Consider the following 72,089-nt stretch of genomic DNA (forward strand, 5'->3'; position numbering starts at 1 on the left):
TGCCACAGCACTTCACTGAACCAGCACCCCTGACCAACAGCCTTGTCTACCTATTCTGCCAGTCCACCCCCTTGGACTGGATCGCCTGCCTACTGACCCGTTACAAAAGCTCTGACCATTGCTCAGGACTGCCCCTAGCCTGCATCAGCCTCTGGGTGTTACAATGTAACAGAGAGGACACCGGACTGGAAGACAGGAAACCTGGGTTCTGTTCCTCGCTCTCAATTGACTTCCCTGTGCCTCTGTTTCGTCTGCCACACTTCATCTGTCTTGTCTTTCAAAATGTAAGCTCTACAGAGAAGGGACTTTTTATATGGCTGTGTTACTGTACTACAAACAATAAATAGCAATAACACTGACCACATGGCTACTGAGGTTAGAAATGTGCACATATTTCTTTATTGGCACTGTGGTAGTCCTAAAGTCCTCGCTCAGGGATTGGGACCCCATTGCACTAGACATTGTGTATAGACATAATAAAAAGACAGATTGTCAACTCTTCAGAGGAGAACCAATGCATAAGATGAGATCTACATCACAGTAAGGAAGATAAAGAGGATGAATATTGACTCCCTTATTGTGAACATCATGGAGGAAGTGAGTTTTATATGGGAAGAGAAATTCATAAATTGAATTTATGGTTTTGATCATAGGTCCTTATTTTTTTTCCAACCATACGTTCTCCCCTGAAACAGGCAGTTCATATGCATCTGAATCAATACTGTATCCAAAACACTGTCAGTAGAACCAACAGATGCATAATCCATTTCCTCTCTAAACAAATTGATTTTCAGCACTTTTCTGCTCGCTCCCGTAGCTTTCATCTAAAATAATTACTTCTTGCCTGCTTGCTCCAACAGCTTTGCATTTAAATGCTGACATCTTCCCTTGTTTTTAGTGACTGGACATATCTAACGACCCAAACAGCTCTCCATTTACATTAATGCATTTAAACATTTAATTCAAATGCCTTTTTTATTTACCTTTGAGCTGTATAACTGGACTCAGCAGATCTCCAAATCTTATGTTACTACAGTGATCAGTGGCCTTTTATTACCACTAGATTGTTATTCATACCAGTGTACTTACTTTTAGTTGTATAGATACAAAAAGAGAAAAAAAGCCACTGGCCTGATTTTCAGGGAGGTTGAGCATCTAGAATGGCTATGCCGTTCCTTAGCACTGTGCATGTATAGCCTCATTTAGGGCTGGTCATTCAGGGTTGTGAAAAATACACACCTCTGCCCAGCCTCACCCCCAGTGTAGACATGTCCTAGGCTAATGGAAGAATTCTTCCGTCAATCCAGCCATTGCCTCTCGGGGAGGGGGGTTTACCTATGCTGATGGAAGAACCCCTCCCGCTGGCGTAGGTAGTGTCTACACTGAAGCGCTACCCCAGCACATCAGCTTGCCACTGTCGTAGTTCATGTGTAGACAAGTCCTTAGCTATCTATTATCTACAAGGAGCTGATTTTTTCAGGTGGTGCTATATGTATCCTCGGCACAATCCTTCAGCGGATGGAAATCAACAAGATCCATTGTCTTCAGTGAGTATAGAACTGAGTTCATAAGATTCCCGTTCAATTTCCTTTCCCCCTAATTTATGGATTTAAAACACTCCCTTCCCTCCCACCCCCCACCGAAAACTCAATACCACCTCTTCTGCAGTCTTGCTGTAAAACTCCACATTTTTTCCATGCTCCTTGCCTGAGTGATAATTCCTACCCTCAAACCAATTGTCTTTCAATTAACAAGTAAAATTAATTTTCACACTTCATATACTCAGATGAGAATGACAGAAATGCTTAACATTTGTTAAATCTGTCAGTGCAAAAAAAAAAAAACCTCACAAAAAACAGGGCCCTGTTTTCAGAACTCGCTGCCCAAGAACTCTTGTTGAGGTGTTTCCACGGAGCGGCCAGTGGTCATCATCCTTTTGTCCTCAGTAATAGCTGCTGGGTGCTGACCACTTTTGAAATGACATGCCGCTTTATTGAGACATCTAAAGGGTAGCTGGGTAATCTGGAAAGCCTGATGGTGTGCACCTACTTTGTCATAAGAAAAAAAAAATCAAAGTGACAGCTCACAGTCACTGTTTAATGAAGGATCATGAAAATGAAATAGCTCCAAATCAACCGCCCCCCGCCCCACAGACGTACGCACACAGTCTCACACTTCACCTCCGCAGTAGTCCCTTCAAGTCAGTGGTAGAGCACAGACAGGAGGGTGTGGGGAAGTTTATGCTGACACCATTTGAGCCACTCATCTTCTGTGGATGATTTTAGGAGTTAGGCCTCAGAGGCTGTCATTGAAAACGAAAAATAAACTTTGCCTGGCCTGTTGTGGCCTATAATGATATTGTAACTCAGGATGAATCATTCACACAGGGCCCGCTCCTCGCCCAATTGACTTATTAGGAACATAAGAATTGCCAGACTGAATCAGATCCATGGTCCATCTAGTCCAATATCCTGTCGCTGACGATGGCCATCACTAGTTGTGTCAGAGACAGATGCAAGACACCCAGTGGTAGGCAGATAGGGGATAACCTGCCACCCATGAAGGGCTCATCCTAATCCCTAATAGAGACTGGTTTAAGGCCTCAAAGGTGAGGTTTTATCTTCCTTCTTTATGTTAGCATGAACTACTGCAGCTCTGGATACACTTGGTATCCACATAAATATCAGCTCTCTCTCTCTGTGAATCTTACTAAACTCTTGGCCCCATTGACATCATATGGCAGTGAGTTCCACAGTCAAAGTATGCACTGTTGGGAAAAGTATTTCCTCTTATGAGCTTTGAATTTGCCACCTTTCTGTTTCATCATCTGTCATGCGGTGTGTGGGAGAGAACAGAAGCTCCAGATTTACTTTCTTGGACTTCAATAGGGCTACGTTGGTTCACAAGAGCTGTGAATCAGGATGCTGTTACCATGTAGATCAAGGCCTCTCAAACTTTTCCAAGGTGTGGACCACACTTTAATAGAGAAGGGAATTCTTCTGTTAATGCTATGCAGCAGATGGAAATGAGGAACACCAGTATGCACTATGTGAGCACCCAGTTCCCTATGCACCACATTTTGGGAACTGCTGCTGGCTATAGATACAGGCTGCAATTTTGAAAAGCACTCAGTGCTGGCCTAACTCTGTTCCTGCTGAAGACAGTCATAAAAATGCTATTGACCTCAATGGGAGCAGGTCAAGTCAATCCTGAGCACTTTGGGGTGAGTCTAGTGGGCAGTGTTAGCTTCTCATACTGCACAGTAACTTATTTCTTTTTATATCTCAAAGTGCGTAAGATCTCATATCAGACCAATCTTATCAAAGCTCTTCCTTGATTTCTCCTAACGGACATGTACCTTTTTTCTATCCCGCTGTTATTGATGAGTTCATCTAAGTAGGAACATGCATTATATTGTGAGACACTGACGGACCAGGTGCCAGCTCTGGCCAAGTCTGTAGGCATCAGCTGAGAACTGACAAATTCATAGATGGAAACCAGACTAACTCACCTGTATGTTAGTATTGTGCAAGATAGGGGTCAGACTTGTAAGAAGGTGTTTAGGCTCTACAAAATGCTTGCAAGTTGCTGCATGCATTAATCTTACTTATAATGTCCCATGTTACAAGGTATTATGAAAATTTTGCTTCATAACTGTAAAAATGCCTGCTCTGAACTTGAGAACCTGGGCAGGAAGAGTGGTTCTCCCCCCACGAAGAAGGACTAGCAAGACTGAATAGGCCAGCGTAGGACTAAAACTTTGTCGATTGCCCCATCCACCCATGATGAAATTATGTGCAGGAGCGATCATCCCATCGTATTAAACTCTGGGGGAAGGGTATATAAAGATGCTCACCAAAAGAAATGGTTCTCTCTCGGCTGTTTGGATTCACACAAAGCCTGGAGATAAGATACAAAAGCAGAGATCCCCAGGATCAACCTGGGTTAGTCCTAAAAGACATTCAGTGCTGACAGATTATTACATCTCTGTCACCTTTCAGAGCCATAGATTGTAACTCATTTGTGCTCATATGTTGCCTGCTTTAACCTGTAAAAACCTCTCTCATTTCTTTTTTCTAGTTAATAAATCATGGGTTACTTTACTATAGGATTGGCCACCAGCATTATCTTTGGTGTGAGATCTAAGGTACAAATTGATCTGGGGTAAGTGTCTGGTCTCCTGGGACTCCGGGCAACCTGAATATTTTGTGATTTTTGGTGTAAGTGACCATTTATCACTTATTCTAGCTTGCCTGGATGACAAGATAACCCGGAGTGCCAAGGGGACTGTCTGACTCCATGGTGAGACTGTTATAGTGCTTTAGGAGTTCACAGTTGTTGCTGGGTTGGTGAAATCCAGTTACAGAACATACTGCCAGCTTGACGGCTTTCTGACTGTCTGCCCTGTCATTGGCACTCACGGTCGTGTACTGCTCCACAAAGCGTGACACACTGGGGCTGTATAGCAGAGAAGGCATATGCACTATTGTGGCATGGGGTGCTAGCTGCTCCCCTCTTCCTAAATAGCTGCTGAGTGACCTTTAAATATCACAGGGGCTAAAGGGTAAGGAGAATAATAATGGGGATATTTTAATGTATTTGTGAAGTGTTTAACAGGGCTACAGACACTTGCTAGCTTGACCCCTTTGTTACTAGAAAGAATCATGACAGTCTAGGCTTGCTTTGTATTATTTTGTACTTTTCACTGTAATCTGAGCCTGCTTTAATGTGTCCATTGTCACAGAAAGGATAGATTGAAACAGAGATGTTCCAATTCCCATTAAGGTTCATTCACACAGGGTGAAGGTCACCCCAACGCAGAAGCCACTACAAGGTCCACTGAGCAACATCACCTTCACAGGGGATCCCAGGACAGAGCAGCCAATCAGAGACAACTGTACCCCAGAACGAACGGCAGAAAAGTTTGTGCTCCAGCCCCTCATAGGACAATACAGAAACCCATGAATGGCACAAGTTAGGGGAGAGGACCAGTGATTGGGGAGCACGGAATATGCATATGCAGAGATCCAATAGTCTCAACACCAAAGCTGCACCTGCTTTTCCAATAGCTACTGGATAATTCTGCGTCCTAGCCCTGTGTTATAGGATTGGATTTTACTACCACAATCCATCTCTACTCTAGCCAATTAGACCAGATTTTTTAGTAGTCCAGCTACGTAATGTCTGGTCCTAGCTTCTAGCTAACACAGCAAGTGCACTTAGCACAAGCAGAAGAGACTAATTGTGTTTAAATCTAGACACCCCAAATTCAATCTCTCCCCCACTCCCCACCAAGGACTCAGCCAAGGGCATTCTGTTATAAACGGATGGAGTGGATTTCACACACAATGATTGGAGCTGGAAATTCACCTTTTTCCTCATCCTACAGTTTTTTACAAGACTCCTGACCCGTATGGACCCAGTAACTAAGAACAACGTTGCCTAAATGCATTCCCTTGCTCTGCATTTCACAGGACGTTCTCTGCTGTGTGTTCAATAGAGACAGAGCAGCACAGTGGCAAGGCCAGAAAACTACCAGCCAGAATTCAAGCCTGTCTACGACTCACTGTGTGATCCTGGGTCAAGATGTTTAACCTCTCCATGTTATAGTTCGCCTATCTGCAAAACAGGCCCCTGCTGTTACGTTCCTTCACAAGATGCAAGCACGGACAGTGCTGTGTATGAGGCGAACCATGGCAAACGAATGACAGAGTCCCCGCTCCGATGAACTTCCAGCGTAAAAGCACATAACACAAAATAGTTGGAAGGGGTTAAAGGTGCAGTAGTTGAAGCACTGAGACTCCTCAGCTGACCCATTCAGAGACAGATGCTGAATTCCTTAAGCTACATCTACACTTGGAGCTGGGGGTGGGACTCCCAGCTCACAGAGACGTACCTGTGCTAGTTCTGCTTGGTCTAGCATGCTAAAAATAGCAGGGTAGCACAAGCAGCAGCTCAGGCCAGGGGGTCTAGGCAGGTACATACTTGGGGCTGCTAACCCAAACTGACACCTGTGCTATCTCCGGTACACTGCTATTTTGAGCAGATGAGTTAGGGTAAGCTGGAATCACACACACACACACACACCCTCCCTGTATTGTGTATTAGACTGTCAACTCTTCAGGGTAAGGACTGGCTTTTACTATGTGTTTGTACAGGGCCCAACACAATAAGGCCCTGATCTCAAATGGGACATCTAGAACCTACTCTAAGGTAGATAATTTGTACACCCAAATTTCCCATTGAAACTGGAAGTTCTGGGTGGACAAAGAATGCAGGATCAAGCTCTTACTCATCTCATTTGCCCCTTAATATTCCTAGTCCAGCTGCAGTTTGTCTTGGAAGCTTGGGTAATTTATTATTTTAAATAACCATGTTCTTTCTTAATGGCTGTCATTTCTTTAGTTGTCTCTAACCCAATTTAAGTGCTCAATAGAAATGGTGCATCTGTTTCTTCAAGACAATTATTCAATTAATTTGTATCTAATAACATAAGCCTGACAGACAATCTGAGAATCTTGAAGCATAATCAATAAACCTGGAATGCGAGGAATGGAAATTGGATTTGGAAGATTAACAAAATCTTGCCGTTGAAAGATTCTTGAATAAGTGTTTGGCTTAATAGGAAGACCCAAGGGGCCAATACAATTGCTAAATTAGCAGTATTCGTTAGAAAGAAATATTAAGCAGCTAGATAAGTACTAGTCTGTGTTATTGAGCTCGGAGGGGAGAGGTGTTCTCTGCTTTCCTTTTCAATGGGCGGTAGGTCTTCCCACAAACCTCATGTATCAAAGACAAATGAGGGGCCTTTTGGCTGCATCCTGGCTCCAGGGCCCTGTTTCTTCTTCAGCCCCACTGGAAGGGCGAGTGGGACATAGGCTTGGCAAGAAGACAACTGTGACTCTTGATCGAGCCTTATTTAGCATTACCTCGAAAATACCATTCATCTTGTTTAATGTGGACTTGTTAACAAGTATATTAGTATGTGTTGATATATTTTTTGGCTTGTGAAAATAAAGTAATCGGTAATTTTTAGGGACTGAGTGAGGAGCAAAGGGGCACCAAAATATCCCTGCTAAGGGCTGCCGATGAGTGAACCCTGCCTCTGTTGACAAGGTCTCTCTCCACTCAGCAGAATTTCTAAACATTTCTTCACGTTTCTCACAGAGTTTCCAAATACTTCTTCCCCTCAGGCGGGGTTTTCCATGGGAAGGGAACATTTATTCCTAAGAACTTATGTGGTGATCCTGTCTGATCTTGAGCAAGATCTGTGCCGAGCCACCTACATTACAACTTGGCTCAAGGTGGTTGTCTCCTATACCATGTATACAGCCCAGTGCCAGTTTACAGAATAGACAGGCCATTAATCATCTGATCTGTTCTTAAACTCTTGGCTCATCAAAACTTGGTTGAGGAGCACATTTAAGGGTTTGGTTTATGCTACAAAATGGAACCGTGCTATGCAATCAGATCAGGCAACTACGAAGTTGCGACTAGGTCCTCTGGCATAGGTTGGGTAATTGTCTAAATGGGGCCTTCGTGCAAGCCATTGTTTCTTATCTAAAGAGCCTAATGAAGCTATATTAACTGACAACATGCTTTTGTTACCAGGCCTCACTCTATGGCCACAGAGAATCAGATGGGTGAAAATCAGTGTGGTTCCATCAACGGATGAGCTAAGGATCTGCCTCCCAATGACTAATTGGATCTTTTGTGTTCCCCTCCGATTTTAGAGGGAACATTCTCCCTCTCCCCACACACATAAATGGAAACTAAAATGTGGCAGGTAAAGAAAAGAGAAGCCCACCTTTAATAAAAATAGCAATTTAACCATATGTTCACGCATCTGACGAAGTGGGTTGCAGCCCACGAAAGCTTATGCCCGCAGAAATGTGTTAGTCTTTCAAGGTGCTACAGGACTCGCATTGTTTTTGCCATATTTTCTTTGATGTTCTCAGTCTGTGAATAAGAAGAATTTCTCTTCTACCTGTATAAAATAATTTGACTGCATAGTTGGCTAGCACTGGCAACAGCTAGGACTTTGGCAAAGGATGAAAGAGAGAGTCTGGGTGGTTTAAGTTCAATAGTCAAGCAAATAAGGCAGCGTGGAAGTTGGAATCTTCTTTGTTTCTCCAAAGTAAACAGGGGTCCACTTTATTCACCTTCACTATAAATGAACTCCCTGGGAGTTCTATTGGGAGCAATAGAATTTCCTTCATCTAGCTGACTTCAGTGTCAACAGAAGCTGAATTATGCATGGAGGTAATGATATTGTGTTATTCACTTTTAGTGACTTTATTAAAAAAATGGAGAAAAATCAATATGAGCTGAAGTACTGAAAAAAGCGCTGGGCAGCTTGGCAGTTTGAGAAAGCAGCCAAAGTCATTTTAATAAGACCTCAGCGTCAGATTTGATTTTGAAGATTAAGTGAGCTGATGCTTCAGAAAGTTGGCTCTTCAAAAACTGTGGATCTGTGAGAAAAAGTTCGGTAAGAGACTTTGAAAAGTCTTACTTTTTTTTCTCCCTGTTTTCCCTGCGGCCCAGTTACCTCAAGCTGTGACCTTGTCAGCGACTACAAGCTCTGCCTTGATCGGTCCCATGAATAGGGTATCTGAAAGACGACTCAAGGTGCTGCAGGAAGAGCTGTTGGTGTTTCAGTATAAGCCATGGTGTCAATACCAAGCCAATGCTTCACCAGTTAAGTCAAAGGAAGCTGCAAATGGTGAGAATCTCTGCAAAAAAATCAGGCCCAAGATGTCTGAAGCTGAACACCCCAAAACTGAAGCCCCCATAAAATGAATCTTGTTGCTATACAGAGATTGTGAGATTAGTGTAGATTAGGGCTAACATTTCACTGCTACTTCGAGGATTTACAAACCTGATTTCTTCAATAAATTATTGGGAATTTTTTACCCAGGCCCATCAGGCAGTTTTGAAAAATACCCCCTTAGAAGCAAAGGACAGAACATAATATGTCACTGGATTCAGGTTGAGGAGAGACGCTAGTGAGGTGGTTGCCAAGGGAGGCTGTGTGTGTGTTGGGATGGGGAAGCGGTTAGGGCATCAATATTGAATAAGAAGGGAGAAAATGGGCTTGGGTTAGGAGAGACGGGACACAAGAAAGGGTGATGTGAGGGGTCATTCATCTTACACCAGCCCTGAAGGGATTAAGGTGGCTAAGTGGGCCAATTAATTGCTTAGGATGCACCTGGAGGAAAAGGCAGGGAGCAATGAGTAATAATTAAAGTATGATGCTCACCTGGACAGGAACAGGTGAGGCATGTGTAAAGCCAAGTAGCTGAGAGCAGAAAGAGGCGGCAGGGAGGATTACAGTCACTTTGAAGCTAGGGAGTGCAGGGATCTAGGTCTGGCGGGAAGAGCATACCTGGACAAGGGTGGAGAAGGAGCCTGATAGTGGCAATGTAGGAAGCAGTCCAGGAGAACAGCCACAAGACATGGGACAGTGCAGACCTTAGCTACTGGTTGTAGGGTCTCTGGGCTGGAATCTAGAGAAGAGGGAGGACCCGGGTTCCCCTACCAGCCACTGAGGAAAGTGGCACCATTGGGAGGGGGCAATGAATGTGAAGACTGCCTGAGATGGTTGATCCAGATAGACCTTGGTCCACAACAACCCCAGAAGAGGAAATCTACAGTGACCTGACCGGAACGCCAAGCCACAGAGAGGGAGAAGTCAGTTGGAAGGACTGACACCGACCAGAGCCCTTGTTGGAGATTGAGGGAGGAAGGAGATTTCTGGGAAGCTTATTAGCATGCGTATAGGTTCTTTTGTTTCAATGTTTTCTCTGTAATGCTTTTACCTTAATAAGTGTGCTTGCTTCGAAAGGGCTGTGTGGTAACTTAAAACCATGGGCAACTGTCTATAAACTCTGAGGAGAAAGCAAAGCGGGCTGGCTTAGGCTGTCTGCCTTGCTAAAGGAATTCACAGGGTAATGAAGAAAGTGTGGCCTGGAAATACTTTGTTCAAGTGGGAGAGAGATGCATAGCTCCGCCCAAGAGAAGTGATGGTTGGGGAAGCCTGGGGGTGGGGGGCCTTGCTGAACCAGATAGGGGGCTGAGAGGTGCAGTTGCCCCGAACTGAGACACCTGTAAGTCCAACTGACATCAGGGGGAGTTATAGGTGCTCAGCACTTCTGAAGGTCGGGCCACTTAAGTACGTGACTATGTAATGCAGAGCCGTAACTAGGCATTTTAGCTCCCGGGGTGAGCAAGCATATTTGTGTCCCCTCAGGGTGAAGCATGGGGGGGCAAGTGGTATCACGTGCCACTAGATTTCTGCCTTCCATTTATCAGAGATTTTTAAATGAGGCACCGTGGAAGATGAGGCACGGCAGCCGGGCTCCGTGGGCAGAGGGTGGCGCCAGTGGGTGTCGTCAGCTACCGCCAGGTTCCTTTGGGAGAGAGGCAAGAGCGTGGCAGGCAGACCAGAGGCAGAGGCAGACCAGCTTTGGAAGCAGGGCAGGGAGGGCTGCCAGGCACCAACCAGCAGCTCGATTCCCACAGCACAGAGAGACAGGGCCCAGGGCGGTCTGGGTGGCTCCCATCAGCTTCTGATCCACTGGGAGGAGGCAAATGTTTTCAAACTGTGCTAAATGGCGGGCAGAAATCTCAGGAGACACATGACCTGGCGTGCCCTCTCCCAGGCTGCCACATTTTTCTACCTCTGTGGCTTTACTCTCTGAGCAGCTGCCCCGCTCACCCCTCCCTGGTTCTGACCCTGATGTAATGTGCCGAGCTAACTTTGGGCACGAAAGTTTGAACATTTTTTGCCTATGCTGTACAAACTTTTACACGGTTGCATCAAAGTCAGAAATGGTCATTGATTTTGGAAACTTTTCCTCAAATAAATCAATCTGTCAGGTTTTTCCCCTTCTCCAATCTGTGATTTTTATTGATGGGTGCCAAACTGAACTGAAGAATGAGCTTGTAACACAGAGGAAAACCGGATGTTAATAATAATAATAATAATAATTGTGATGCTGGTTATTAACCTACCAACTCCTGTCAAGGACCAGGAGTAGGCGCCATATAGACAAGTATAGTAACAAAGAAGACGCCTGCTCTCGATAGCTTACAGTCTAGACATTAGATAGTCTGCAGCAGGTGGACATGACCGACAAATGGATTTTGAATGGGTGGCAGGATTTGAGTTTCTCATTGCAATTTCCATATCGCTCTGTAGGGCACTTACAACTCAACCACAACATCCTGGAGCCCAGGTATTCTAATTAACATTTTGCTGTATGTGGGTAAAAAAGTCATTCTCTTATCTCCAAGCCTCTTGGAAGATGCACTCAAGTAAATATGTCAGTCAGAAATAGAAAATAATGGAGAAGCTTGTTTTCTCCATGCATATTGTGAAAGCATTGATCCATATAACGTTTTAATGAACAAAAATAACACTTACCTTGAAATTCCTGAGTTGATTAGAGATTGCATGAATAAACAAAAGAAATAAACATAACTTAAAGCACTACAGCTGAACTGAGGCATGACATTTTAATTTCCCTGCACCTTGGATCGTCTAGTAATTTGCATCAACACCACATCCCAGCCTTTAGGATTCTGTTCTTTGCTTTGAATTTTGTTGCTGTTTTGTTTCTGTGAAGTAAGTGCTGCTGTAGTTTTAAGAATGTATATCACTTGCAAAATTGATTCCATTTCAGATTTCCCCCCACCCCGTTGCTCCACAATACACCACCACGTTGCAAATACTGTCTCTTGCAGCAGTCAGTCTAAGAAAACATAAGGATGATATATGAAGGCTTCAGCATCAGGTGTGCTAAAGATTCATATCTGTGGCTGATTTCACAGTCCTGTTCCCGCACTGGAGTGAATTAGTGCAGTTTAGTTAGCTGGGTCATGCTGGGTTAATAACTGCGGTGGGCTCATGTGTTGGCAATGTTCAAATACCTTGACTCGGCTAATTTAATACAGATTATTTTAGTAAAATAACAAAGAAGCAATTATAAGAGGAAGCTGTGTGTTGAAGTGTGCTGAAAAATAGATAGATTTTTTGCTGATGTAAATTGGCACAGCTTCCCTGAAGTCAAGGGATCTATGTTAATGCAAGGAATCGGCCCTATGATATTTTATCCATCATTCAGATGATGTTCTGATCTGGTCTCCTATAGGGTCTCTTCACCACACTCCTCTGGTCTGGATGAAATCTTGACTCCATTGAAGTGAATGGCAAATCTACCACTGGTTCACTGGGGTTGGAATTATTATTGTTATTATTTTGCTTTAATCTAATTGGCCAGATTCTCAGATTCTCTTCAAGTTGCTCTGCACTTTGTAGGAAGCCATTTTCACCAGCGCAAAGTGGGACTAAAACATCACTGAACCAGCCTGGCTGCATTTTACCCTCATTTTTCACGGGTGCATGCAACTGCAGAAGATGAAAGGCAATGGAGAATCAGGCCCTATGTGTGTTTTATATCGAACAGAACACATGGCCATTGGGCTTTGGCACCCAGGTCATTCCTGAGCACCAGAAAAATCACTACTGGGGTCCTCAGTCAGATATAAATACAAGGATTCTTAATCAGCTGTTGCCCTCTTCAGGCAGGCACCCACTGCAGCTGCTTGTCCCCCGTAGTCAACAGAAAAATAGTCTTGCATCCGGCCTCCGGTCCCTCAGACAGTCTCAGCCTCTCAAGCAGCTCCTGGTCCCGAGCCGGGTCTCTCTCACGAGCTGCAGATCCGTTCTCCTTCTCAGTCAGCCACCAACTGACCTGGGGTCTCCGCCCCCTTTAATCCCACCTGCCATGCCTGACGCCTCACGTGGGTGGAGAAGTGTGGTGCTGATGGAGCTTACAGCAGCTTGCTCAGCCTTTCTTAGCTGGCCTGGGGATGGTAGCTTGAAGGATAATATATCAGTAATCTGGACACTCATATTAAGTAGACCTGCACTGCATGAAAAGGGATGACATGTCATGGCAGGTAACTGAGGAAGACTAAGAATGTCTACCTCCACGTCACCAATCAAATGTGAGACCTGTATTGCAAATCTAAGGGAAATCACATTTTCGCTAACATATGCCATCCCCTCTTAATGCTAATAGAGCACGTCAGCAGGATCTGATTATTGTAGCTACTAACAGAGCTGATCAGATTAATTGTTGTGCCTGATGTTTACTGAGAATTTTACCCCCTTTCTTTTTGGATCCTGATTTTTAGGAATGAATTTGTTATTTGCAGTTTACTTGTAAAAAAGGGCTGTCCGTTAACCATCTCCCTTTGAGGCCTGGTGCATTCAAGTCAGCGGAAAGATTCAATGGGCACTGGGCCAGGCCCTGTTTATTATATGGGACTGGATACACCCGGTACCTGGTGTAATCTTCCACGCTCTGACTAGGGACTTGTTGTATGTCCTTGTGCTGTTTCTAAGCAGACCAGGAACCAGGGTGACTGTTGCCCCCACCCGCCTTGAATAGGTGTATAAGGGTATCTAATTGAGCCAAAAATAATAATTAATAAATTGTTATTTATCTTGCAGTAGCCCCTGGGAGCTCCAGTCATGGAACAAGGCTCCATTGTGCTAGGTGCTTTACAAACTCAGAACAAAAAGAAGGCCCCTTAAGTCTTGTCCTTCCTGTAATAACAAAGTTTTCTAGGAAATTTTCATGCATGTAAGGACCTGATCCCTCACCCTTGGCCAATCTTCCTTTATCCCGAAGGCTGTGCATCATTTATCTACTTCCAAAAGATGGCTGCGTTTTCGGGTTGCTGTATGTCTGACATTTGCAAAGTGCTCTGTAACCCTTCCGGGTAAATGATGTTGTACAGTGGAAATGATGATGATGATAATTATTAATATTAGCATATAGAAGCCTTCAAGACGGAGGGTTATTGAACACATTCATGTCATATATTTCCCACTTGTGCCCTTTCTACAGCAAGGAGAGAAATGCACAAATAATGTGATTCTCTTCCAACATTATGTTCAAGATCACCCTGGCTATCGTCTTTCGACTGTGATTTTATTAATATTCCTCAGTCAACCACAGAAAAAGTAAAGAGGCTCCTCGTCTCTTTTATTTCCCATTCAATGCTGATTGCCAGCAGACTGAAGTCTATTTGCAAACAAACACAGGTGCCCAGTTTTCCTTATTCTTCAGATAGCTGCAGCGTTCTTCCATTATGGAAGGTCAGATATTTAATCATTTCCATTTCATATTTCACTCTGAATGTCAAGCGTGTCAAATGAACGTCTCCAATAAACTTTACCATGCCTACAGCAAAGGGTGTTTATTTTTTGAGTTGTTTGTGTTAACAGCTTCTCAGAAGCACAGGGTGTTTGGATTACTGATTGCATTACGGGCTGTGTTTAAGGACCAGAGACAGTATAGAGTCCCAGACCAATCCTTCGCCGCAAACTTGTGGGGAAGGAGGTCTTGGGGGAAGGATTCCCACATCAGGAAACCACCTTCCAACCTACATCAGCCCATCAGTTTTTCCCCCACTACCTGCAGTTGTAGTAATCTAACATTAAATTCCAGAGTTAATGTTAAAACAAGCTGATCTGTGCAGCAGTCCCTTTCAAGAGGTGCTTGAAGTCCACCCCCACTATTCCAGTGTTTCCAGTGGGTTATATTAGTCTTGGAACAGCAAGAACTTGGTGCAATTCATCTCAGCATCCCAGAACAGCACAAGGTGGAGAATGTGAATAGGGAAGTGTTAATTTACCCCTTTATATAACACAAGAAGCAGGGGTATTTTCACCCAATTTCACCCAATGAAATTAATAGACAGCAGACTTAACCCCCCAAAAAGGAAGTACTTCTTCATGCAATGCACAGTCAACCCATGGAACTTGTTGCCAAGGGATATTGTGAAGGCCAAAAGAATAACTGGATTAAAAAAAGAATTAGCTAAGTTTATAGAGAATAGGCCCATCAATAGCTATTAGCCAAGATGGTCAAGGACACAAACTCAGGCTCTGGGTGTCCCTACCTCCTGATTGTCTGAACCTGGGATTGGACGACAGGGGATGGATCACTCGATAATTGCCCTGTTCTGTTCCTTCCCTCTGAAGCATCCGGCACTGGCCACTGTTGAAAGAAAGGCTACTGGGCTAGATGGACCATCAGTCTGACCCACTCTGGTCATTATTGTGTTCTCAGGTGTTTTCAGAACTGATGGTCAGCCTTGGTTTAAGTGAGGGTAACTCCATTGACCTCTGCTGGCATCAGAGACAAAGAAGTCCCATGGTTTTTTGAACTTTGGCTTGTTGGAAGGAAAAGTTTTTCTTTAATCCAAAAATGAAAAAAATGAATGGTGGTGGGGGGGGGGGGGGGGGGGTAATGATCTTATTGGCTATTGTTCCTGTATCTTCTCTTCTAGGACATTCGTGATATTGTTCAGAAAATAATGATATCTGGCAGGAGATTAGTAAATAGTCCTTCACCATTCCTCCGTGTTCACTGCAAAGATGACTGCATACCACAGCAGTAGATGTATGACCTGATCTAATACCCTATACCTGGCTACATTATATGTCAGAGCGAGAGATTTCCACATCTTCTGAAAGTTCTCATGTGCGCTCTGCAGAGCTACTCAGTAAGGGATTAAAGATTAGAGCTGTGCACAGAGTCTCTGTAAGGAGCGTAAGAATATTGTAACGCGAGGTCAGCTTAGGATGGCAAGAGCCAGACTGGTAAGGGATAAGAGGAACTGTCTCCAGATCTGGAAATACCCTTGAGATGAATATAGAAGCCAGCTGACCATGGGGTCAGCAGAAAATTAGCAGCTTTAGCAGCAAAATCAGCAACTTTAGTGATAAACAACTGACATCACCTTATCGCAAAAGGCCCTTAGCTAATGGCCAATAAACTAATGAAAAGCAAGTGTTAAGGCCCAATCCCCATGTGGGTTGAGATACACGTCACCTGTTGCTGGGTAAAGCTTATTGTAAGGCTTAAGGAAAGAGGAGTATATTAGGAGTTCCCAGGACCCGCCCTGTTGAGGCTCTCCGTGGATCCGTCAAGGTACTAGCGGATGCCCTGGGTGCGTCGGCTCCCTGGTTGCAACGCGCTTATAGGGTGGAAAATGACCTCCCCATCCCTTGTGCTGGTAAGCGCCTGGGTCCCTGAATTGTACTCCTAACAGCTTAGCAGCAGCCTAAAATCTGTAACTTAAGTGCTGCGTGAATAAACTGCTGTATGGGCACTTCCTCCTCCGTCTGTCTCTTTTCTCATCACTGAGATCTAAAAATAAGAACCCCTCCGCCCCAGAGGAGCACAGTCTCACCTCCAGTTCAGGAGGAACTCTCTCGTCTTGAATTTGTGATGAAATAAAGCACAACTTCTGCAACATGCTGAGCAACCTCTAGAGGTGCTCCGTGTCCACTGACATCTGCAGGAGTTGAGGGAGCTCAGCACGTTACTGATTAATGCCTCCTAGAACTCATGCCTGGGACACCTTCCCTGAGCTAATCCTAACATCTATTCCCCCACTGTCCTCTTCCACTTCCTTGTTACATCCACTTACTGCATCGTGTCTTCACACAGACTGCAAGCCCATGGGACAAAGTCTGTCTTTTGCTGTGTCTGTACAGCACCTAGCACAGTGGGACCCTGATCTTGGTTGGGATATCTGATTGCTACAGGAATGCATATACAAAAATAAACAACAATGGAGCTGCTAGGAGCTGCTTATAAGGACCCTGTTGGGAAAGGAATGACCACGCAACTGGGAAAGAAAGGCCTGAAGTAGCCAGCCAACATTTAATAAGGAGATGATGGGCATACGGCCCAGAAACGTGTGTAGCAGAAGAGGAATGGGTGGCAGAGTAGCATGTACTGGGACAGCTAGGGGAGTGGGCTCCTTTACTCCACTCAGTCTGTGCAGAGAGACCTTAAAGTGAGAGTGCCACCCATTTACAAGCTCTTTTACACTGCCAGAATGTAAAATAGCCGGGGTGTAAATGGGAATCAGGCCCAATGTGATTCACTTTTTTTCCAAAAGGGCCAAAAGATTCGTCCCACTAAACACTCTGAAGATACACAGAGACGTTCCTCATGTTACTGTTTTGCAGGAACCAGCAGGGATGTTGTGTGATCACAAGAATGTGTGTGTGTGATGATGAACAAGAGGGGAAGAATGCAGAAGATTATCTAGCTTAGGTGCTTATCTGGCCCCCATCCCTGTAGAATCTGAGCGCCTCGAAATCTTGAATGGATTTATCCTCACAACAACCTATCTGTGGAAGTGCTCTCTCTGTTTGTACAGCGCCTAGCACAGTGATTTCGCGGGCCACGACGGTGACCCCCAGGCAATGTGATCATACAAATGAATAATATGGAGTGGCATGGCTGGCACCCTGGTTCCAGGCACCCTGCTACTTCCACAGGTCTCCCCAGGGGGATAAGGTCTCTGTATCCCGTGTCTATTGAGGCAGGCTCTGGCCCACTGGCTAATTATTTCTTCCGTCTGAGGGGCTTAGCCTCAAAATGTTCTGAAACAAAAAGCAAACCCAGCTCAGTACCGGGCTATCCAACGGTCTTCCCATGGGGCATCCCTGCACTTGGTTCCCAAACAGTCTCTTACCCATGAGGCACTTGCTCCTTGGGATTTAACTAGCAGGCCTGTCTCTCTGCAACTCTGTAGGCACAGCTCCCTCAAGGCAGAACAGAATAAGTCCATCCTTTTTCCTGGCCAGTCAGCCCTGAACGGAGCCAGGCGCTTCCCTTTTATTTCCCCTCTACTCTTGACATTGGTTGCAGCTATAGGAAATCTGTAGCAGGAGGGAATCGAACCCAGCTCTTCCAAACCCCTAGGCTGGCATCCTAACTGCTGACACATCCTCCTTCTTGTGCTACGCCACGCTGCGGATAAAGACTCCCTGTCTCAGAACGTATTTTAAAGAATGACCAAGATGTGTCTCTTCCTGAAGTCTATTGATGACTAACAGTATAACTTCCGCATTTTGTCACACAGTTAAAACCTGTACATCTAAGGGAAATTGCATGCCCCACGCCTGTCTGTCCAGCACCAGAAAATAAGTCGCTACCGTCACATATTCCAGTTTGGTTCTTTGTGGATGTTCTTGGAGCTTGTGAAGATCTGATATTTAAGCATCAATGCCTTCTTGCTTTTGAAGGACAGCTGCAGGTCCAAGAGATGATTCTCTATAAAGGAGCCTTGGGGGTCACCTATAGACAGATGAGTGTCTGAGATGAAGATGAGTGTGCTTTGTTTTGGTTTAGTTAATAGGCTGGCACACAGCCAGTAGCACGGATGTGTTGCCATAACTTCACTCAGCATGCAGAACTTTTTCATTGCAGCAATTACAGGCTCCTTTCCCTTTAGCCTTGGGTAAGGGGCACCATCCCTGGGACAAACCATCTAACAGAATCCTAATTCTGTCTCTGGATCCTGCCTTGTTCCAAGGGGGAAGTAATCTGATACAGTCACTGACCATTAGGTAGATTACTTTTCCCCACTGGCTCAGCTGTGCCGGCTGTCTCATAGACGGGCAAAGTCAAGGCTCCATCCAGTCCTGGTACATCTGGGCATGGGTGGAATTTAGTGACCCCATGTTGGTTGCTCTCCACCCATGCTCAGAATTGCAGCGTAGATAGCCTGTGGGAGGTAATTTATGCCTCCTTTGTTTTCTCTTGCAAGTGTGTTGGGCAAGTGACAATCTTGCCTTTGGGTGTGTGTATGTGTGTGTGTGCATGCATTTATATAGAGGGTTATTGATTTGACATTGTTATTTATTGGTTTTTAAGCCGTCCCTGAATTGTGGGACCTGGGCTGACTTCAATGGACGTTGGATCAGGCCCTGTCTTGTCTATTTGATAGATTGGTCATAACTAATTGATTGGATAATTTGCATTTAAAGAAATACAAAAGAGCTTGGATTTACAAGAAGTATTTACATTTATAGAGTGTTTTTGTTTACAGGATTAAACCCTGTATGATTACAGGATTATTTTTTATTATTTTATTTTAAAAGTGGGCATTGGCTATGCTGCAGTTTATACAGAATAAATGAAAGTGAATATTCGTACAGCACCTAGCACAATGAAGCTTTGAATTTGACTGGAGCCTCTTCATACTCCTGTCATACAAATAATTAATAATAATGTGTCCTTCTGGGATAGGATAACTTCTCAGCTGAAAAGCAATCCGTGTGCTTTGGGGTCTTGTTAATGCAGTGGTTTGGTCCTATTAATACCACCTCTCTGTTGCTGCTATTATATCCCAAATCCATAATGGATTGTTTTTACTCTCTTTTAAAGATCAAAAAATGTCCGAGAGATGTCAGCTTTCCTCTCTTAAGAGTCCCCTCTATTTGTTTTGCAGTTTATATCCCGAAAGCTCGAAGTGGATCTGCCGTATAAATAGTGAAATATGCATTATCTGTTGATGAAGTAGTAAATGCCAAGGCACCTCAATCATCAACCCAGTCTTCATATTTGGAATGGAAATGTGACACCTGCTTGAATGAGTGCTGATAATGGTCAATTTCATTTGGTAATCCTCACATTAGGCTGTATACATCTGTAACCTGTGTCAGCTATTTAGATGCTTCAGGTCTGCAGGGACAAAAAGATATGCTTGAAAAACTCAAGGCAAAAACAAATCGAAAACACGTCTTGATGATTTCACTGTACACCAGCCTAGGGAGTGTGACTATGTCTCCCTCCAGTGGATGGTTTAAGCAACCATTCCAGCTACCACTTTCTTAGTGATAGGAGAGCTTTCCTTTAGCCCAAACGATAGAGGCTTTGGTTTCTGGCGCTGAGTTCCATCCCCACTGATTAGCATGGTGTCTTTGTGAGCAGTCAGGAAAGGCCTGTGACACTGTGATATTCATAATATACCAGAGGAAGGGAGTAAAAGAGAAGCATCCCTGTTCAAAGCAACTTGAGAATGGTGACCGCTCTTTGGCAGTATGCCAAACCATGTCGCTAATTTATGGGTATCTTTCAAAATCTCTGTGTTTGCTGATTTGGCTTCTAAATGTTTCTGAATTTACCAAAATTTTTAGTCCAAAGAGGAGTAAGAAAAATAATTTAGGAACCTCCGCCTCTTATGATCCTTATGATTCACAGATTCCAAGGCCAGAAGAAACCATCGTGATCATCTAGTCTGATCATCCCTATAACACAGGCCGTAGAACTTCCCCCACATAATTCCTAGACCATAACCTTTTAGAAAAATATCCCATCTTAATTTAAAAATGGTCAGTGATGGAGAATCCACCACTACCCTTGGTGAATTATGGCTTATTTCTGATCTGAATTTGTCTAGCTTCAAACATTTCAATGTCTCTGAATCTGCATTTTTCACCTAAAAAGCGTGTTGGGCAAAAAAATTGCATCCCGATCCTGTTATTAACTCTGAAACCATCCAAGCAGAGCATACCTCTCAGAGTGTGGGAGCAGCAACTTTGGTAAAACAGTGCTTCAAGTGATACCGTTAGAGACCGGCTTGATTTTTAATTTAATTTATTTTTTCTGGATTTGCAACCTCTTGTGACCTCCAGCCCATCCCCCTTTTAAATACTGTGTATTGTAACTTTTAGAGGTCCCTGGCACTGGCAGAAATGGTGCGATCTCCCCACGCAGAGGAGGCAGAATGCCAGATAGTGATCGGTGCTGTACAAAGACAGAACAAAAAATCAGTCCCTGCCATGCAGGGTCACTTTTTGTGCTGATGCTGGGGGTGGAATACAAACAAAATAAAAAGGCACTGCAGGCTTCGCCAGAGCAGAGCAATTCCAGTACCGCCGTGTGGTTCTGGGGGGGAAGCCTAACATGCTCTGCATTCCCTGAGGCGCTCTTCTGAGTCAAACACACTCAGGCTTGGTGAATGGGATGCGATTGCCTCCTCGGATTCAGACTAAGATATAGACACACTTCAGTCTGAGTCCTCTATAAGATAGGAATCTCCAGGTAAAGGTTACAACAAAGTGCTGCCTTGAGGAGGACCTGAATTAGAACTGGGGACTCTCACTTGGCTCTCACTCACAGAGCGGGGAGCCTCCGACAGCACTTGGGGTGTCTGTCAGCGTTCCTCCGTGGAGGGTAACAGATCTCGCACTGTCTGGGCCTCCCATGTGGCTATGCCCCCTTAGCTCTGTATGGAAGCCGCTGTATGTACCCACCCCAGAAGCCCCGACTCAAGGGATCGGTTTGCAGAGCACTTTTGAATGTGCAGTGTTGTGTAAGTGCCACGGATTGTTAGCAATAAAAGCAGCAACTTGTAGGACCACAGAAGAAGTTTTCAGCAGCTGGGACAGGTGGGGTCAGCAGATAAGCTGAAGCCAAATTGCTCTTGTATGTCCCAGGGCCACCAGGGGCGTGCTGCAATTTCACTCTCAGCAGCCTGCAGTTAAAGGCAGTCCGTTTCTGTCCACGAAGTCAGAACTGGCAGTTTCTGACTCCTGCTCTCTGTGGCTGACTTACGTCCAAATGTCTGTGCACAAACACACACAGGGCCGGATTAACACAGGGGCTTTAGGGGCTGCAGCCCAGGGCCTTGGGTTAAAGGGGGCCCCAGCAGGACTCACGGGTGTGGAGGGGAGCCTGGTGCCGGCCGGCGCTGGTCCCATTCACGGTGATTGGGGCAGCCGGTTGCGGAAGCTTTCCTGGCAGCGCGGGGTGTGCGTGGATGGAACAGCTCTGCAGGGCAGTGGCAACGCGACTCCGCCGGGCAGCAGGACAGCGCAGGGGAAAGCTCAGTGGATCCCGTGACCCAAAACAGGGGCAGGCAGGGGGACACTGAACTGCTCTGTGAATGGGGCAGTTCCTGGGAGGGGGGAGTGCAGAGCACAGGATAGCCTCTTGGGAATGGGGTCAGGAGGCATGCAGCACCTCAGGCCAGGATGATGGCCTTTTAAATCCCCATTTCTCAAGTGTGGTGGAGGGGCCCCACAAAACCTAATAGCCCCGGGCCCACAGGAGAGTTAATCCGGCCCTGGACCCACATACATTCTCTCTCTCTCTCTCTACTAGGTTTAACTAGCGCTGGTGAATATTGCCAATGAAATACTGTACTTCTCACCCTTCTAATGATATTTTTGTCTATTGCTTGAGGGTTTGTGGCTTTGAAAAGGTGTAACTGACACTGGAAGAGGGGTGAGCTCATGTTCTCGTTTGAAATGTTTTACAAATTTGCATTTATTTTCCCAAGCTGCCTGGATTTTAAAATGTGCATTTATCATATATATTTTAGGATGCACTATAACCTACGTCTAAAACGCTGCATCAATAAACGTGACTTGGTCAAATAACGTGTTTTCTTTTCCAAAGAAAATTTAACCAAAAACATTTCCAAGGATAATTTTTGAACAGTTTTAGATTTAACCTTACTTGGGAGTTGCAAAAAAAGATGCCCCCCAAGAGTTTACAAGTCTACGTATAAAACCAAGAGCAGGATACACAGACAGCCAGAGGAGGGCAAGGAAACCATTAGACAGCAGTGATCAGCATGAGAGACTTACGAGAAATCGAACGTGGCATCACCTCGTCTGAAAAAGTAACACCTTTGCTTGATCACTTTAATAGCACTACTCAGTATTGTGGCGCCTGGTGCTTTCCAGCAGAAATGTGGGCTTGATAAGAAACACTGTCTGTATCTTCAGAACTTTGATGGTCTTTCCCACACACTCGCATTAATGGACTGTAATGGCATCCCTAATTGCGAAGGAAGGATCACTGCTGACATCCTTGTCTTTGCTTAGTAAGTAATGGGCTAAATCTGTGAGGGACGGTTGTTCACTCCCCATCAGTGCTAAAATACAATAAAGGAAACAGTAGACTCTGATGTAAAGTGACCATTAAGATACACAGTAAAGATAAGCAGTTTTCGGGAGCTGACCCTTTTCTAATATATTTACAGTATAAATTGCAAACTAAGGCTGCTGAAGCTACATCTGTGTAGGTGGCCCCGGCTCTCTGTCCAGACCCCACTGATTTCAGGAGGGGGTTCCATGGATTCAGGGCTCTGCCCATGCGGGAGAAGTTGCTGGATTGGGGCATCACATTTCCCAGTAGTTTTATATATTATTAGTTTACATACAGGGTGGATCTGATTTTGATATCACTGAGAGACTGAACAACAATAAAGATGATTATTCCCTAATATTTACTGGATTTGGGAAGCATAGAAGAATCATAGAATGTTAGAGTTGGAAGAGACCTCGGGAGGTATCTAGTCCAACCCCCTGCTCAAAGCAGGACCAGCCCAAACTAAATCATCCTAACCAGGGCTTTGTGAAGCCGCACTTTAGAAACCTCTAAGGATGGAGATTCCACCACCGCCCTAGGTAACCCATTTCAGTGTTTCACCACTTTCCTACTGAAAACGTTTTTCCTACTATCCAACCTAGACCTCCCCCACTGCAACTTGAGACTGTTGCTCCTTGTTCTGTTAGTTTCTACCAGTGAGAACAGCCTAGCCCCATCCTCCCTGGAACCCCCTTCAGGTAGTTGAAGGCTGCTATCAAATCCCCCCTCACTCTCTTCTTCTGCAGACTAAACAAGCCCAATTCTCTCAGCCTCTCCTCATAAGTCTTGTGCTCCAGCCTCCTGATCATTTTTGTTGCCCTCCACTGGACTCTCTCCAATTTGTCCACATCTTTCCCGTAGTGGGGGGCCCAAAACTGCACACAATCCTCCAAATTAGGCCTCACCAGTGCCGAATAGAGGGGAATGATCACTTCCTTCGATCTGCTGGCAATGCTCCTATTAATGTAGCCCAGTATGCTATTAGCTTTCTTGGCAATAAGGGCACACTGCTGACTCATATCCAGCTTCTCATCCATTGTAACCTCCAGATCCTTTTCTGCAGAACTGCTGCCTAGCCAGTTGGGAGGTTTGGAGTAAATAACGATTCAGAGATAGTTCTGTTGCCCAATACCAGGTATCCATTCTGTATTCACCCTTTTTAATTACAACCATTCAAAGCAAAGGTGTTTGCTGATGCAGTTATTCCAAGATATCCCACTAAGTTATTATGACTGTGACCAGATTCCCAGTTCAGGATTGGGTCTTCAGTGTGCTAGAGGTTACAAATCAGTACCTGCAAACACGTGTGTACATCATCCCACTGAAGAGACAACTCACACATATAAATTACTCTATGGTGCAAGTTTTTGCACGGCTGAGGCTCAAGTGATCACCAAATCACCAAGGAGTCTGGAAGAGAAGTGCTATGTAAATAAAATTATTTTTATAGCAGGAGGCACCAGATGGCGCTATCACTCGTACGCATACAAATTCTTTTCCTTAGCACGCCAAGCTAACGAAGAAACGCTAACTAGAGTCAGCTCTGCACACAGTGTGACTTTCTGGGATCCACACATTGCTTTTCGGTCTCTGATTTCTGGGAGAGAGAATTGGCTACCTGCTGTTTTGGCTGTTTCTCTTTAAGACCTGATGCTTATAGTGTAAATAAACAAGAGGCATTAAGAAATTACCTGGACCCCACACCGCTGCTTCCTTCTGCAACAGAAAGCGACTCAGCAAAGGGGTGACAGTGTTATCGGGCTAGAGGATCCTGAGTCTGAAGCTTGACATGGCACCGTAAAGGGGGATTCAGTTTATTGTGCTGACTAGCTGGAAGGAGTGAGAAATGGGCTAGAAACAGAAAGAACAGAGCCCCAAACCTTGGTGTGTTTAACCAGATCTGTATTCATCCTCAGATTAAGAGGCCAGCACAAGACACGTGTGAAGGAGCAGGCCTGTAACAGGGTGGCTTGCCCAGAGCCAGGGGAGCCTGGGGCCAACCAGCCCAGAGTACAAAATTACCTCGACTTGAGAGCCAACAGGTGATTCCCATGTAAACGGCAGGAGGAAGCTACAGGGAGGGATGCCTGAGCCAGGAAGCCTGGAAATAAGCAAGGGACGCCCAAGAAACCGGAGACCTTGCGGAGCTGGGGCTGGTGGAAGGAGCGGCAAAGAGCAGCGTGTCTGGCTCCTGCAGAGTTTCTCCCGAGAGGGGAAGATGAGCTGAGAAACTGGGTTTGTTTTGGCCTTGTGAATCCCGTTTCGTGACAAACTCTGTCTCCCAAACAGGCGACGTGCAAGTGAAAGGGTCGAGTTAGGAGGCCACCCTCACTGGATACTCAGTGAGTTCTTAGAGGCAGGACGGCCGCCGAGGGAAGCAGCAAGCAACCAGCACCTGCAGTCTTTGTCTTTGTGACAAACATTCCAGCTGCAGGATCATGGAGGTGCGTCCTTGGCAGAGTTGGGAAGTGTGTATTGAATACAGCATTCCTTCCTGAAGGATGCCAACAGCGCAGAAGACTGCTGCAGCTCCCATCCAAGCAGATGTTCCCTTCTGCTTATATGTATTACTGTAGCACCCAGGAGCCTCAGTTATGGACAAGACAGCCATTGTGTTAGGTGCTGTACGAACACAGAGCAACAAGACAGTCTCTGCCCCAAGATACTGCGTTAGAATGGAGATGGACTGTGCGTGTGAGGACTCTTTTTCCCACGCCGCGTTGTCTACAGGGAAAGCAGCTCTAAGTCGAGAGTTCTTGTCCACGAAAATTGCCAGTGAAAAAGGTACAACCACGCTACACAACAGCTTACAATAGGAAGAGAAGAACATGTTTCATATCCACTTGACATAGGAAGCTAGAGCTCAACAGCTTTTTTTTTTTTTAAACAGAAGAGGATTTTTTTCGAAACATGAACATTTTCATTCACTTTTTTTTTTTTTTTTTTTTAATTTTCCATTTTTTCTTCCACAAAACCAGAACACAAAACTGGTTTGGGGTTTTGGTTTTCAGCTTTTCTTTTCTCCCTGTCACTTTTCTTCTCTTTCTCGCCTTCAGTGGCAAAGTGAAAAAAAATAGGGGGAATGGGCACAGAAGAAAGTGAAAGAGGAGAAAAGAAGAACAATTGGTCTTTTTCCTGAAAAATGTCACAAAGGGAAGTTGTCCTTTTTCAGCTGTGGAACACGAATGATTGTGACATTTTCAAAAAAACCCATGACAAATCTGTCCCATTTTGACAGGTCTGCTGCAGGAGGAGTATAGTTCAACAGCATGCAGTGACCTCCGACAGCATCAAAAGCCAAACGTGGGCTAGTTTCCTTTAGCAAGTGGCCTTTTTGCACAGCTGTAGTTTTTTATTTGCTCTCCTGCTTTCCTTGACACTCACTTTACAGCAAATATCAGCAAAGACTTCACTCTCATTGGACAACAAAACGGAGTCAGGTTGACAGGAGAGCTGGGCGTGCATTTAGATTTCAGAGACCAAAAGATAAGGTGGCGTTTGCATCTAGGATTATGTCTACACTGCCATGTATGTTGGTATAATTTATGTTGCTCAGGGGTGTGAATATTCCACATGGCATGGACAGCACTATGTCGGCAGGAGAGCTTCTCCTGCAGACACAGCTTCTGCCGTTTGTGGAGGTGGGGTTTTTATGCAGACGGGAGAGCTCCCTCTCATTGGCATAGAGCGTCTTCACCACATGCCGCTGCATTGCTGTGCATATAGATATGCCCTGGGGTTTTGGCCAACTCTAGACAGGAATAAGTGGCAAAATGTGGATTTAAGTCTGGGCTTAGATTCCCAGTGTCCGCAAAAGTCTAGGGGATTCATTAAATGATCAGTTCTTTGAGAGACAATGTTTTAAAGCCATGAAGCTTTGCTGATTTACACTGGCCTACCGAGCTAAATGCTACGCAAGAGGAGGGATGCCCATGTGCTGATAAACTGTGATACCGAAGAAGTCCCTTTGCAACCCTGTATTGGGGATCATATGGGGGAAAGTTAAGCCTTCCAATAGACTTGTGTTACCTCTCTATTCTGAAAACCTTTCACCATGAATTTGATGAGTAGGCCAATGACTCAGAGCCATGTCCCACTGCAACAAGGAAAGCTTTATTGGTCTGCACGTCTAGCAGCTCCAGCCTAGGCAGCTAATCAGCAGGTAGAAAATATACAGCCCCCAAGGGCAGGAGTGGGTGAGAGTACGGGAAGGGGAGACAGGCCATTTATAATCCAGTGCATCCAATTACAAATAGAGTACTGCAACCGCAGGAACAGTGCTTTATAGCATGCAGGCAAAAAAACTCAAGCAGGAATCACCTGATCTGTGACTTGAATGTTCCCTTGGACATTTACAGTAGAGTATTTACTGCTTGAATTTATCTGCCAATAGTTCCTAGACCCCCATGGAGCTGACCAAATGACTGGCTCGCACAGGACGCCTGCGAGTGCCCTTTATGCCTGGGCAGCTTCCCAGCCATCTTATTGCCCATGAAAGAGTTGGTCATGGTGACAATGCCAGTGTTTGGATAAATTCAGGGAGTGGTCTCTCTGGGCACCTTATGGAGACAGCAGTCTTATGGAGGCAAAAGGAAGGTGGGGACCCTGGCCACGTCACCTCCTGCTCTGGTCCAGGGAGTGATCTGGGAACCGGCTGCCCCATCGTCAAAGACAATTCAGCTTGCATGGGCATTGGAGAAGCAGGGCAGAGCGCAGCATATGCAAGGGAGGAGGGAGTGAGTCAGTGAATGCTTTTATTTAATAGTGGATGGAAGAAACCCAATGGGGCCAGAGCACCTCTGTGCTCCATTCGCTCTCTAAGTTTCTTTTGCCTCCTTCCTACTAGGAAATCTTAGGGGTCAGATGATGGCACCATGCACTCAAGATGCTCCTCCATCTCCTCTCTGCTTCACAGTCCTCGCACGCACTTTTCCACTACATGTGGTGCCTTTGAGCCTTCAGGAACTTGGCAGGGACCCAGGGGAGGTCTCTGCTCTGCAGTCCATATATTTATATTTCACTTTATTGTATTTCTACTCCAAAAACTACTCTCTCTCTTTGGGTAGGTTTACACTGTACACTAAGCTCAGGGTCTGACTCAGGCCCAACCCGCCTTCCATCCACACACAAATCAGTCGGAGTTGTCTCAGTAAACACTCAGAACCCAGGTCCTAGGACCTGCTAGTGGGGCGGGTCAGAGCCTGAGTCCCACTGTAACTCAGGTCCAACCCTGTCATTTAGCAGTTTGGACACAGCTCATGCTGCAGTATGGACTCATTAGCATGGCTGTGAAACCTGGATCCCTGTGAAACCCAGATCCAGTAATGCTAATTACAATTTTACAATGCAATGTGGACATTCAAGCGCAGGCTGGGAAAGAGTCCAAAATCCCAGGTCTCACAGACCTGGGTTTACAATCCAGTGCAGATACACCCTATGTTAGATATGTAGAAATAGCAGACAGATCACTCACTCACATATCCTGGTATTTTCCAAATCATCCATAGTTATTCGTGGGTGTTAATGTTCGATTATAACTACAAAAAAATTAAATAAGAAATTTTAAAATAAAATACCAATCTCCACCCTTGATCCCCTGCTTTGGGATTTATACTCGTTACTACAAGGTTTTCCATTCAGGCTTAGTGCCCACTGCACCACCCCAGCCAGTCCCTGAAGAGCTGGTGGAGTTCCCAGCAAGAAATTCCCTTCCACAGATTTGAAAATTCAAGGGAAAAATTCTCAGTTGCCAGATGAGACCCATTTTACAGCCTTAGTATCAGGCCTGTTCTATTGATTCTATAAACCAGAGAAAGGTGGGGCTGGAAGGGACCTCAAGAGGTCATCAAGTCCAGCCCCCGTGTGCTGAGAAAGGCCCAACTAAACCTAGACCAGTGGTTCTTAATCTTTCCAAAATACTGTACCCCTGAAGCCTGAGTCCCACCCCCACGGGGCTGAGGCATGTAACTTAGTTTCATGGCACCCCTGTGGCTCCAGGCAATTGCCTTTCTTGCCACCCCCAATACCAGCTCTGCACTTGCGACCCCTCTAAAACCCCAGGTTAAGGAACACTGACCTAGACCATCCCTGACAGGTGTTTGTCCAACTTGTTCTTAAAAACTTAATATGATGGGGATTCCACAAACTTCCTTGAAAGCCTGTTCCAGAGCTTAATTACTTAGAGTTAGACACTTTTTTTCCCCTAACAAACCCAGATTATGCCCATTATTGCTTACCTTCAGTAGATAAGGAAAACAATTGATCACTGTTCTCTTTATAGGAGCATTTTTGAAGACTGTTTTCTTCTTTTCTGAAGACTAAACCCATGCCCAGTTTGTTTTTAAACCTTTCCTGATATGGTAAAAGGTTAAGAAAACTTGACCTTTTTGTTGCTTTCCTCTGGACTCTCTTGAATTTTTCCACCTATTTCCTAAAGTGTGGTGCCCAGAGATGGATACTATATTCCAGCTGAAGCCTCCCCAGTTCAGAGTAGAGTGGGACAATTATCATTCTGGGGTGTATTAAACAGGAGTGTCGTATGTAAGACATGGGAGGTATTAGCTTTTTTTGCAACTGTATCACATTGTTGACTCACTTTCAATCTGAAATCCACTAAAACGCCCAGGTCCCTTTCAGCAGTACTACTGCCTAGCGAGGATACATATCCCTGGATAGGACTTTGATCTGAATTTAGATTTGAGGAAAACAGCTGTGTTGAGTAACGAGCTTACACTGGATTTTGCGGGCCAGAGTCTTGCCCGCTGAAAGCTGCTATCTGGCCTGCCATGGAAAAGGAGTAGGCCCTCCCCTCCAGCCCCTGGTGACCGGGTGCAGGAGCAACTCCCCCACCTCTGAGCTGACCCCAGCAGCCCCTCCCCTCAAGACACAACCCCCCCAAAGCCTCAAGTGAGCAGGGCGCAACAGCAGCTTCCCCTCAGCCAGACAGGTGGAGGACTAGCCTCCAGTTCCTTCGAGTTCACTGTCCCCAATTGGAAAAAAACTTTCAACGTGGCCCGTCACACGAAAAGGTTGGACACCCCTGAGCTCGCACGTTTCAGAATTGATGGTGCAGCTCTTTCAGAAACTCCAAACTCTCAGACACAGGCTTTAATGAGAGAGAAGGACTACACCATTTACTGGCATGGCAAACCTAAAGAAGTAAGGAGAGGGTATGGTGTAGGTTTTGCAATCAGAAATGAACTTATATCATTGTGTGAAGCTCCATTTGCAGTGTCCATACGTATCACGACACTTCGAGTAAGTTTACAGAAGGGATTCATCAACCACGTCAGCATCTAGGCTCCAACTCTGCAGGCTAGCGATGAGGAGGACAGATTTTATCAATAACTGGAAGAACTGATCGATGGGATTCCACCAAAGGAACCCATCATCCTCGTACTTCAGTGCAAGAGCTGGGTCCAATACTCAGATCTGGACTGGGATTCCAGGTAAGCATGGCATTGGACATATGAATGACAATGGTCAGAGAGTTCAAACTCTGTGCCAATCAAGGCTTATCAGTGACCAACACCTTTTTGCTGGTAACATCAGAAGAACATCCTGGAGACAATTTGAGGTCCAAGCAATGGCATCAGCTCGACTTGGTACTGACGAGATGTACGTATTTGAAAGATATCTTGCATACACAATCCTTCCAAAGCACAGTCTAGAGTGACCAGATGTCCTGATGTTATAGGGACAGTCCTGATATTTGGGACTGTCTTAGATAGGCCCCTATTAGCCCCCAGCCCCTGTCCTGATTTTTTACACTTGCTATCTGGTCAGACTGACACAGACCATTCTCTTGTCTGCTGCAAAGTGACATTACAAGCTAAGATCCACCATAATAAAACTGCCATACAACCGCGTATTGACTTGTGCCAAATCAATGATCCTGTCAAGAAATGGCTTTTTAAGAAAGAAGCAAAGACAGGTGGAATGAATGAATCCACTTCAGATGCAAGGGAAGTCCTGAGGACAAGTATGTACTGTGAGATAGCGAGAGCAGAGGACAGCAGGAGAGTGCTGGAAGGGAGGTATGTGAGCCCGAGAATGCTCAGGGCTCTGTTCCCTGCGGACTGACTAAGTACCATCAGGGGGCAATTAGAGGCAGCTGGGGCCAATGAAGGACCACCAAGGGGGTTCATAAAAGCTCCCCGCCCCAAACAGTCAGGGCACAAGCTGGAGGAGTGGGAGTGGGAGTGCTGTGCTGTGCTGTGCTGTGCTGTGCTGTGCTGTGCTGTGCTGTGCTGTGCTGTGCTGTGAATTGGATAAGGAGTGCTGACTTACGTGGAGGAACAGATCAGAGTGGAGAGTCCTGTGGACAGAGAAAGGTACCCGGCTCAAGGAGCCAGAAGGAGGGGGAAGACTGGCCCAGGGGAAGACAGCGCAGCTGGGGAAATAGTGCCAGTAGCAGATAGCTGCTGCTCATAGGGCCCCTGGGCTGGGACCCGGAGGAGTGGGTGGGCCCGGGTCCCTACCCCCCTTCTCAGGGAAGGCGGGTACTGGACATGCCCTGAACCACTACGAACAGTACAAGCGTGGGACCCACTAGAGGGGAGCGGACTATTTGACACAGTACAATGTGGCAATCAAGAGTTTTGGAAGGAGTGCTAAGAAAAATGTTGACTGGCTCATAGACCATTCAGAGATACTGCCACCACCCAGAGGGAAAGATCCGCCCTGATCACCTACAAGTCTACTCTTACTACTGATTCACTTAACTTAAGAGAAGCTCGTAAGATTGTTCAAATAACTTCCGGGAGGTGTGCTCAAGAATTCTTGTTGAGCCTCTGTGACAGCATCCAACAGGCGGCTGATGCAGGTGACCGTAGATGGTTGTATGAGGGCATTAGAAAGGCCATTGGGCTGATAAGAACAAGACAGCTCTACTGAAAGATCTGGATAATATCATAACTAATAAAAGGAAGCAAATGGAGAGGTGGATTGAACACTATGGAATGATGTACTCAAGGGAGGCTGTAGTAGATTAATGTGTACTAGACAAATTACCTGGGTTTGAAGTTATGACTTCGCTGGATGCCAAACCTTCACTAGAGGAACTTGAATAAAGCATCAAAAAGATTCCCAACAACAAATCTTCAGGATCTGACTGTTTACTTGCTGAAGTGTACAAATGTGCAAACAAAGACTTGCTGCAAAGATTGCACGGGTATTGTTAGTCTGTTGGAAGGAAGAAACTGTTCTGCAAGATTTTAAAGATGCTCATTTCATCCAATTCTACAAAAATAAAGGAGACAGAAGTGACTGTAATAACCACAGGGGCACATCTCTTATTAGTGTCGCAGAAAAAAATCTTAAGCTGTATTTTTTTTAACTAGACTTCAAGTATTAGATGTGGCAATCTTTCCTGTGAGCCAGTGTGGCTTCTGCTCAGGAAAGTCCACAATAGACATGTTTTTTTCTGTAAGACAGCAGCAGGAAAAATGCAGAGAGAAGTGTATTCCATTACACATGGCTTTTATAGTTTAACAAAAGCCTTTAACGTGATCAGATGGTCAGGGCTTTACATTGTTCTGAAAAGCTTGATTGTCCACCTGTCTTGCTACACTTTGTGAAATCCTCACACAATGGCTTGAAGGCAACTGTAAAATATGGAAACCCAGAGTCTGATTAGGTTAACATCACCAATGGAGAGAAGCAGGGTTGTATACTGGCTCCCACGTTGTTTAATATTTACTTCTCATTCCTGCTTCCATGTTCATTACGGGATGTTCAAGGAGGTGTCTATCTTAGCACTAGACACGATGGAGGTTTGTTTAACGTTGTAAGGTTCAGAGCTAAGACGAAGTTGAAGGAGATCATCATAAGGGACCTGTCTACAGATAATGCAGCCCTTGTGGCTCACAGCATCGATGCCCTACATCATCTTATTATCAAGTTCTGAGTCATGCAAAATCTTTGGGCTAGCAATTAGCTTGAGGAAGACTTATCATGCACCAAAGCTCTTCAGAACCAGTTCCAGATATCACCTTAGATGTTACTCGTCTGAATGTTCTTGACCAGTTTTGCTACCTTAGCTCTATTACCAGCAATGTAGAGCTTGATGCTAAGCTCATTAATAAAATTGACAAAGTGTCCAGGAACTTTAGTCATTTGCAAGACAGAGCCTAGAGCAATGAATTGTCAACTAAAGTGAAAGTCCGTATTTATGAGACATGTGTTTTATCCACTCTTATATATAACTCAGAAACATGGACCACTTACGCCCCAAACACACCAAAAGACTAAATAGCTTTCATATCAGATGCTTGAGTAAAATTCTTTGAATAAGGTGGTAAGACGGGGTGACAAATGTAGAAGTGTTAAATTGTGCTGGTACGTCATTCATGGGAACATTGATTAGTAAGAAAAGACTCAGGTGGCTTGGACATGTCAAGCGAATGCTAGATTACAGGATCCCATAGAGTAAGCTGTACTCTGGAGCTCATGAAGAGTCTAGAAAGAGCAGACCACTGCACACATTTCAGGATACTTGCAAAGATGACTTAGTATCCTTTGGAATCTCTGTGAATGATTGGGAAAGGAGTGTGGAATGGTTGGCGAAGTCAGCTTGTAGATGGAGCGAGGCGTTGCGAGGCAGACTAGATCAAGCTTTGTGATGACCAGAAAAGGAAAAAATCCGCTGCTCAGATTCAGATCCCTGCTAGTGCGTGGGCGTGCCCTACCTGTGGGCTGGACTGTCATTTGCACATCGGACTAAGCCACCGTCAAAACTCATCGGCGCGTACACCCTGCACTGTGAAGGGCAATGGTGCCACTTACGTCTATCCCGTTATTCCCCATTTTGTAGATGTGCATTTGATTTTTCCCTCCTAAGTGAAGTACTTTGCACTTGAAATTCAAGGCAATGAAAGGCATCTCGGTGATTTCAGAACAGTTCCCCAATTTGCCACGATAGTCCTGAATTCTAATCCTCTCCTCCAGAGTGCTTTGGGGTGGGGGGAGGTTGGAGGTGCAAATTCCATTCCCTGTAGGTTGTAGACCCTGAGTGTACTGACCTACAGAGAGATGCTTTTAAATCTAGAGAGGTGCGGTAGCAATTAGGGATTGCTAGGGGGCAGGGCGAACAAGGATTTTTGCCCTTGTTCAAAGCTCCATATATTACACAGTTGGTGGGGGGGGGACGACCACTTTTCAGCAGTGGTCCCATACTGAATCATTACAGCTGCTGCCAGAGCAGTCCAGAGCATTGCTATGGCTACATGGTCACAACACCACTGAAATTTTACCCAGCTGCCCCATCCATCCTGAGAGAGGCCAAATTTCAGTAACTAGCATGGAGACCTGGTGCATGGGGTCACACCACCACTCATATTTGGCCCAGCCGCCCCTCCCTCCAGAAAAAGGGCTGACTGGGCCAAATGCTGCTGCAATCTGGCTCACGGTGAGTTTATTCTGATACAGGGGAGTGCAAGGGAGTCGGCAGAGAATTCTACTCCCGGCAGGACCAGCTCATACGCTGTGTGGATAAGAGAAAGGAAAGACTCTCTTGTTGAGGAGACCTTGGGTCCCTGCAGGAGGAAGGAGGGAACAAGCAGGGACTGGAACACAGTCCCTGCCATGGAGAGGGCAGAGACCAGAATTTTTCTCTCCCCCAATAAATGTGAATTGATGCCACTGCTATGACGAGTGCCCACAAATCCGGAGAGACAAGAGCATAGCAGTTCAGGAAATGAAGGGACTCCACTGTATTTAAATATTCTCCATGCATCCCTTGTCCAAGGTTGCAGCACAATTTTTCAGCTGTAAGGAGAAGATGAAAGGAAATCTCTGCAAACTACTGATAAGAGATAGAAATCACATACTCCTCCTCAGCAAAGTGCATCCATCAGAAACATTGCATGGAGCTTGACTGCAGAGGTGTGTTTCAGTGTTTTATGGGTCTGGGTCTCAGTGTTTGCATAGGGATGCAAACTAAGGGCCCACTGCAGTAGATGGCAAAATTCCTTTGGGTTAAGGATTGGCGTCTGAGTTCAAGGCTGAACTGGGCTGAGTGATCAGGAACAGTCAACGTGGATTCACCAAGGGAAAGTCATGCCTGACCAACCTGATTGCTTTCTATGAAGAGGTGACTGGCTCTGTGGATGTGGGGAAAGTGGTGGACGTGATATACCTTGATTTTAGCAAAGCTTTTGATACGGTCTCTCACAGTATTCTTATCAGCAAGTTAAGGAAGTATGGGTTGGATGAATGGACTATACAATGGATAGAGAACTGGCTAGAGCATAGGGCTCAACGAGTAGTGATCAATGGCTCCATGTCTGGCTGGCAGCCAGTCACAAGCGGAGTGCCCCAGGGGTTGGTGCTGGGGCCGCTTTTTGTTCAACATCTTCATTAATGATCTGGAGGATGGGGTAGATTGCACCCTCAGCAAGTTTGCAGATGACACTAAGCTAGGGGGAGTGATAGATACCCTGGAAGGTAGGGATAGGATACAGAAGGACCTAAACAAACTGGAGGATTGTGCCAAAAGAAATCTGATGAGGTTCAACAAGGACAAGTGCAGAGTCCTGCACCTAGGACGGAAGAATCCCATGCACAGCTACAGACTGGGGATTTCTTCACCCAAGTCACATGGTATTGTTCCTAATTCTTGGTTCGATGGCTACAACTTTTAAAACAGGAAAACAGCTGATCGTTCATGACGACTAAGAAATAATGCACTTTCCAGGATGAATTTTTTGATTCATTCAACTTTTGTAACTGTTGAATGTTTTCACCAGTAAACCAGCAGTTGTCCAAATACCAAACGCACATAATACAACTCGATGAACAGTAAACGCATCACTTTCCTTCACAAAAATATCTGAACTTTTTTTTTTTTTACTATTCAACCAGTGCCTCTTGTTACTGTTAAAATGATTTATGTTAGAGAAATTTGTAGTAGCAGTCCCAAACATAGTCATAACACTTTTATATGCTGTAGTTTTGAGTCGTTACAGTAAAAATATCATATCTATATATAATGAGACATAAGAACATTCCCTTTTTTTTTTGCAACAGGTCCAGAATGAATGCATAAAAAGATGGAAATTGCATGCACCATTATATCAAGCATGAAAATCTGACATTTCCTGTAGTTAACAAAGAATTATTCTTGATGTTTGCCCATTTTAAAGAGGCTGATATGTGAGCTGAGTCTTCAATACCCTTAAGTTACATCAGATATAATGGCCCACACAAAGAATTGAATGACAGTGTATGTATACTGAAGACCTTTACATACCAAAGTAGGAAGAGTGAAATGTCAGATTGTTAAAGATGGAGAAACCTCACATACCAGGAAGCTGTGTAATGATTAATGATCAGTTTTATACTTGTTCTTGAGCTGCCCTTTCTTGATCTCACATCTCACTGCAGCTCAACGCCAGATTCAAGCCAGGGATGGGTGACTACCAGACCCAAACCAATGACATCACTCACTCATCGACATTAGAGTTGATATGCAACCTGATATTGTTAGTAATCACTCACTGACAACTCTGCTGGGTGCTGTGGTGAGGTCAGATTTCCGGTTCATGGCTCCAGGAATAAGATGGTCTTTACATACTAATTACCTTCCAATCAGGCTGGATTTTTCTGTTAATTGAAAGTGCAACTTGCAGCCCAATCTCACTGCTTTTCTTAGGAAAAGGAATTGCCCTTATGATTATTTTAGTATGGTAGCGCCTAGACTTGAAGCCTCAGCTATGGACCGGGACCACATTGTAATCGGTGTTGTACGGAGAGAACAAAAAGATGGTTCCCTTCCCCAAAGAACTTACAATCCCAGTACAAGACAAGAGTTGCCAGAGGCTAGGAATGGGCGATGGGATGGATCACTTGATGATGATCTATTCTGTTCATTCCCTCTGAAGCACCTGGCAGTGGCCACTGTCGGAAGACAGGAGACTGGGCTAGGTAGACCATTGGTCTGACCCAGTATGGCCGTTCTTATGAGAGCATAGATAGGGGAGTACAAGGAAACAGAGTCAGTGTTGGTCAGCCTGTGGTCTCAGCACAGCAGCAGCTTGTCTTTTGTAAGCATCCGAGCAAAGGAGAGTTTTAAGGAGGGATTTGACGAGGGATAACAAAGTACCTACCACGCTTCTGTCTGAATGTTTTATTCAGAGACCTTAACTGATAAGTAGACATGTGGAAGCATGACAGAAACAAGTACTTAAATGTCAGCAGCTTAGACATCACACGGACACCCAGTTTTTCCATTCTTTTCCCTGCAGCTCCCAGAGATGCTGGTCTGGGCACCTTAAAATGGACCTGAACTTTCACAAAAACAGTTTAACTACAACCGCTCCAGCCCATCCCCATTAACATTGTTCCCCCTCCCACCACCAGACAGAACAGTTATTACCATCTTTGACACCATCGGAAAGGCTGTCAAAGGGGTGGGGAGGGATATCTTTCTAAAAACTGTCCAGCTAAAGAGAAGGGGCACAACAGATGTTGTTAAAATGAAAGCCTTACTGAATATTTCACATTGCAAATGCTTGCCCCATTTTCCCTTCTTATACCAGATCTTTCACAGAAGGTGAAAAGATTTTTTTAATGGTGCGCGCGCCTTGGGACCATGGTTTTAGACAACAAATCCTGCATCTTGGCAGGGGTTAGACTAGATGACTCTTGCAGTCCCTTCTAACCCATTGGTTGTATGATCCTAAGCAAGCTGAAGTCTTTCTATGCCAAGCCCCAAATGGTTTTATGCTATGAAACGCTGGACGTGACAGGATCCCATGAGCTCCTTTGACTCACGAAAAGGTTAAGTAGTAGCTCTGGCCTGAGGCTACTCCATCCCTGCAGAGCTGGAGGAGGAGGGTAAAAGGGAGCCGGACAGTTCAGAAGCGAGGCAGACAGGGCTCCTGAAGAAGGGTGCTTTTGCTGGAAGAAGGAGATGGCCTGCTGAGCCCACCAGGGCTGAAGATTCAGTTATTGTTTCCCACCTTTGTTGCTGTTTCTGATTTTAAAGGAGGAAGTGGATGGTAGCAAGTGACCCAGGGCCATAGCTTCAAGGTGCTTGTCATTGTTGCCCATCACTGGGTTCCTTCGTTAGGGAAAGGAGCGAGCCCTCACCTCCACATTCCCAAAGTAAGCAGTGGTAGAGTCTCTGAAAGCTCCCCAGCTGGGATGGGTCACCCACAGGTGTCAGTAGACAGATGAATCTACGTCATAAGGAACCGTATATATTTCTTGGGACTCCATTGCCCCAGAGTGTGCAGGACAAAAATCTGTGATCCAGCCAGAGGAGCAAGTCAACAGCTACCAAAAGGCGGACCACTACGGGAAAAGGAATTGCCCGGGAGAGACATCGGAGGAGGGGCAAGTGGAGATTCACTGACCTAACCACTAGGTAATGCTCTCAGTGACCTCAGCCTGTCACAGGTCCATTTATTCCATTGAAATTAATGCAACGGGGGTGATGCGGTCACAGGGATAGGCTCAGAAAAGGATTGTAGTGGCAGCATTCCGGTTGGATGCAGGTGGGGCAAGATTGCATTTGTCAAGGCCAGAGAAAAGGCCGCTGCAATCACTGAGACACAAAACTCAATGATGGTTGATGACATGGGAGAGAGTTTTAGCTGTATGGATGGCTAGGAAAGACCTAGACATTATGCAGGAGACGTCTAGGCTTGGAGACATTATGCAGAAAGAATCAGCAAGATGTAGACCTAGCCTAGATGGGAGGACGTTGAGAGAGGTCTGAGTCAAAGAGGATGCCCAGGTTATGGGCCGGAGTGACAGGCACAGTGGGGGTATAGTCCATCATGATAAAAAGAGAAGGTGGGGGAAAGTTTGGGGCAGAAGAGTAAGAGCTCTGTTTTAGCCATACTGGCCCAGATCTTCAATCAATGGGAGTTAGGCACCTAAATTGCTTAGAGGATCTGGGTGGCTGAACTGAAGCTGATGGCTGACCTGCTGCACAGAGCTAATTGCACAAGGTGCAGTCCCAGGAGGGACTGATTTCTGAGGCAGAATGGGCCCAACACTCCTTCAGAGCAGTGTAGCTCGGCTCCCCACCGCTCCTACACAGGGCGGTGGCATTAAGGAAGGAAGGTTTAGTGGTTAGGACCCTAACTTGGGAGTCAAGGGACCTGAGCGCAATCCCCTAGTGGGCCATGTACTTGCTGTGGGCAGCTCAACTCACTTCTCGGTGCCTCAGTTTCCAGGGGGATAATAGCTCTTCCATATCTTACAGGAATTTCTTCAGGATAAACATATTAAAGGCTGAGAGGTGCGGAGATGCTAGAGTAACAAGAGCCATAGAGGGACCTAAACCAGATAGCAAGATGAAGTCACAATCTTTTTCCTTTTTCTTTTATATTGGCACAATTTAAAAAAAGCTAGACTGCTCGATTTCCTTTTGCTTTTGATAATATTTCACTCGGATGTTCATACCCTAGCAGGTGCCAGATTTCTAATTCTGTACCTACTGTGCCTGCCTGGGGGTGCCTAAACAATGGCAGATTACCACACGAGCCAGTGCTCATGCGGGGCCCCCTGTTGGAACACTGGTCCTGCCCCCTGCTTTTCCTCCTCTCCCCCAGGGCCCCGCCTCCCTGCTCCTCCTCTTCCCCAAGTCCCCTCCCCCTGGCCGTGCTGGACGCTGGAGCCCATATTCCTGCCTGCCCAGAGCTAGCCAAACTGGTCGCCCCCGCCTCTCTCCCCCCAACCCTTTGCACAGGGACGTCCCAGCCACCTCCTTTCCCTTGTCATCCATCCCTGCAGAAAACACGAAGGTCAGCTGTAGGCAGGAGGGCTCTGAACATGCTGTACCTGGGGCCGCATAAGGTGTAAATCCTGGTCCTGACCCTAGCACAATGTTTAGGGGGATGTGCAACTCAAGCAAAAGAAACATCTTCAACGGATTCTTCTTTTTCTTCAGAAATTAATGAAAATATATTCCCTACATTTTTTGAAACTCTCCTTTTACAAATCTTATCTTTTAGGCCTAAACTAACTGACAGATTCATAAACACATAGATTCCATAGGCCAGATGGGACCATTGTGATCATCTAGTGTGATCTCCTGTATAATAGAGGCCATAGAGTCGCCAAAATATTTTTTTTCTAAAAGATCTGCTTTAGGAATTAATCTTATTTTGATTTTAAAATTGCCACTGATGAGGAATGTACCACAATCCTTGGTAAATTGTTCCAATAGTCAATTACCCTCACTGTTAAAAATGTACACCTTATTTTCTGTCTGAATTCATCTAGCTTCAGCTTCCAGCCGTTGAATTGTGTTATATCTTTCTTTGCTAGATTGAAGGAAACAGCATCACCTATGAATTGCATAATGCCATCCCTTCTGATTAATGTTATCTTCCCAAATTTTAACATTATTAAAGAAAAGCTTAACATCGCCTTTAAAGCAATGCCTTGAAGCACAGGATGGTAACATTATAGGATATGATACTGACTAGCAGATGACACACAATTAAATAGTTATGTATTTGCTGAGATAGTTGAAAAAAAGTTGAAGATCAATAATTTGGGTTAAAAAGTCAAGATTTTTCTTACAAAATTGAACTATTTTCCTCAATGTATATAATAACCCCTAAGGAACTCAAAACTACATAGTTATTACCTATAACCCAACTTAGTAGTTTACAGAAGAAATCGTATTTAACAGTTAAAGAAATGGGATTTTCCTCAACTGATGTAAATGAAAAAAATTCAGTATTTCATTAAGCTGGGTGAATCCAGAGTTGCTTCAGATTTGTACTGCCATAACTGAAGATTGCTATCTAACCCATGATTCCTGCATTACTTTTTAATACTTATAGAGAGTTACAGTTGTTCATGGTGTTATCCAAACAACAAATATCACGGGATCTTTTTCAGGGGATAAGGCAACAAGTCACGTTTATTGTGAATATAGAAATTTGGTAAATAGTATCAATAATGCAAATATCAGAGAAACGGGATCAACACTGTAACAATATCAATATTGTGCTTTACGAATACAGAGATTCTTGCTAATAAAGTATACTTCATTGACACATGTTTCAATTGGTACTTTCATTCACACTCACACACACGGACAGGGAGACAGACAAACATACATAGGGGGTCTCACAGATGTTATAGTTACCAGCCTCTTGGTGCTCATGGTAGTCACTGGCCAGGTGACTGTAGAACGAGGGTGAGGAGCAAAGTTCTGCTGATGCGCATCGGTACTCCTGGCTGGTGTGGTGCTATAGACCCGAACCTCCAGCCTTCATCTTTCTGTCCCATTTTATAGGAAAAAGACCCCATGTAAATCTATGGGTTTTTGCTCTGTCATGCTGCATCTGCATTTGGTGTGATCTTTAATCACCCACATTGTTGCAAGCCTGATCAGATTTTGTTCTTTGAAGTGAGCTGACTCCAAAGTTGTCAGGGTGGGCTCCTCTTTGACCAGTTGAGTGGTAAAAGTTATTATCTTTGCTCCTTTCTTCATCCCTCAAACATTTTAGGTGAGGTTGGTGTTTTCTTCATCGTGTTTCAACTTCCCTTATTTAGACCAAGTTTTCAATCACTCTCCCTGTCTACACCCATCTCAATTGCTGAGCCATTCACACTCCAATCACTCAGTGCAAACTCCTAGCTGAAGAATGTAGATGTCTTTTAAAGCAAACGTTATTTCATTTTTGAAATAAGCACATATAAAATAGGATTTTTACAAATATTCCAAAGTGGGTAAAATCAACAGATAAAATTGTCAGTGGAGTGGTTTTACAAATAATCTTAAAACAGATAGAATAATTCTAAGTAAAGACAGACTTGAATTATTACTAAATAATATGATTTGGAACCATGTCAAACTGGAATGTAGGACTTACAGAGAATAGCTGAGACAAAAATCTGGGATCTCTTGTTCCAATGATATGCAGTAAATGAATATTTTAGAGAGACAGAAGTGAACATTCCAAAGGGCAGAACAATAAGAGACAGTTGAGGTTTTAGCTTTTGATTAAAGGTACAGTGTATCAGGCTGAAGTGTCTCTTGGTAGGAAGGGTGGGGGTTGTTTGTGGCTCTGTTCTTTCATGTATTTCATAAAAGCAGGATTAGGCCAACAATGGTACTTTATAGACCAATAAAGACACAAAAAGCCAGAGTCTGATATAATTTACACTGGTATAAATCCACAATAATTCCACCGATTTCAGTTGAGTTCCTCTGGATTGACACTAGTGCATTAAAAGTTTACTATTGACTGCCTGTTGCCTTACGGAACCCCTGTCTCATGCCAGTTTGTAGTCTGGTCAAGTCAGAAGTTCTGGGTTTCATGCATCAATGCTTGGACAGTAGGATTGACAGCACTGCCTGCTTTCAAAATATGGGCCTGATTTCACAATCTGATCTCTGCCCATGGACCCATGCATAAGGACAAAGATACTGACTTCAATGATACTCTGCCATGGGGTAAGGGCTACTGTGCAGATCTCGTTGTTAGTGAAGATCCAGTTACAGGATGGAGGCCTCTATGTTGAAGAAGACATTCACAGGTGACTTGACCATGCCCTTCTAGCACCTACAAAGGGAGATTTCTGATATGAAAGGGCTCTTTAAATTTAGCAGACTAAGGCAGAATGAGCTCCAGTATCTGGAATTTGGATTTAGAACCCTTCAAACTGGAACTAAGACACAGTTTTAAGAGTGAGGGCAATTGACCATTGGAGCCAGTCACTGGAAGATGTTGTAAGTCAAGTCATCACTTCACGTCTTTAAATCAAGATTGGATGCTTTTTCTAAAAGCTATGCTCGCGTCCAGCCACCAATGGTTGGACTAGGTGTAGGAATGGCTGGATGAAATTCTACAACCTGTGCTGGTCAGACTAGCTAATCACAATGTCTGAAAATCTATTAACTATGTGTGTACAGCCCTCAGCTAAGCTCCTTGTCTTGTTGTGTACAGCTACATGTATCAACCTGAGAAAGGTGGACGTCTTAGGAGAGATGTTCAACCCCAACATACTTTTCTATGCCAAATGAGCAAGCAGGTATACAGGACGTTAGGCGATGGTACCCACTTTGGCATTCCTTATTACTTAAATTGTCAGAGAGCTTCTTCCCTCTGTACCAACAAAGTGTCATTATCAACAGCCCATTGTAGGAAATATGAAGTAATTCATGCTCAGGGATGGAGTATCCTTGACTGTGCCCTTAAGTTGTATATGAATATAAATCAGTCCCCTTATTTTCACAGCAGGAGGCTAAAACCGCATGCTGGCACAAATAAATCTGACATTTTAAATGTGTGACTGCATAGCAGAGAGCTGGCTTCAGTGATACCTTTCACTTTGCAGAAACAAGGACAACTCGAGAAACAGACATCCCTCTGACTTCAACAAAGAAGCTGAGGATCTGGCCCAACGAGAAAAGGGGAATATGTCGGGGAGGAATCCCTCAATTAGGTGGGAGGGAAATTTCTTTCCAACCTAGTATGTTAAATGCCTCCTTATGGGTAAGAGACCCTTCCCTGCCACCCCCAAGAAGGTAGAATCCCTGGTGAAACTCAGACATGGAGTTTATCACAGCTCTGCTTGCTGGCATGTTGTCTTAGACCACTGGCTAGTGCCTATTTCTAAATGCTCTTCCTTCATTGCTCCCTCATCTGCTTGAGCAAATAAGAGCGATTCATCTGTGCTTGAGTCACATAAGGAGTCTAAACACATTGAACAGCAGGTTTAAATTACAGGATGAAAAAAGGGTTTGTGAACTCAATGTATATTTGCAAGGCTTAAAAAGGAGTTCACAAAACGTTGACGCTTGCCTTACTAAAAAAAAATCCCAAAGATCACCTGCCTGGTATATTAAAATATGAGAAAAACAGGATTCAGATTATTTTAAAAAATAAAAATTGAAATGGATTGACAATAATGAGCACATTCCTGACATTTACTGAGGTGGAACAATGCCAACCAGCCAACCAACAGAAACAAAAATAATGCAGAGAACAAAATATATACTCTAATCTGAGCAATGAAATTGGAAGGGGGAATAAAAGTTAGAGAAACTAGAGCATTTGACAAAAGGCAGTAAACATAAAAGATAAGTCATCCAGATGAGCATTCAAGTACAGAGCAGCAGTGAATTTAAGAAACAGATGGATATTTTTTTTAAGACAAAGGACAGAGAGCCCTGGATGAATCGGAAGGGGGAAGAAAGGCAAAGCAGTAGGAGACGTGAGATGACCCAGTGACCTACTATTGTCCTTTATGAGTGCTTATGTGTTTATAGTGCCCAAGGTCCTTTGTCTACTCCCTGTTTATGGAAACTTGACAAGTCAAGCAGAAGTATTCATGAGACTGCTGCTTAGTGCCTAGCCTTGGCTTAAATTATATTAGTTTATTTAATGTGTCACACTCTCCGCTGGCTTCCCAACAATGCCACAGAACATCTCTAGAGTGAGTTGCTGTCAGCTGCCAACTAGAGAAGAGCAGATAGACTCACCGGAGGGTAGATGGCACAGTTTTCTTGCCATCAAACAGGAGTACGCAGTGGGCTCAGATTGTATGTCCCAGTGGTCAGATTTATGCAACATGAATCTTATCGGCTATAAATACATGCACACAAATAGACGTAGCATACATATTCTGTAGTGGAACAAGCTCTGGCCCCAGAGTTCAGGCCGAATTGAGTTTTGCTCCTGCAGCAAGAAATCGCCTTCTGTGTTATGTATGAAGAATGCAGCATTTTCTCCCCCAGAACGTTCAGGGCTTATTGTTTGAGCACAGAATTAAATTTCTGAGAATTTACAAGTAAATCTGTTTGCTTGTGAGTTAAAACTAATTAAAACTCAGCTCCTTTAAGAAATTCATCACCCGTGTCAGACCATTTTTTTGGTCCTAAATGATCTTGGTGATGAAAACATTCTCCCTCAAACACACACTGTCAATCCACTCGATTTCAAATTAAAGGGCAACTCAGATGAAATCCGAGCATGTGAAGGTTTGAAAATGCACAGATAAGGCACTCAAACCACTGTAAATCAGGCTGGTAGTGACACTGAACAGTTACGATTAGTGCATTTCAGTTCGTGGTCCCAGAAACATTACGCAGACAGCACTTATATTCATATATGTTTTTCCTCATGATGTGGTAGTTACAATCAGCATTGTCCAGAACATTGGAATAGAACTACTGCAATGTAAGCATCACAGATGCAGCCTTACCCCTTCCTAGTCTTCTTGAATCCTCTTTTAGAAGGAGCAGCTCTTAACATAAGAAGGGAATTCAGGTGCCTTTGCCACTCCGCTGAGGACAGGGGCTTCAGTGTTTTTGTGAAATGGATTGAAAACGCCCAAGCCATCTAAACGCCTTTCAAGACCCAGGGATCCTACAAGTGCCTATTACAACAACATCCTCTGCACTAAAAGTTTTTCAACTGACAGGCCCATGGACCAGCACTGGTCCCTGAGATCTCCCTGACACAGTATAGGAAGCCTGAGATTTCCCTGACACAGTATAGGAAGCCGGTCCCTGGTCAAAAGGATTGTGAAACACTGCACTAAATGACTCAATAGCAACTATGTAGGTGAAACCAGACTATCACCACACGCTTGAATTAACTCACGCAGGAAAATGATAAAAGAAAAAAAAATCCCATCACCTGTGGGTGAACACTTTTCACAAAGCGATCGCTCTGTGTCTGCCCTATCAATCCTCATCCTCAAAAGGAAACCTGCACAACTCTTTCTGAAGATGAGCCTGGGAGCTTAAACTCATAACTTTGCTTGCCGCTAAAAATCATGGTCTCAATAAAGACATTGCTATAATAAACATAAATCCAATCTGTAACCTGCTAACCCCCCCTTTTTGTCCTATGACTGGAGAGTTGTGAATGGACCACTTCACCTTGAAGGGCCCCTTAGAATATGTGCTACCTACTAATGCTAAACTATCGGTTTGGTTATATTTAGCTGCGATGCTGGAAGAACCTTTCCCAGACCTGAGGAAGAGCTCTGTGTGGCTAGAAAATTCATCTCTCTCACCAACAGAAGTTAGTCCAATAAAAGATATTACCTCACCCATTTTGGTTTCTAATATCCTGGGACTAACACGAGTGCAACACTGCACAAGCCTTCTCATGCATTCAGTAGCTTTCATGGTCACAGCTTTCAGTTGCTTCTGTGCTGCGAAGGATATGAATCAATGATCTAGAAAGGTCTCAGACCCGTTGCCAATCTTCTGAGCCGTCTAGTTCTATTTCCTTGATTTATTCGCTCATCACTTTGGTCATGTAATTTCCAGCATCCTCGGGAGTCCAATACATATTTAAGATGAGGGTGCTTGGAAAATGTCTCATACTAAAATTGCTGATTGATAAAGGAATGTAATGTTCTGGTTGATGCGAATCCAGCACTTTTCCAGAGCACTGAGTCTCCTGCTTTCCCCCAAACTACTTAGTCACTTTCATTTGGTGAAATACAGGCTAGTTTCCCTTTCCCTCCAGTAACTTCAGTCTTATTTCCTCAGATACAAGATAAGGGATAGGCTATCGCTGGAGAACTGCATTTGTCATTCCTGCCAGTCACTCACTTTCATGAATGCTGAAATCCCACAATCTAAATGTGACAGACTTTTTGCCTATTTCCCAGAATGTCCAGTGAGGGTGATTTAGTGCTTGGAAACAACTCCAAGAGTCCCTCCGCTCACTTCCTTGGTGAGTCAAAAAAAAAAAAAATCTGTGAGAAGAGACTTGCAAGGATAAATCAAAGTGCAAGAGACTCTGCTAAACTAGAGCAATTTTTATAGCATTTAGATGATACTGCAGCACTGTTAACCAGAGTGTAAATGATTGAACAGGTGATGAATTCCTTAGAGGAAAAAGCCATTAGGCAGTTTTAAATCTATACAAAAGTTTTTAAAAAAACAGTATTATGTGCTATAAAGAGCAACTAGATGTCCTTTCCCTCCCCCTGTAATAGAATCTTCATCCAGTCTCTCAGATATTGTCTTCCCAGGGCATTTTATTAACACATACTAAACAATCACCATGTTGAATTTCAATGTGATTTACAAATTTGCAGTTGGATTGCAATGCTCCTGATCTGCTCCAGCCTCATTCCCGTTAGACTCTTGTCTTATTTTACAAATAAAATGTATAACTTAATTGTTTTCTTTTAAATAGGCTGCCCTGCTGCTGATATATGTGTACAATTTCTCACGTGTTTAAGTTATTCCGCAGCCCAAGTCCCATTTTCAAACGTGACTTTCAGCCACTTAGATGCATAAATCTCATTGACTGTCACTGTTGAAAACAGGATTTAGGCATCCAAGGCCCAGATTTGTAAAGGTAATAATGTATAGCTGTGCTCAATGTTGCACTGCCCAACTGATTTAGGAGACCTATTCTTATTTTCAGAAGGGATTTAGGCGCTTAGGAGTGCCTAGAAAATCTGGACATACGTCATTAATGTTATTTGGAGATCACTTTGTGGGAGGGCACTTGTGTACCGGAAATTCTTTTTAAATGAAAAACAATCTTAAAGATTTTAAAATAAATGGAAGCTACTTCACATCCATGAAGATCCCAAAATGCTTTCCAATGGATATTTTCAGGCATCACTCCCTGTAGGAAGTCGCTGTGGCCTCCCCCGGAGCCAGAGCCTGAGGAAGTGCGCGAGCGCCCTGATTGGACAACCCCAGCTCCCGGCGCCGAGTCTGCCCGGCAACAAGGGACCCGTGCCGTGATAGGACCACCCAGCCAGTCCGATCGGCGGCAGCGGGGCGGAGCCCCAACAGGAAGGGGAAGTATAAAAGCCTGGCCCATGAGCTCAGTAGGGCCCAGACTGCTGCCGGAGACAGACGTGCTGCCCCGCCAGCAGAGGCCTAGGCCGGAGCCGAGACGCCGACTAACCCCGGCCCCACCTGGGCCTGGGGACTGGATAAGGCCTTCGCGGAGCTGGACCAGGCAACCCGGCCAGGACGACTGGGCCAAGCTAACCCGACCCCGAGCCTGGTCCCGGGCTCCGGAACCACCGGACTGGGCCAAGACCCTGGAGCAGCCCGAGTGGCGGGCACCCCCGGAGGCCGGACCGGATCTGGAGGAGCTGCTGGCCGCCGAGCCCCTCCCTGAGTCGGGGCAGGACTTGGAGGAGCTGCCAGAGGCCGAGCCTCTCCCAGCCTACAACAACCTCAAGGAGCTGCCCCCTGAAGAGGAACTCCCCGCCTTACCCCCTGTCGATGAAGAGGGACTGACAGCGCTACCCCAGGTGGACTATCCTTGCAGCACGGAGGAGGCAGGTACTGGGGTCAGTGGGGAAGAAGTAGCCCAGGGACAGCCACGGCCTGTGGCTGAAGCCGCAGTATAATCGGTGTGTTGCGGCGGGAGCCCCGCCGACACAGTGGCAGCTGCTTCTGCTGCTACTAGGGCCCTGGGCTGGGACGCAGTGGAGATGGGTGGGCCTGCGTCCTGCTCCCCTCTCCCCCTTTTTTCCCTAGCCACCCCAAGGAGAACCTCTCTCCTGACCGCTCCCGAAGCCATTGCCTTACTCACACACCCTGCCTAAGGGTTGGAGCAACTGACTCCTTGTCCGCTCGCCCAGCTTGGGGGCCTGAGCGGTAGATTGTCTTCTCACCCTGCCTAAGGGGAGAGTGCTAGGGCTGCTCCCCCGCCAAGCGCAAGCTTTTTCCCCCTATGTAGGAAACTGCTGTGGCCTTCCCCGGAGACGACCCGCTTACACGTGGTGGAGAATGCGGGCAATCGTGCCCTGACACATAGGGACCCTGCGAGTGTCAACCTCTAGCAACTGGTGACCATGAAAGCAGAGAAGCTGATCAAATGGTGGGCCGAGGCCAAACAACAGCAACAACCTGCCTAGCTACAGCAGCAGCAGCAACTCTTGCAGACGCTGGGCACACAACAGCAACAGCTCATCCGGGAACCTGGGGGCCCAGCAGCAGGAATTGCAGCGGCAGTTTGTGCAGCAGCTGGGGGGCCGTGCCGGACCCACCACCCCAGGCCCGGAGGAAGCCCCTGGCCGAAGCCGGCCGGCAGCTGGGCCCCAACCGAACCTGACGAAGTTAGGACCGGCCGACAACCCCGAGGCCTATCTTGTAACCTTCGAGCGCGTCGCCACCGCTGCTGGCTGGGATCCGACACTATGGGCGACGCTCCTCGCCCCCTACTTAACGGGGGCTCCCCAGGCAGCCTATCGGGCCTTGGGAGATGAGGAAGCCCGGGATTACCCCGCCGTAAAGGCTACCATCCTGGACACTCTAGACATTTGCCCCGAGATGTTCCGCCGCCGGTTTAGGGAGAAGACGTACCCGCCTGGGGCCCGCCCACGGGCTGTAGCCCAAGAGCTCCGGGACACCGGGTGGCGCTGGCTCCAACCAGATCAAAACACGGCAGCAGCCGTGGCGGAACAGGTTATATTGGAACAATTTGTCCAGATACTGCCGGCCCAAGGGAGAACCTAGGTGCTGCGACACCATCCTACTACCTTCGCCGAAGCCGTCCACCTGATAGAGGACTTTCTGGCAGCTGAGAGACCCATCGGGCCTGCACAGGCCTCCACCGGACGAGGCGGGCCGGGGGGACCCCCCCCCCCCCCGCGAACACAGAACCACATTGCCCAACCCCCGGGGAACTCGGGCTCAGGTACTAATCGGGCCCCGACCAGATCCACCTACGGGCCCACCAGGGAGACGCGGCCCCGAGACCACACTGGGCAGAGTAGCCCCCAACCGGGACCGGGGACCCCAGGCCCCTGCTTTGCTTCTGGCCAGCTGGGACACCTCCGAAGGCAGTGTCCGGCCCTGGCATGCACCTACGGCACCATCTACGCCGGCGAGGGGCGGGCCCAGAGTCGATCTGGCCCCGCTGTGACCATCCCTCTGGGACTTGCGGGACGGCAACATGAGGCCCTAGTAGACTCTGGGTGTGACCAGACCCTGGTCCTGCAGGGTCTTGTCCCGGAGGACTGGAGGACCCTGGGACAGGTGGGCCTCTGTTGTATTCATGGGGACCTCAAGTTTTATCCGATGTTGGCGGTCCCCCTGACTATTAGGACAGAGACCCGAGTGCTGACCGTGGGTCTGGCCCCCCGGCTCCCATACCCAGTGATCCTCGGCCGGGACTGGCCCAACCTCGCTGGAATTCTCCAACGAGCCAAGGATCGACCCGACACCGACCAGGGGAACCCGGGGGGTGAAGCACGAGGGGACCCGGCAGAGGACGAGGACCCACCAGGTGGCGAGGAACCGCAGGAAACCCCACCTGACCCGCCCATGGGAGTGGAGGATCCGGGGGCCGAGACTATGCCGACTGAGGGTGACGCCCCTGCAAACCCCGACAGGTCCCTGGCCGATTACTGCCGGGACCAGCGAGAGGACCCTACGCTCAGCCAGGCCTATGAGCAGCTAGCTGCCATAGATGGGGTGGTGGTCGACCCCCAATGGGCTACGCAGTGGCCGCATTTCAAGCTTAAGAGACCGGCACTACCACCTAGAACGAGACCCCCAGACGCAGGAGCCCCACACCCAACTCGTGATTCCCCAGCCGCACCGGAGGGCAGTCATGAAACTGGCACACGATATTCCAACCGCCAGACACCTCGGCGCAGACAAGACCCTCGCCCAAGAGCTCTCCCGATTCTATTGGCCGGGGTTGTACCGGGAGATCTAGGATTATTGCGCCTCCTGCCTGGAATACTAACAAGTAGCCCCGGCTGGCGTTCCGCGCACCCCCCTCATGCCCCTCCTGGTGGTCGGGAACCCATTCGACCGACTGGCCATCGACTTGGTTGGGCCGCTGGAAAGAAGTGTGGCCGGTTTTTGGTACATCCTCGTCATGGTAGACTACGCTACCTGCTTCCGCGAGGCCATCCAGCTGAAGAACGCCACCACTCACACCGTGGCGAGCGAGCTAGTTAAGGTGTTCACTTGGGTCGGCCAACCCCGAGAACTATTGACGGACCAAGGCACAAACTTTACGTCTTGGCTAATGAGGGAAGTTTGTGCTATTCTCGGAATTAAGCAGCTCCGGACTTCGGTGTACCACCCGCAAACCGATGGCCTCGTCAAGCGCTTTAACCGGAAACTTAAGCACATGCTCCGGAAATTCCCTCCAGAGCAGCTGCGGCGATGGGACCAGTTAGTCCCCCCCTTGCTCCTGGCCATCCGAGAGGTTCCCCAGGCCTCTACCTAGTTCTCACCATTCGAGTTACTGTACAGATGGCAACCCCGGGGGATCCTCGACCTGATGAGGGAACATTGGGAGCAGACGTCATCCCTCTCCAAGGGGGTGCTACAATACGTCATTGAACTACAAGACCACCTGCAGCGGGCAGGGACCCTAGCTCAGGACCATTTACGGACCGCCCAACATACCCAGGCCCGGACCTACAACCAGGGGGCCAGGGCCCGTTCCTTCGAGCTCGGCAACCGGGTATTGGTGCTACTGCCCTCAAGCGAGTCTAAGCTCTTGGGGAAATGGCAGGGACAGTACGAGGTCCTGTGTCCGGTGGGGCCAGTAAACTACGAAATCCGCCAGCCCGACCGGAGAAGGAAGAACCAAATCTACCACATCAACCTGCTAAAACCCTGGAAAGAGCGGGAGGGGTTATTAATCAACCCCTACCCCCCAGACCCCAAGTTAGGCCCAGAGGTCCCCGACCCAGAGGAAGGAGGGACACCCCAGTTCGGAGGGGACTTGAAGACGTCCAGCAGTGGCAAGCCTGGCATCTGGTGGACACGTTCGCCACCACCTTTACCACGGCCCCTGGGGAAACCACCAAAGTTTGCCATGTGATCAACACCCCACCGGGGGAGGTAGTATGAACAGGCGCCCGTTCACTGCCCCGCCACTTACAAACGGCGGTAGAGGAGGAGGTCCAGACCATGCTCCGGCTAGGCGTGATCAAGCCATCGACGAGCGACTGGCGAAGTCCGATCGTGCTGGTCCCCAAACCTGACGGATCACGTCACTTCTGCATAGACTTCCGGAGGGTCAACAGCATATCAAAATTTGATGCCTACCCCATGCCCCGTATTGAGGAGCTGCTGGATCGGCTTGGGGACGCCTGGTATTTTTCCACCCTGGACCTCACGAAGGGGTACTGGCAGATTCCCCTGGATGCTTGATCACGGGAGAAGACAGCCTTTGCCACCCCCAGTGGTCTATATCACTTTGTACGTATGCCGTTCGGCCTGTACGGAGCCCCCGCGACCTTCCAGCGCCTCATGGATCAGCTCCTGGCGCCCCTCTTACACTACGCCGCCGCCTATCTGGATGACGTTGTCATTTACAGTCAGGACTGGGATACCCACCTCAACCAGGTCACGGCAGTGTTGCGAACACTCTGAGATGCCGGGCTCACAGCCAACCCTCGGAAGTGCCACATAGGATGGAGAGAGACGACCTATCTGGCGTACACGCTGGGCCACGGGACCCTGCGCCCTCTCATCGGCAAAGTACAAGCGCTGCAAGAATACCCGAGGCTGGCCACCAAGAAGCAAGTACGGCAGTTTCTGGGCCCGGCGGGATATTATTGCAGGTTTGTGCCGAGCTTCGCCATGCTGGCTGCCCCCCTGACCGACACCTTATAAAAAGACCAGCCCCTCCACATTCAGTGGACCCCGGAGCGTGACCGGGCCTTCCGCTCCTTGCAGCAAGCCCTTTGCCAAGAGCCCATCTTGTACAGCCCAGACTTTAGCCAGCCCTTCATCGTCCAGACTGACGCCTCGGCCGTGGGATTAGGGGCCGTCCTAACACAAGTCCTCGAGGAGGAGGAACACCCGATACTCTACCTCAGCCAGAGGCTGTTCCCCCGCGAGGAACAGTACATGATGATAGAGGAAGAAGCGCTGGTGGTAAAGTGGGCCCTGAAGGCATTACGATACTATCTCCTTGGGAGTACCTTTACCGTCATCACCGATCACGCCCCACTCTGCTGGCTCCAAACTATGAAGGACACCAATGCCCGAATCATGAGGTGGTACCTGGCCCTGCAGCCGTTTGCTTTTAACATCCAACATCGCGCCGGGCACAGCCACGCCAACACAGACGCCCTGTCCCGAATTGAAAATGGGAGGCCCATCAGCCCCGGAGGCTGGGAGCCAGACTTAAGGGGGGCGGGGTGTAGGAAGCTGCTGTGGCCTCCCCTGGAGCCAGATCCTGAGGAAGGGCGTGAGCGCCCTGATTGGACAACCCCAGGTCCCGGCACCGAGTCTGCCCGGCAACAAGGGACCCGTGCCGTGATAGGACCACCCAGCCAGTCCAATCGGCAGCAGCGGGGCAGAGCCCCGACAGGAAGGGGAAGTATAAAAGCCTGGCCCCTGAGCTCAGTAGGGCCCAGACTGCTGCCGGAGACAGACGTGCTGCCCCGCCAGCAGAGGCCTAGGCCGGAGCCGAGACGCCGACCAACCCCGGCCCCACCTGGGCCTGGGGACTGGATAGGGCCTTCGTGGAGCTGGACCAGGCAACCCGGCCAGGACGACTGGGCCGAGCTACCCCAACCCCGAGCCTGGTCCCGGGCTCCGGAACCACCGGACTGGGCCAAGACCCTGGAGCACCCCGAGTGGCGGGCACCCCCGGAGGCCGGGCCGGATCTGGAGGAGCTGCCGGCTGCCGAGCCCCTCCCTGAGTCGGGGCAGGACTTGGAGGAGCTGCCAGAGGCCGAGCCTCTCCCAGCCTACAACGACCTCGAGGAGCTGCCCCCTGAAGAGGAAATCCCCGCCTTACCCCCAGTCGATGAAGAGGGTCTGAGGCGCTACCCCAGGTGGACTATCCTTGCAGCACGGAGGAGGCAGGTACTGGGGTCAGTGGGGAGGAAGTAGCCCAGGGACAGCCACAGCCTGTGGCTGAATCCCCGCTATAGTTGGTGTGTTGCGGCGGGAGCCCCGCCGACACAGTGGCAGCCGCTTCTGGCACTACTAGGGCCCTGGGCTGGGATGCAGTGGAGATGGGTGGGCCTGCGTCCCACTCCCCTCCCCCCCTTTTTTGCCTAGCCACCCCGAGGAGAACCTCTCTCCTGACCGCTCCCGAAGCCTTTGCCTTCCTCACACACCCTGCCTAAGGGTTGGAGCAACTGACTCCTTGTTCGCTCGCTCAGCTTGGCGGCCTGAGCGGTAGATTGTGTGCTCACCCTGCCTAAGGGGAGAGTGCTAGGGCTGCTCCCCCGCCAAACGCAAGCTGTTTCCCCATATATAGGAAGCCGCTGTGGCCTCCCCCAGAGACGACCCGCTTACACTCCCATTGTCTTCCATAACCAGAATTCGTGCACAGGAATTTAGCATGTTATGATTAATTCGTCTGTTGATTTCAAAATTTTGCATTTGAGAATTTTAGATTTAGGAACCTAACTCTTCGGCTTCTTTGAAAATCCCAGGTTTCGTCATTTCCACCTCCCCTCGCAATGTAGGATTCGCCAGACCATGGGTCCATCAAGCCTCCAGCAGTGATCAATTAAAGTTAATGGAGATGGGCCTGTACCGAAAGCCGTACTCGTGATATAATGGAGCATGATTACATATATCCAGACATTGCAGCCATTGCCAAGGATTGAACTTGCAACTACCAGTCCCCAAAAACCACTCATCTCTGCCACGTGGCATAAAGGAGAAAGCAAGGCTAACATAAGTCATTGGGACCAAGCACTACAATGATCCTAATCACAACAACAATAAATCAGTGCATTGCACATACACTCATCAGCAAAAAGGAGGAGATCTAATGTTATAGCTGACCACTAACTCTGCAACTAGTGAAACAAGAACGTCTGTGAAACTTGGGTGAGTTTATCTAAATGAGAAATTTGTAGCCAGCAACTCTCCCTTAATGAACCCGGCCCAGGGCTCAATCCTGCTGAGCGTTCTGGCTCCATCTTAGTCTAGCACTTAAGCATGTCCTTAGCCCCACTGATTTCAATGAGCAATGTCAAATTGTAGGATGCAAGCGGGTGGGGGAATCTCCCTGAACCCAGCAGACTAAGGGTGGAAATTTAGCCGGCATAACTGCAAAACGCAATTCATGTCCATGCAAATGCAATTCAGCTGCTAGCCACGGTATTTTTTCCCATAGCCATTGAGATGCCTTAACACTAGCACTAGAAATCATTGCAAAAAAGAAAATAAATCACAAGCAGAGATTTTCCAGTGCCTACTGCCCATCAAAAAGATGATCTGAATCAACAGCAGTATACTGTATAGCCTCTTTCAAATGTTAAGTTCTGCTTCTCCAACTTCCTCAGAGCAACCACCTCCCCACTTATCAAAGGAAATGATCAGCTGTCTGCAATTTAATTGGGACTTTGAGAACTCTTTGGAGACTTGAATAATTCAGTAAGCAAACCCTTCCCCCCTTGAACTGCTGCTGCAGTCTCTCCCCACCCCCTGATGCTTTCAAGGGATCTCTGTCCAGTATGTTTTTTCCTGGTTGTTCTGGGGTTTCTTTTTGTCCTTTGTAGTGTGGGGAGGTGAGAGCCTTTTTTTTGTACGTTTCAACAAATGCTGTCTTTAGGAAAAGGGAAGGGCTCATAGTTGGAAGCGGATGAGAGATGCAAGGCTGCTTTAAATTGGCCTACCTATCATGAATGGAACTTGTCACTGATCACTCTAGAAGACGGAAAAAACTCTCTCAGGAGGATATTCTCAGTTGTCAACCACAAGGAAAGAACCCACTAGGGGATGACAGCAGAAGAATGCTGTTATTAATCTTTGTTGAATTATTAACAACACAGTTTCATATGCAAAGAGAAACCTATTGTTGACACTAATTACTGTTGACTTTAGAACCAATTTTACCATTTAACCAATGCCTCCTATCCAACACACCTAACTCATGACCTCCTGGGAGGCCCCTATTAATTTAGCCTCCAGTTCACCAAAGCACTTAAATATTTGTATAACCATCTGCAGCTCAGTAGCCCCAATCGATGCCAATGGGGATATTCACATGCTTAATGTTCTGCACATGCTTAAATGTTTTGCTGGATCAGGCCTTAGTAGAGAGCCTTTCTAGGGCTAACACTGACATTGTATGGTTGTTGGGTTTTTTTTTTTTTTAAAAAACAACAAAAATCCCACAGATATTGGCCCCGGTAGCCCATCACTATAAGGTTTAGAATTCCTCCACTGTAACCTATAATTGAAGGCAGTGAAGTAAAATGTGTGTGCATTCATTAACACATATGGACATTTAGGGCCAGATGCATATCTGGTATAATTCAGTGGAGCTCCACCGGAGTCAGTCAGACCCTATTGTCTGCAGGAGTCTACACCATTTTGTTTGTCCACACTGTGTATGTCTTTTATACCCATACTGGAGTGGTCTGGTACAGTCTGAAATCCGCATGTGAACTTCAGCATAAGCATTCCATATTTGTCACCACAAAATATGATCTCAACCGGAGAAGAGGTGAAAACAGTGTATTTATGAAAAAACGGAACACAGCATTCAAGAAGCACAGAGGTCAGAATATCAGAACACACACCCCAAGGCCAGGCATATCCTTCCACCAGGGCTGTTCCAGCTGAGGCCTAGGTGTTGACAAGGAATCCGAGTTGGGGAAGTAGGCGAAGTCTGAGCAGGTAAATCCTGAGAACTTGAAGTGAGCTGTCCATCAGCATGTGAAACACCTTTGATTGGCTGCCCTTGCCCACCAGGCAGGGGAATAAGGAAAGGCACCAATCAAAAGGGCTCTCTCAGACTACGGGTTTCCCCTGTATACTTATATTAGGGACTGAAAACCCATAATCTGGCGGGAATTGGACAGTATGGGATTGGAGAAGTCTTTCTTTTCCCAAACATTGTGCTCATGATTCTTGGCAATAAGTCCCCAGTTAGAGATTTCACTCTGTCTCCCCGCCTTGACCTGGTCTCGCCCTCCATGTAGGGAAGTTCCCAGCCCCCTCTGTTCCCACATTTTCTACATTACAGACATTTTGGCTTTCTCAAAAAACTCAGCCTCATTAACTAAGCCTAACGCTCTATAAATATTGTCCATAATGCTCACAGAGTCACAGGATCCATAGGCCAGGCCTGTCCTGGCTTGAAGACACTCAACATGGCTGCCTCCCTCAGTAGTCACTTATCCAAGTTCTACTTGAGTTGCTTGAGAAAGATACACGTTGAGTTCGCTGGATTTTTCTTTTAGATAGTTAATCATTTTCACACTCCACTGTCTTCCATGAAGCTGGCCTAGACTAGCAGTGCTACACAGTTAGTAAGACCATTCCCTCCCAGGAATCATAGAATCATAGAATCATAGAATCATAGAATATTAGAGTTGGAAGGGACCTCAGGAGGTCATCTAGTCCAACCCCCTGCTCAAAGCAGGACTAACCTCAGCTATATCATCCCAACCAGGGCTTTGTCAAGCCTCAGCTTAAAAACCTGTAAGGATGGAGATTCCACCACCTCCCTAGGTAACCCATTCCAATGCTTCACCACCCTCCTAGTAAAAAACTTTTTCCTAATGTCCAACCTAGACCTCCCCCCTGCAACTTGAGACCGTTGCTCCTTGTTCTGTCATCTGCCACCACCGAGAACAGCCTAGCCCCATCCTCCCTAGAACCCCCTTTCAGGTAGTTAAAAGCCGCTATCAAATCCCCCTCACTCTTCTCTTTTGCAGACTAAACAAGCCCAGTTCCCTCAGCCTCTCCTCATAAGTCCTGTGCTCCAGCCCCCTAATCATTTTGGTTGCCCTCCGCTGCACTCTCTCCAAATTGTCCACATCTTTTTTGTAGTGGGGGGCCCAAAACTGGACACAGTATTCTAAATGCGGCCTCACCAATGCCGAATAGAGGGGAATAATCACTTCCCGTGACCTGCTGGCAATGCCCCTCCTAATGCAGCCCAATATCGCAGCCCAGAATCGCATCCCAACAGCAAGCAAAGGGAACCTCAGGATGGAACCTGTCCTGAGGAGGTGAAATTCTATAAACCGTGTTATGCAGGGTGTCAGACAAAGTGATTATAGCAGTTCAGGCTGGCCTTAAAACGTCTGAGATATCAACCTTCAGTGCTTCAAACTTCTAATAAAATTAAATGAAGGGCCAAAAGGTTGGCTGGTGGGATCGTTATAGAAAAGAATGCAGTTGTCCATTTCCTTTAGTCACCAGGCCGTTATCTCCTTATGCGGCACTCCACATTTGTCACATGAAATCCCTCTATGCTCATGCTGCAGTTGATCAGTCTCCCATCTCTGTTACTAAAATTACATTTCCTTTCCGCTCACTAACGGCAGCACAAGGGATCTCACTGTGGCGTTTCCACAAGCAATGTAGAGCAAGGTTGTATGTATCAGCATTTTATTCTACAAGCATTAGTTTGAGCGGCAGTGTTTCTGGATACGTTATATCCATTTTCTCCAATTTCAAGTCCCATTTTAGATTTTTCTCAGAGCGTGCGATTGCAAAAACGATCCAGTTCTGAAGTAAGTTTTCCTTGTGACTTCAAAAGCGGGTTTTGATTTTGCCAACCCTATCATTAATTTGGGACTTAGTCTGTCTTTGAGTTGTCTTGCCCCTTGAAGGATTAAAATGGTATCTCAGATGAATGTGTTTAATAACTCAGCAGCAGCTTAATAAGCAAGGTAAAACAGAAAATTAAACTCGAAAGAGATTAGAAAGTTTGGCTGTGTTTATTTTAAGGTTATGTTTTCTTCGAAGGCAAATTGCTTTATGAAAGTATTAGAAGTGGCCTTTTGACAGCAAGATGGGTTTGGAGTGAAATTTCCATTTTAGTCAAAGCTGTCTTTACAAACCATGCAATTTTCCTTATCCCGCAAGTTTAAATTCAAGGCTCCTATAGTGATATCACACTCAATCAAATCCGACAGGTTATTTCTATTAAAGTTTGGGGTTGAATGGAGACTAACTAGAATGGCGATTCTACTGCTAATATTTCATTCTAGTGGCAGCATGCAATAGCTTGGATGAATTTAAGCAGATAAAATTTATAACATGGCTGGAATTGAAAAACTGTTTGTTTATATAATTTCAATGCATTCAAATAAAAATCACATTTTTCCTGCTGTCTTTAAGTGATATTTTTTGTAATTGCCTTTTATTGTTTTTGCTGACGACCCTTATTAGTTGGCTCTGTAATTATTCCTCCAAAAAATCTCACTGTACTATTTTTATAACTGGAGCTACAGTATCTCAGTGATCAACATTGCTAACTTGCCATACTCCTATTATCTCACTAAAGGAAGACATGTTTTATTGGTTAATCTCATGGGGATAACACTATGTATTTACACATTTCAGCATTTCCAAGCTTTCAATTGTTCTCATTTAACCTAGCACAATGAAAACTAATTCTCTTCAATTTTGTTAGCTTCTTTTCAGCTGAAGACTTCTGGCAGAATCAGTTTGTTAATAAAAGAAAACGACTAATAAAAACACCCATACTGGCTCAGACCAATGGTGCATCTAGCCCAGTATCCTGTCTTCCAACAGTGACGAGTACCAGAACAGAGTAATTATTGAGTGATCCATCCCTTGTCAGCTAGTCCCAGCTTCTGGCAGTCAGGAGTTTAGGGACACCCAGAGCACGGGGTTGCATTCCTGACCATCTTGGTTAAAAAACCATTGATGGACCTACCCGCCATGAATTTATCTAAATTTTTTTTAATCCAGTTATGCTTCTGGCCTTCACAATATCAACATCAACAACAAGGAGTCAACAACAGGTTGACTTTGCTTTGTGTGAAGCAGTACTTTCTTTGTTTTAAGCCTGCTGCCTATCGATTTCATTGGCATTCTTGTATTATGTGAAGGGCTAAACAACACTTCCCCATAACCACAATTCTTGCAAGCACTTATCTTTCCACTTAACCTGTCTATCGGTGCTTGAAGAATGCAGATAGCGTATACAGGAAACCAGTATGATAAGATGAACAGGATTGGTTGTATAAACAGAGGGACAGTTCAAATGGAAAGGCGGATGGTGACCACAGGGGGGAAAAAAATGCAATTCCTGTCTGAACGGACGCCCAGTTATGCATGAGTGAAAGTGATACAAAGTTAGGATGGGAGAAAGGCAGGAATTTGATATTCAGCCAATTTGTTGCCAAGTAAGGTGTTTTTTATGTTTGCTTGGCTGGTAGCTATGCAACTAAATCATTGTGAGAATGGTGTAGATCTCTATCGATAGCCATGAGGACCTTGGGGGTGCAGTTTACCATTGCACAAAGAGTCAGCATAAGGTTTTGTCACAAGATTCACCCCCTTTGGCAGAGTATGGCATTGAAGATGGCCTGCCTGAGGTTTCCCACCACACTCTTTGGTCTACTCCAGACCGTGATGACTTGGACCTTCAGTGAAGGCACTTCAGAGAGTCCAACCCCTCCTGGGGTAATAGAATCCGCTAGTCCCAGGGCAAAAACACCCCCACCACAAATGAAGCGTTGGCTCTGCTGATCTCAGCCTTCAGCCAACTTCCTTACAGGTGGGCCCCAGCTGCAATGGTTTCTCTCAACACCCATCAACAGGTACCTGGCATCTGGTCAACCCAACAATGCAGCCACGGCCCAGCCTGCTACAAAGACCAGCCACAGTCCTAAAAAAGCTCCTGGCCCTCAACCAGGCTTCTTGACCTCAGACAAGAGCAGTCTGTCCACTCTTCTCTCTTGTCAGCCCTTAAATGCTGGGCTTTCTTCATCAGTCCCCAAGTTCTAATCCAACTCACAAGCCTCTGACTTCTCTTGGGCTGACTCTTTACACGTCTCCCCAGATCTGGGCTCATCAGCTTTGTCCTGACCCAGGCATCCCAGCTTCAGCCTTAGGCTGCCTGGCCTATCAGGGCCCCTGGTTCTTCAGGATTCCCAGCCTTTCAGGCTTTTCTGCTCCTCAGGTATGAGCCCAGCTTCTTGTCCCACATCAGAGCAGTCTAGGGAAGAGAGTTGCCTGTCCACTCAGCTGCTGGGCTTTCCTCCTTTGAAGTCCCATAACCTGCTGAGACGTATCAGAGTGGGATTCTTGAACAGGACTGACTGGCTTTGGGCCTCCTGGCCCTTAAAGGAGCAGACCACCCAGTCACAGGCTTATGGACCACTTAAGACCCACATAACTCCTGGTGGGATCACATGGTACATTGGCTTTTTCCTGGCTCTCTGAACAGGTGTGGATTTTACCCTCAAGTAAAGAATGAGATTTGGGAGTTAGGAGTTCTCTTTTCGACTGCCACTGAATCACTGAGACCATGAGTAGATCATGTCTATGTGCCTCAGTTTCCTCATCTGTGAAATGTACATCTAATTATACTCCCTGAGTTGTGTGAAATGCTTTAGGGCCTAGTGTTTATATAGAGCTGTTTTGCCACCATGTATTGCTATTTTTATCAGTGGTTTTTGTGTCAGGAAATGTAAATGTTATACAAAAGTATAGCAGTGCAGGAGAAATTTCCAGCGGAGAATGCAGAAGTATCTGCGAAAGTACTTCTGCAAATGCCCAGCCATCCCTCATCTGCAGGCACAGAGGGATTTATCACAGACCCCTATCTGTCTCACTCGATGTCAAGCAATGAATATCAAAAGCAGCAAACAGCTTTCCTAAACGTGAAAATATTTGGACAAGTAGCATGGTTCACCCTGATACAAAAATGCAAACTTGTAACACCAGCATCATGTCTGTCTTCCTTTGCGAAGCAGAGTAATGGCAATCTATAAACAGAAATGGTTAAGAAGATCAGCTCATTCCAAATTAGATGCCCGTGGAAGACCTTCAGGATCCATTGGGAAGAGCTTCTTGCATCAGAAATTCTAAGGAGAGCAAGCCAATTGCATCAAACATGGTAAGATGATGACAATGAAAATGTTTAGGATGTGTTTTAAGGATTTCACCAACATAACGTCCACATCAACTGATAATATGGATGTCAGTTTCAGGGTAACTGCACCTGTATTTCCCCCCCTGTGGCCCACCAAGGGCATCCATTTTAGGCTTCTAGTCATCATGTCTCTTGGGTGAAGACCTGCATCTCACTCCCTCCTCATGGAGGGTTTTAAAGCTGCACAGCTCCCTGGATTACACTGTGGTATCTTCGGTAAACCAGACTACACAAACAGGCCAGCGTCACCATACCCAGTGCATTGCCCACACATACATCATCACACGGCTCCTTGTAAGCAAGCACATTTATTTGTCAGGTGAAAGCACCTGAGAGAAAACATTAAAAATGATAAAAGAAACTACACATGCTGAAAAGCTTAGCAGAGGTCACCCCCAACTTCAACCTCAGAGTCTGCTAGGTGTCAGTCCCTCAAGATCTACAACTGGGTTTTGCCCACGGTTAGAAGTTCATAATGGTCTCAGATTCAGAACCAGGACACTGGCTGGGCAGTTCCGCCATTTCTTTGCAATAGCTCGGGCCCTTGTTCTCCAGTCTCCAGGAACAGATAATCAAAAGACAGTGACCCATTTCACAGGGACCAGACATAGGGAATTTCCCATTAACCTCTTCCTATGTATTCCCCAGGAAATCCACTACACACACACATTGTCCCAAAAGTCAGTTCTTCTCTGGCACATTTTCAATATAGTCCTTTGAGCTCCCAGGCATCACATCACATCTCTCCCCTAGAGAGGTTACATACAATCCCAGTCCACAACAATAAAGAAACTTTGCACAATGGACCCCAAAGACACAAACTTAATTCAATAAGGTCTCCGAAGAATATGCAGGAAACCAACATTTGTCACTGTGAAAACACCTGAGAAAAGTGGGTGACCTAGAGAAATATTATGCAGAACAATAGAGAAAAGCCAAATCCAGGCACACGACATTCAGAAGCCAGCACAAGATCATAGAATCATAGAGTTGGAAGGGACCACAGGAGGTATCTAGTCCAACCCCCTGCTCAAAGCAGGACTAACCTCCACTAAATAATCCCAGCGAGGGTTTTGTCAAGCCGCAGCTTAAAAACCTCTAAAGATGGAGATTCCACCACTTCTCTAGGTAACCCATTCCAGTGCTTCACCACTCTCCTAGTGAAAAACCTTTTCCTAATGTCCAACCTAAATCTCCCCCACTGCAATTTGAGACCATTGATCCTTGTTCTGTCATTTGCCACCACTGAGAATAGCCTAGCTCAGATCAAAATAAATGGTTGAAATGGTAGACATCTAAGGGTATGGGACGACAAAAGGATAGGCATTTATACATTCACTGGGCAGGTAAGACAGCATTTCCCCACTTTGCTACACACAAATGCCCATTTGTGCACACATTTCGGGTTTGGGGCACGGTTTGAAAATCTGGCTCCCGAGGTTAATGACTTAGCAATTTTTACTTTTGCTGGCTTTCCAAAAAAAAAGGGGGGGAGGGTATGCAAATATTTTGATTACAGCTGAGTGAATAATTCACAGCTAATCGTGTATTCAATAAATGTCACCATTTTTCAGTGTGCAAATGGTCAGTGAACAGAGGCTAATTCTATGTTTGATGTTGCTCACAAATTTCTTCAGTGAATAACCCTTGTACTACCGATTATTAGTGAGTGATTTGTTGCAAACATTTGCAATTTGCATTTGACCATTCCCACGTGTCCCATGCCTTTGTTTCTGTTCTCTGTTTGGATGATTTATACAATCAGCCAACATAGTGATTACTGGAAACTGCTGTTCAGTCCAGACAATTTGAAATTTGTCTTCGGTGAATATTCAAGCACTCAATCCAAAAACATTCTCTTCTGAAGGATTTTCACTTTGCGCAACAGAGCTCAGCTAAGGTTCATAAAAAATTAAAATCAAAGCGTTGTGAACACAGAATATGACATCTATCTATCCCCCAGCTACATAGTATCTGAGCACCTTTCAAATGCAAACCGATATTCCTATATCTAATTTGCATTATTTACTCAGCTCTCATTTTAGTTAATTCAAAAGTTATTTATACTGATTCGGGAGACATTCGTTTCTGTAGTAACTGGACCAGTTCTGTTCACACACCTCCCATACAACTATAGGTAGTAGGGTTTGCATGTCATTTTTCACAGAGCTGCACAGTCAAATTACACAACTGTGGAAGGAGAGGTTGGGTGTGTTTTGAACCCTAGCTAAAAACGATAGCTCTTTAGAACTTTCCGTTAAAAATAAACATATACATCAATCAATCTCACTGGGAGGGAGGGCCAAGGTGGGGTGAGGTTGGGTTGGGTGTGGGGGCTCCACTCACTGTTTAACTGGCACCTCCTCCTGACAGTTGTGGGGATTACCTCGGCCTGGCCAATACCCCTTCCAGTGGTTACACCCCATCAGGTTCTCCTCTGCAGCCCCTCTGTCGCTCTCAGGGGTCACAGCTGTCTTCTTCATGACTCAGCCTCTGGCGAGGTCACTAGTGTAGTTTCCCCTGCAGGGGCCAGGAGTCTCAGGCATTCTTCCTCTTCACCACTTCTCAGTGTCACACCTGCTACGCCTGGCAGGAGGCCGGAACCCAGGCCCAACCACTCTACTCCGGGTTCTGGTTCAAGACCTTCTACGTAACAGCCATGGTCCAGTCCCTGCATCTTGCTGCCTTTCGCTAAGCTGCTGCCTTACCTCCTGGCCCTCCTCCCAGAGAGGTACTTTGAGCTACTCATCTCTGCAGCCCCTTCTGCTTCCAATTTCCTGTCTTGGGCAGAAGCTCCACCTGTCTCTCACACGTGAGCTTCTCTCTAATGAGCTGCCTGGAGCCTAACACTCCCCGTTTGCAGCCTAATTAGCTGATTGGGTCCACCTGGCCTCATTCCGCTCTTGCAGGGCCAGTGTGGGGAGCCCAGCCCATCACACTCACCTCAAGGTCACTCAAATCCAGACCAAGTTGGTTGTGACTACAAGTCATTCACACCTGTTTAGTGGCCTATGGGAAATGAATTAATGGCTTCAGACAAATACTTAACATTAAGTGCATGGGTATCTCTAGCATAACTGTAGTCTGTTAGCAGTAGTTTGGAAAATCAGCACGCCTTTCCAAGTCTGCTTAATGCTAGCTATGACACAGGGATCTGCTCTGTGGTGACCGCATGCAGCAGAAGCTTTGTTAGGGTCTGATCTGGCACAAACTGAAGCCAATGGGGAGTTTTACTATTGTCAGTAGAAGCAGATTCAAGGCTCTAGTCAGGGAATTAGAAAGCTACAGAGAAGCAAAGGTCTGCCTGCACCCTGTAACCTCACAAAAGAATCACTTTTATATTCAGTCCAACACTCAACGTTGCCTCAGCTCTGTGTGCATGTCAAAGAAAGAAAAAGGGCGTGTGTACACTTTTACACCCCTGTGTGTTATGCAGCTCCCGCTAACGTGGGCTAAAACTCTGAACACTTAACTGAGGTTATTGCACATGCCTAAGATTTCTTAATAGTCTCCGTCATATCTGTTACTTGTTCATCCATTCACGTTTATGGTGTGATGAATCCAGGCTTCACACCAGTGAGTCCCCACAGACCAATTGCAGGAAAAGCCTGTTGCAGCCAGGTGATCCTATCAATTTTCTCTCATATTGGAATTTGCTCCCCTCATTTCATAGCCCTGGGAACAATCGTCGTCTATCTAGGGTTATTGACTGGACTGGTCTTCCACAGATTATCTGTGTCAATCTCCCTCGACACCGGGCTGCAAGAGTCATGTTTATTGGTAACCTCTGCCTGACTTTCAGAATCATCAGTGGCATCTGGAGTAACACTGGAATAAATTAAACGTGGCAGAGTACAAGAGAAAAGCCAAGTGTGAAGATGCACATTAGTGATAGACAGGGAAGAGTTCAACCTGATTAGCCTCTGGAAACCATACTGCTCTACAGAGGTAGCAACTAGTGTATGTTTTGTATAGCAGGTTTCATAGCCTGCTGGATTTATCTCAGTCTTAATCAAAGGGAGGAGAATGGAAAGGAAATTAATTCACTGAGATTTGTACAAAGATATTGAGATGTAAAGCACAATCACAAGTGCTAGATAGGAACATGCTTCTTATTATTAAACATCCACATTGCAGCAGCACCCAGATGCCCCAAGCTGGATGAGTCACATTGTGCTAAACAAAATACACATGTATATCATTGTTACGTGAGGGGAAGAGTCATCTCCTGGTAACTAGTGTTTTTGCATACAGCTCCATGGAATCTCCTAGACTGAATTGTTTCTCAGGTGCAGAGCTGCTGCCTACAGGAAGTACACAGACATAATGATTTCATGGTGTGATAATCATTGCACAGTCTGTGTGGCCTGTAGAATTGTTGCCAGGAAGATGCACCATTAGCTTTCCACATCCAGCAGCTTCTGAAACGGGGCAGGGTAGTTTTGTGTATACTCAGTGGATTCCCTCTGTTGCTGGACTCAGACTCCATGAGGGCAAGTAGGCAGGGCAGCTGCTTTGCAAAAGGCTGGGTGCAATGTGTGAGTGGGGAGCAGCTGAGCCCAGAACGGAAAGCAGGCTTCTGTTCCCTATCTCTGAAGCATTTTGCAGCAGGGTTTAAAAAAAACAAATCTATATACTTAACTGAGTGGTTGATTAATTGGTTAGCTGGCTAGCTAACTGAGTGTGTTCAGTATAGGACGAGGAGCAGTCTTCATGGATTCCAGCTGAACGTTTCTACAAGCAAGTGAAGGGAAGATGGTGCTTTCATCTCAGAAGGCTGTATAGATTTTGATGATCAAAGACTCTTCCCAAAAGCATAGGTTGAGCTCACCTAAGTCTCAGTTAGTCAGAGTTTCTTCTCACTGTGTTTGTTCAGATTTAATTCGGGGTTTTTTATTTATGTTTATAACTGTCAAGATAATATGTGGATTATAAAGTAGCCATGTTATGTTAAAAAAATAAATTATGTTTCTTTATCCTAAGATTTTATAAAATGGGTACTTCAGAATTAAGCTAATTCATTTTGTTCTTTTGGACTTGATTGTGGGGGGTTCACTATGAGAATCCTTGCTGAAAATACTTAGAGACTGGAATTTTGGGTCTCCAGTTGCTTTTCTATGGGAGTTGGGTTTTTTGGTCAAAATTATGAAAAATTTAGACTTTTCAGCAAATAATCAAAAACTGACCATTTTAGTCCCAAAGCTGTAAAGACATGCCCAAAAATTTCTGGTTTCAAATAGAGAATTTTGATTCAGAAATGCCACTAGTGTTTCCTGGAGGTTGTAATTCAGGCATCTTATGTCCTCTTTTCTCTTCTATAGGCTGTGCTCCCTGGCCAGACTACATCTCCCTTTTTGCTGATCTACCATATGCATTATGGGAGTCCCTGCTCTTGCTGCATCATTGGTCATATAGTTGAACTGAGGAACTCAGCCTAGAAAAAGGAATAGGAGCATAAGGCACTTGAACTATAACCTCTGTGAGGCATTGCTATGGCATTTCCAAATTATATATTTTTGTGGTTTGAGTTTTTATTTTTATGGCAAAGTCACAATTTTCAGAGGAAAGCAGACACTTTTTGTGATAAGGTGTTTTGCCAAAAAAAAAACAAAAAAACAAAAAAACAAATCTTTGAACAGAAAATTTTCCACCAATGCTATTTATTTGCTTTAAACCACACTCATCTGTGTGTTCAGGATTCAAAGCACTGAAGAAGTAATTATTCTCTATGGCAGACTGCATGCCACTTCCAGAAAGCTATGTCAGTGTGGATTTGATTGGTTATTGATGGCTTCTTTAGTTTGTGAACTTGATGCTACCTACTCAGAGGATAGTTTAATACGCGGATACTTTCCTGAGAAGGTAAATGTTCTTAAATTCTACATGCAATCATAGTAGCTACTGTAGGCGTCATTGAGCTAGCTTTTATCTAGCTAGCATGGATACTGGAGCAGGGAAGCTGTGCCAACATGAGCTTCGGCACAGGCCATACAAGCCTGCTCAGAACCCTGGATAATTGCCATGGGTAATAGCCCCGTGAGTAAGTTCACTGCTCCAGTCCCTGAACTAGCTAGACTAACGTTAGCACGTGTATGCCCACCCACGCTGCAATCAGTCACATTCTGTGCTTGTAATTTAGGCATGCCCTGTGACACAGGTGAGAGTGCTTTCCCCTCTGAGGCTCAAATTTCTTGCATACTGGGGGCTCAAAAGGGGTCTCTCCCCCACTCCTGCTACATTCACAGTCTCCTGGTGTGTTCAGGATGTAGGCTTCTCCCAAATTCTTACAGCGTAGCACTAAAAACCGCTGCTCTCCTAATGCTATGGTTACAATGACAAGTTAAAGCCCTCTGCTCTGCCCACTAGTGGTTGCATTTTTGTTGGCAGCAGGATGCAGCCCTGATCTCTGGCCTATCAATGCCTCTCTGGGGTGACCAATGAAAGACAACAGTAGACACGTTCACCCCTTTCACCTCTCTTTAGTCACAGCCTGCGGAGCCCCTGCTTTTTCACAGTGTGTCGCAGTTGCTGCTGAAACCCTGAAGCCAGCTGTATGAGTCACAGGAGACCCAAATGCCTACAATCAATTCCTTGACAATCTAGCGCGATCTACTAGCAAGGGCTGTGTCTGCGCTAATAATGCGTGACTACCACTTTTAACAGTGCCATTTGCCTATAGACCACTTCTGCTCTAATTCATTACTTTGTAAAATGCCTGGTTATGATGTGAACAAATGGCTTTCCTGCCCACTCTTACCGCTTGCTCTATACTAGTCTCCTCTATCAAGACATAAGCATCCGAGAGTTCATTTGGGTGAGCAAGGGGCTCCCTTCCTCTGTTTTTTTCAGGTTCTGTTATCTGCAGAGAGCGGAGAGAGGAAAAAGGCCCTTCCTGAATTGTTTTTCAGAAGTCGACTAGTGGTATGCACCTGGACCCCTTGCTGCCTAAGCCCTCGGCCCACACAAACCACATCCACACAACTACTTCATGCCTCACCAGTGCACTTTATTTACAATAGGCTGCCCACCCCCTTCTAGATACACAGTTCCTAACAGTCACAGGTGTCTTACAGACTCAACCTTTAGTCAGTAGGATGCTCAACCTTCCCTTGCTGTAGCTTCTTCTGCTCTGACTACTTACTCCTCCCTCCCTTCTAGTGGCCACTTCCTGGGAGCTTTTATAGGCCTCCCAGGTCCTACAGCTGTTCCTCACTCCTTCCTTCTAGGCCGGTTTGCTCAGCTGGCTCCCATCTACCCTGAATTAGGGCTCAGTAGCTGTGGCTAGGTAGCACCCTGTTACAAGACACAGAAAAGCAGCTTTGTTTATTTATTTTTCCCCATTTTTTTTTTTTCAAATGTATTTAATCACATTTCTCTTTTGGGTCGAGGCCATACGATTGAATGGGGAAAATGCTGAACATGTCCTTCCAGAACGTTTTCTGCACAGTAAATAAGCACCTCCTCGAGGAGCAAAAGAATCATGAAGAACAGTGTCACACGGACAGAAAGGAAAGCAGGCAAACAAATATTTTAGTTTTCGCTCTTTTCTCGGTTTTTGTTGGCTTCTTTTATCTTCTTCTAATGAACGGAATCCTGGTTTTCCTGGTTGTCTCCATTAGTTAGTCACCCAAACCGTTAATTATTCAATTTCATTGGTGTTTGTATTCATTTTCATATAAGATTTGATTTTAAAGACACATCTGCCAAGTAAATTTCAGCATTCACTCTTTACCGGTATCATTACTGTTTTAGGGTTCCTACACATCATTGTTCCTGTATCTCCGCTGCCAAACACAGGGGCCAGGACTGCGGACTCATTTTCAGTGAAAAAAAGAAAAGATCCACAGATCTAAAAGGCCAGGCAAGGAAATGTCAATGTGCACAAATTAGGCCCATGATTCACATATCGGTATCTCAGTTCCCTGATCTGTTTCAGCGTGCAGCAACAAAATTCTTGTTTGATCTGCATTACAGATTTTTTCACTGTACCGTTGAATGTATAATAGTGATCAGGGCAAACCTGAGAGGAGACGGTTGCCTTTATGCCTGGAGTCTGCAAGTCCTCATGCGTTTCATAGCGGGGAGTGCCAGGACTGAGGCACTTCAGTGATACGTTTTGACACAAATAAGCTGAACGCACTAGATTTACTGCGGTCCTGCTTACTGAATGACGGCAGGTTTCAAGCTTTCTTGCTCTCAAGAGCTTGTCATGAGAAGTTCCTGAGCCCATGCTATCCCCACGGTGACACTACCGCATTAGGCCCACAGGGCCCTAGTAGACAGGGAGTTGCCCAGCAGCAAATTAAGGAGCAAGGGTGGAAGGGAACCTGAAGTGAGTGCTGTTCAATTCCCCTTAGACCGAGGGATACTGTCCTCGGATCTGGAGGAGGGCTGTGGACATGGAGATATTCTGAGGGCTGGGAAGAAAAACGTTCACCTCTGAAGGCTTCTGTTCCTGAGGTTAAAGTGTGTGTGGTATACCCAACCGTTACACTGTAGGCCAGTTTGGTGGCATTTTCTAGTTCATTTGTCCCAGCCCTTGTGTAAATGGAAGCCCATGTTCTCTCACGCTGAGGCAGGAAGGGAGTGTTCACAAGGCTAGGCCATCTAGAGAAGCCACTGAAAGGTGAATGCGCTGTACCAAGAGTCCTGTGTGTGAAAATGCACAATGAGGGACGTACATGACACTCAAATAGGCATCATAACCCTTGGCCAAGGTAACATTTGCGCCCAAAGCCAACCCTTCCTGACAGTTACAGGATTAGAGCTGGCTTGGAGCCATGGTCCACATCTATTGGGGTGCTAAACAGCTGTCTACCGTGCACCAATGGCTCTGCTTGCGCAGACAGCAGAAGTTGAATCCAGAACCACCTGTGCTAAAAGCATGAACTTCTCCAGCTTGCAATGGAGGATGAAACCCTGGGCTGGAAACCTCTCATGTGTCCTAGCCACAGACTCACAGTCTCCTAGCAGAGATTACACGTGGTTAAAAAAAAAGCGAGAACCGCTAGACTTTTTGGCTAATATTTTCAAGACACCAGTGAGTGATGAGGTTGAGTGTGAAAGAATAATTAATTCCTGCGATAGATTAGATTGATTAAGGCTGGGATCATTTCTGACATTTGTAATATGAACTGAAGGACAACCCAGAACACGGAAATCTGCAGTTATGACATTTCTTAAAGTGGGTTTGGGGATTAAAGGCTCTGGATAAGTGTGCGTCATTATACAGTTATTTTAGTTTTCTCCCTTTTCAGATATCCCCCCTGGTGAAAAGAGGGCTAAGTTAAAAAGCGGGCACACTCAGCCCTGCAGAGAAAAGCCTTCACCTTCCTTCTCCCTCCCTGAGCCGTCTCAGCCACAAGAGTCCAGATGCAAATGCTCTGTAAAGCTATCTTAACTCCCTGTGCGGGAGTTCATAAGTATGTACAGGTGTAATGCAGGCTGTTGAAGTTGAATACGGTAGGTATATCTGACTACTGTTTACTCATCAAGGCTTTGATCCAATAAATCCTTCCATGGTAAGCAGCAGGGAGTACAAATACAGGTGTTGACTTGGGCTATGCCCATAATCCACAACTGGTATAAAGGAGTGTGTATCATTTTACACCAGTTTAGGAACCGGACTTACGTGCAGATACAAGTATGGCTGAGCGATAGGTAAGGACCTCTACCACAAAGAGTAACAAGTGCCAAGTTCCTTGCATGCCCCCCCAAACGGTCAAAAAAAGGACAGTTTATGGGCAATGAGGCAATACGGGCTCAGGCAAGGTCCTCATTATACAAATGTGGCACTTTGCCACATGTCCCCCTCTTTTACATTGTCCCTGCTCTGGGACAGGGGTAACTGGGAACAACAGCGCTGTATATAATGCTGGCTGAAAGGATCAATCTTGTCTGCTCCTGATGGCACAGAAGAGTAACTATAACTGGGGTACGTGGATACAGTTTGCTTTCTGTTTTTTGCCTTCACCAGAGGCTGTGTTGAGGATGAAGTAGCAGGAGAATGACTGAGACGGTAGAGATTGCAATAAAAGGGCCTGATCTAAAACCTACTGAAGTCAGAGTCTTTCTTCAGTGAAGTTTGGATCATTCCCTAAAAATGGGTCCATAAGAACTTCCTGGAGAACTTTCTCTGGAGAAGGAGAGAGAATTATATTTGTCATCCTCTACACTCTCTTCCTGCCCTTCTAGTCCCACTCGCTAAGTACATGGAGCATTTGGAAAAAGCAGGAGGGACCATAATGAAAAGGCAACTCCTCGTGGGAGGGACGATGTTCCTTCCTTAAGATCGCATATCGAGATATAGCGTTCACTTATGAACACACCGCACTGTACTCCCTCTCCCAGTAGTTTACTCTCTTATGGATCAATGAGTAAATATGCTTGAAGAAGCAGTGAAATGCTGGCCCATTTTCAAAGCATGAAGCATGTTAATATAATGCTCAGCAGCTTAAGGGGACAAAGCAGTGCATATTTTGTCTCATATCTGGTCTCCAGACATTGGTGTCTCTTAAATAAACAACCACCTCGGAGTTTG

This window comes from Emydura macquarii, unplaced genomic scaffold, assembly GCF_026122565.2.
Source record: "Emydura macquarii macquarii isolate MOO-44397 ecotype Brisbane River unplaced genomic scaffold, CSIRO-AGI_Emac_v2 contig_2988, whole genome shotgun sequence".
Lineage (NCBI taxonomy): Eukaryota > Metazoa > Chordata > Testudines > Chelidae > Emydura > Emydura macquarii.